We start from the raw sequence: 70562 nt of genomic DNA on the forward strand, positions 1-70562 counted from the left end.
GAGCTCTTCTGGTCACTCACAGCTCCCCCAGGCCTAGCCTAACAATATTCAGTTCAGCCAGAGCTCTTCTGGTCACTCACAGCACCCCCAGGCCTAGCCTAACAGTATTCAGTTCAGCCAGAGCACTTCTGGTCACTCACAGCTCTCCGGGCCTAGCCTAACAATATTCAGTTCAGCCAGAGCTCTTCTGGTCACTCACAGCTCCCCGGGCCTAGCCTAACAGTATTCAGTTCAGCCAGAGCTCTTCTGGTCACTCACAGCTCCCCCAGGCCTAGCCTAACAATATTCAGTTCAGCCAGAGCTCTTCTGGTCACTCACAGCTCCCCCAGGCCTAGCCTGGCAATATTCAGTTCAGCCAGAGCTCTTCTCGTCACTCACAGCTCCCCCAGGCCTAGCCTAACAATATTCAGTTCAGCCAGAGCTCTTCTGGTCACTCACAGCTCCCCCAGGCCTAGCCTGGCAATATTCAGTTCAGCCAGAGCTCTTCTGGTCACTCACAGCTCCCCCAGGCCTAGCCTAACAACATTCAGTTCAGCCAGAGCTCTTCTGGTCACTCACAGCTCCCCAGGCCTAGCCTGGCAATATTCAGTTCAGCCAGAGCTCTTCTTGTCACTCACAGCTCCCCCAGGCCTAGCCTAACAATATTCAGTTCAGCCAGAGCTCTTCTGGTCACTCACAGCTCCCCCAGGCCTAGCCTGGCAATATTCAGTTCAGCCAGAGCTCTTCTCGTCACTCACAGCTCCCCCAGGCCTAGCCTAACAATATTCAGTTCAGCCAGAGCTCTTCTGGTCACTCACAGCTCCCCCAGGCCTAGCCTGGCAATATTCAGTTCAGCCAGAGCTCTTCTGGTCACTCACAGCACCCCCAGGCCTAGCCTAACAGTATTCAGTTCAGCCAGAGCTCTTCTGGTCACTCACAGCTTCCCCAGGCCTAGCCTAACAGTATTCAGTTCAGCCAGAGCCCTTCTGGTCACTCACAGCTCCCCCGGGCCTAGCCTAACAATATTCAGTTCAGCCAGAGCTCTTCTGGTCACTCCCAGCTCCCCGGGCCTAGCCTGGCAATATTCAGTTCAGCCAGAGCTCTTCTGGTCACTCACAGCACCCCCAGGCCTAGCCTAACAATATTCAGTTCAGCCAGAGCTCTTCTGGTCACTCCCAGCTCCCCGGGCCTAGCCTGGCAATATTCAGTTCAGCCAGAGCTCTTCTGGTCACTCACAGCTTCCCCAGGCCTAGCCTGGCAATATTCAGTTCAGCCAGAGCTCTTCTGGTCACTCACAGCTCCCCCAGGCCTAGCCTAACAATATTCAGTTCAGCCAGAGCTCTTCTGGTCACTCCCAGCTCCCCGGGCCTAGCCTGGCAATATTCAGTTCAGCCAGAGCTCTTCTGGTCACTCACAGCACCCCCAGGCCTAGCCTAACAGTATTCAGTTCAGCCAGAGCTCTTCTGGTCACTCACAGCTCCCCAGGCCCAGCCATACTCAGCTGTCAGAGAATATCAACTAGACAGAGGGACTGAATAACTGGTAAACACACACCACTCTTATTCCATTCACTGCATCAGTGTTGTGTACAGATCAACCGTCCACCAGACATCCTCTTTGAAGACAAACAGTAGAATCCATAACACACACGCCACTAGTGAGTCCATAGCTTAAATGACCAATTACTCTTCTGCACAGAAGACAAACAAGACTGAAGAAACAAACATTCTCAAACGTGTGTTGACCGTAGTGTTTATACTTGGCTAACAGTCTGTACCCACGGTTATGAGGGCTTTAGTATACATTTAAAAAAAGACAAACACATTTCAGCTTTTACAAAGCCGGTCTTTATAATCACTTAAAACTTGACAGAATTTCCATCCATAAAAAGAAAAAAAATGCTTTCTGTCATCCACTTGTTAAAACGTTTCAAAAAAATAGTCAATAGAAAATCAATTTTAGGCATGACTTACAAAATATATACATAATATATACATATACATACACACACAGAGATATATACATACCCTACACAAACATTGTTATTGCATATACATCTGTGTATTTATGTATTTGTATGTACATGATGTATATATTGCTTCACCCTTGAATGTATTTGATCAGACTGAACTAAAACATAAAAACAAACCAGTCTTTCTCCCTGTCCGCCTAAAACCCGCCGGCCACATTCTGGCCACGCTAGGAAGGACAAGAGTGCAAAGCCTTTCTCTTCTCTTTTTTATCACAACTACGAGTAATCACTTACCCCCCCACCATGAATCCTAAAACAAGTAGCTGATTTACTTGTTCTCAGCAGTTCTCACCGTTGTCCTTTCTGACGTGGCCCTCGAGTGACACCAAAAAACTCAAGAACAATAGCGAAACACACCACAGGACACAACAATAACAGAAGAATTATGATCTAGGCTAGTTAGTCATCATCAAATCTATGTTACAGTCAAGAGTTATGGGATGGACCAGGCTGTGACCTGTAGACGTAGCATTAACAACAGTGTAAAGGGGTGGGATACTAGGTCGGGGAGTAGCTAAACGTTACAAGGCTGGTTTATATATATAAAGTGTGATCACTACTATCCATGCTCAGGCTGATAAGTACAGATTAAACTAGTCATGCGTGATTGAATGGCTGGCTGGCGAGTAGGACAGGGTCAGGTGTAGGGTGTCTGAACTAGAGAGACAGGGCTGTGTGCGTATGAGAAGGGCAGGGAGGGGTTTTCCTGTATGTAAATGTGAGGATAGAGTGTACTGGAGCTACTGTTACAGTGGAGCAGTAGTGCATGCTATGCAGCTCTGAATGTCACTACATCACATAGTCATCATGTTTACTAACCCCCCTATTCTCCCCTCTTTCTCTATATTCTGGTAGTTTTGTGTAGCAGCAGCAACCCCTTCTCTCTCTCTCTCCATTTCTCTTGCTGCTGTCTGACCCTCACCCCTTGGGCTGGCCTGTTATCCCCTTCCCTCCCTCCATCTCAGTAACTCTGTCCTTTCCAATCTCTGTCTGACCTCTACCCCTTCTTTCAAGAAGATACAGTACTCGCTGCTAGCTCCTATTTCCTGTCCTCCCTTCCCCCCCTGTCCTCCAGGCTCATGTCCTTCCATCTCCAGCCAACCCTCCCTTCTCCCTCCTTTCTACATGGCCTGTGTGTACGCACTACTACCCCACTGGCTGCTGTTATAGTCAGTGGTTGTGCTTCCATAGCTATTGTTGTTGTTGTATCCCTGGTTGCTATTAGCAACACTTCCTGCCCCTTGGCCATCGGAGGCCGCAGCTTCGTCAAAGCTCTTCTCCTCCAATGGCTTGCCAATCCAGGCTCCGTAACCATGGCTACCGAGCGCGTCAAAGAACTGCTGCTTGGCGACCTGGAAGGACATGGCGGCCATCTTGGCTTGGGCGTAAGACGGGAGGGCCAGCAGGTCCTGGCGCCCGCACTGTTGGCATAACGACCGGAATTGACGGAAGATGTTGGACTTGGAGACCCGCGATACGTCCAGTTTGGGGCTAGAGGGAAGACAAACAGGGTTTAGGAATACACAGAAGCTACTGCGCTGGGATTGAAACATTTTCAACATGTTTTTCATATGAATGAAATGCCACTACTTGATATGGAGTATAAATAGTGATAGCTATTCTACTGAAATGGGGCCCTGTGTAGCCCAGGTTAACCACCTGGTGCTGCTATCTGGATGAGGGTGGATGAGGTCTGAGGGTCTGGTTCTAGTGGTGCGGGGTGCGTACCCGTCCAGTTTGCCCTTGGTCCCATCCAGCACCTCCACAGTGATGTGGTCTGGGTGGCTCCAGTTCACGCTGGACTCCTTGGTCTTCCCTGTGTGACGCGTCGAGTCATACACACTCACCCTGCCCACCTGAAGGGAGAGAGAGAGATAGAGAGAGAGAGAGATGGAGAGAGAGAGAGAGAGAGAGAGATGGAGAGAGAGATAGAGAGAGAGAGATGGAGAGAGAGATGGAGAGAGAGATGGAGAGAGAGATGGAGAGAGAGAGATGGTGAGAGAGAGATGGAGAGAGAGAGATGGAGAGAGATGGTGAGAGAGAGATGGAGAGAGAGAGATGGTGAGAGAGAGATGGAGAGAGAGGGAGAGAGAGAGAGAGAGAGAGATGGAGAGAGAGATGGAGGAGTAAAGGTAGAGGAAGAGGGTTTGTGTTCAATTATAGGCATTTCACTACACCTGCAATAACAGCTGCTAAATATGTGTATGTGACCAATAACATTTGGTTTTGATTTGAAATTAGACTAAATAAGTCCTTTCAGATGAATTAACAATTTTAAACAGAGGGGAAAGCAATGTTTGTGTACTGTGTGTGTGTGTGTACCTCAGGGTGGTTGAGTGTGTTTCTGTATGTGTACTGTGTGTGTGTGTGTGTGTGTGTGTGTGTGTGTGTGTGTGTGTGTGTGTGTACACCTCGGGATGGTTGAGTGTGTTTCTGTATGTGTACTGTGTGTGTGTGTGTGTGTGTGTACACCTCGGGATGGTTGAGTGTGTTTCTGTATGTGTACTGTGTGTGTGTGTGTGTGTGTGTGTGTGTGTGTGTGTGTGTGTGTGTACACCTCGGGATGGTTGAGTGTGTTTCTGTATGTGTACTGTGTGTGTGTGTGTGTGTGTGTACACCTCGGGATGGTTGAGTGTGTTTCTGTATGTGTACTGTGTGTGTGTGTGTGTGTGTGTGTGTGTGTGTGTGTGTGTGTGTGTGTGTGTGTGTGTGTGTGTACCTCGGGGTGGTTGAGTGTGTAGGGAGCAGGTAGACTCTTGGAGAAGGCTTCGCCGTCTCTGGCCAATCGGCAGCAGACAGCACGTGTCAGGTGGCCATGGCTGTACAGGTAGCCTGGAAGGACAAATATAAGAGACAAGGACAGGGAAAACAGAACATAGAGCGAGAGTAAGGGGGGGGGCGAGACAGAGAGAGGTGAGAGGGGGGTGAGAGAGTGAGAGGTGAGAGGGGGGGGTGAGAGAGTGACAGGGAAAGAAAGAGGGAGAGAAAGAGAATGACAGAAGAGTGTGTAAGTCAGTGTATTTCCATGTTAACAAGGCTGATCATTCACATCATAGAGAACTCTGACAAGGAGAGGTGAGTAACTTAAAGAGATGTATGAGGGGGTCAGCCAGGGACTGTCTGGCTGGATAGTTAGCTGGTCATGATTCCTACAGTATAAGGACAGTGTCAGCCGGGGACTGTCTGGGTGGAGAGTTAGCTGGTCATGATTCCTACAGTATAAGGACAGTGTGACAGGGACTGTCTGGGTGGATAGTTAGCTGGTCATGATTCCTACAGTATAAGGACAGTGTCAACCAGGGACTGTCTGGGTGGATAGTTAGCTGGTCATGATTCCTACAGTATAAGGACAGGGTCAGCCAGGGACTGTCTGGGTGGATAGTTAGCTGGTCATGATTCCTAAATTATTAGGACAGTGTCAGCCAGGGACTGTCTGGGTGGAGAGTTAGCTGGTCATGATTCCTACAGTATAAGGACAGTGTCAGCCAGGGACCGTCTGGGTGGATAGTTAGCTGGTCATGATTCCTACAGTATAAGGACAGTGTCAGCCAGGGACTGTCTGGGTGGATAGTTAGATGGTCATGATTCCTACAGTATAAGGACAGTGTCAGCCAGGGACTGTCTGGGTGGATAGTTAGCTGGTCATGATTCCTACAGTATAAGGACAGTGTCAGCCAGGGACTGTCTGGGTGGAGAGTTAGCTGGTCATGATTCCTACAGTATAAGGACAGTGTCAGCCAGGGACTGTCTGGGTGGATAGTTAGCTGGTCATGATTCCTACAGTATAAGGACAGTGTGACAGGGACTGCCTGGGTGGACAGTTAGCTGGTCATGATTCCTACAGTATAAGCACAGTGTCAGCCAGGGACTGTCTGGGTGGATAGTTAGCTGGTCATGATTCCTACAGTATAAGGACAGTGTCAGCCAGGGACTGTCTGGGTAGAGAGTTAGCTGGTCATGATTCCTACAGTATAAGGACAGTGTCAGCCAGGGACTGTCTGGGTGGATAGTTAGCTGGTCATGATTCCTACAGTATAAGGACAGTGTGACAGGGACTGTCTGGGTGGATAGTTAGCTGGTCATGATTCCTACAGTATAAGGACAGTGTCAGCCGGGGACTGTCTGGGTGGATAGTTAGCTGGTCATGATTCCTACAGTATAAGGACAGTGTGACAGGGATTGTCTGGGTGGATAGTTAGCTGGTCATGATTCCTACAGTATAAGGACAGTGTCAGCCAGGGACTGTCTGGGTGGATAGTTAGCTGGTCATGATTCCTTCAGTATAAGGACAGTGTGACAGGGACTGTCTGGGTGGATAGTTAGCTGGTCATGATTCCTACAGTATAAGGACAGTGTCAGCCAGGGACTGTCTGGGTGGATAGTTAGCTGGTCATGATTCCTACAGTATAAGGACAGTGTGACAGGGACTGTCTGGGTGGATAGTTAGCTGGTCATGATTCCTACAGTATAAGGACAGTGTCAGCCGGGGACTGTCTGGGTGGAGAGTTAGCTGGTCATGATTCCTACAGTATAAGGACAGTGTCAGCCAGGGACTGTCTGGGTGGATAGTTAGCTGGTCATGATTCCTACAGTATAAGGACAGTGTCAGCCAGGGACTGTCTGGGTGGATAGTTAGCTGGTCATGATTCCTACAGTATAAGGACAGTGTCAGCCAGGGACCGTCTGGGTGGATAGTTAGCTGGTCATGATTGCTACAGTATAAGGACAGTGTCAGCCAGGGACCGTCTGGGTGGATAGTTAGCTGGTCATGATTCCTACAGTATAAGGACAGTGTCAGCCAGGGACCGTCTGGGTGGATAGTTAGCTGGTCATGATTCCTACAGTATAAGGACAGTGTCAGCCAGGGACCGTCTGGGTGGATAGTTAGCTGGTCATGATTCCTACAGTATAAGGACAGTGTCAGCCAGGGACTGTCTGGGTGGATAGTTAGCTGGTCATGATTCCTACAGTATAAGGACAGTGTGACAGGGACTGTCTGGGTGGATAGTTAGCTGGTCATGATTCCTACAGTATAAGGACAGTGTCAGCCAGGGACCGTCTGGGTGGATAGTTAGCTGGTCATGATTCCTACAGTATAAGGACAGCGTCAGCCAGGGACTGTCTGGGTGGATAGTTAGCTGGTCACGATTCCTACAGTATAAGGACAGTGTCAGCCAGGGACTGTCTGGGTGGATAGTTAGCTGGTCATGATTGCTACAGTATAAGGACAGTGTCAGCCAGGGACCGTCTGGGTGGATAGTTAGCTGGTCATGATTCCTACAGTATAAGGACAGTGTCAGCCAGGGACTGTCTGGGTGGAGAGTTAGCTGGTCATGATTCCTACAGTATAAGGACAGTGTGACAGGGACTGTCTGGGTGGATAGTTAGCTGGTCATGATTCCTACAGTATAAGGACAGGGTCAGCCAGGGACTGTCTGGGTGGAGAGTTAGCTGGTCATGATTCCTACAGTATAAGGACAGGGTCAGCCAGGGACTGTCTGGGTGGATAGTTAGCTGGTCATGATTCCTACAGTATAAGGACAGTGTCAGCCAGGGACTGTCTGGGTGGAGAGTTAGCTGGTCATGATTCCTACAGTATAAGGACAGTGTCAGCCAGGGACTGTCTGGGTGGATAGTTAGATGGTCATGATTCCTACAGTATAAGGACAGTGTCAGCCAGGGACCGTCTGGGTGGATAGTTAGCTGGTCATGATTCCTACAGTATAAGGACAGTGTCAGCCAGGGACTGTCTGGGTGGATAGTTAGCTGGTCATGATTCCTACAGTATAAGGACAGTGTCAGCCAGGGACTGTCTGGGTGGATAGTTAGCTGTATAAGGACAGGTATAAGGACAGGTATAAGGACAGGTATAAGGACAGTTAGCTGTATAAGGACATGAAAAAGGACATGTATAAGGACATGTATAAGGACAGGGTAGTTTGGGATTGAGATCTGTGGTCTACTTATGAGTGCAGTTTGTTAAACATGACTGAAGCCAACAGTGACCGTTGACCCCCCTCTCCCTTTACTCCCACACTCAATCTATCCTCCCTCAAATCAAACCTGTCCCCTCCCTCATCCCTCCTCCCTCCCCCCTCACCCAGGGTGATTGAAGCCAGGTAGATAGGATGGAGGAAGTTCGAGAGCAGGGCTCCCTGCAGACCCAGGACGTTCCAGCGGAGGATCTTGTCGCTGCAGCTCATGGTCCTCAGACGCTCGCCGTGCTGGATGCCGTCCCAGGTGGGCACGATGGTCGATGACTCTACCGGGATGGTGCCCTCACCTACACATGGCACAGACACTCTTGCAGTTCAACTTTTGACTCCAAAGACAAAGCCATGCAGTATGAGGAATAGGGTGTATGAGAGAGCCAGTGGTCAAAGTGATGGTTGTACACTAGAATCACACGGTCCATGTTCTAGATTGAACATTCAAATCCATTGGGATATTTGTCCTTTCTACCAGGCGTGTTTGTGGCAGCAGCAGCAAATGAGGTGTGAATGTGTAGTCATGCTCTGTTTGGCCTGCAGAGAAGGGAGTTAGGCAACATGGTGGCTCTATGTGCTTGTCCTCAGTAACAGAGGGGATCCTCATGGAACAGTCCTGCAGATGGCATCTGGCTGTAACTCACCATTCTCCACCTTGGTGCGCAGCTTGCCCTGCTTGGCGTTCTCAAACAGGGGCTGGTGGCCCTGGCCGTCCCCCGCGTCTTCGCTGCACGACTTATCAAACAACGCCCCGTCTCCGCACGGAGCAGTACTGGGGGAGAGGGGAGAGGTATAGCGAGAGAGGGGGAGAGGTAGAGCGAGGTAGAGCGAAAGAGAGGTAGCGCGAGAGAGGTAGAGCGAGAGAGGTAGAGCGCGAGAGGGAGGGAGAGCGAGGGAGAGGTAGAGCGAGAGAGGTAGAGCGAGAGAGGGAGAGGAAGAGCGAGAGAGGTAGAGCGAGAGAGGTAGCGCGAGAGCGAGAGAGATAGAGCGCGAGAGGGAGGGAGAGCGAGGGAGAGGTAGAGCGAGAGAGGTAGAGCGAGAGAGGTAGCGCGAGAGAGAGAGCGCGAGGGTGAGGGAGAGCGAGAGGGAGGGAGAGCGAGGGAGAGAGGGAGAGGTAGAGCGAGAGAGGTAGAGCGAGAGGTAGAGCGAGAGAGGGAGAGAGGTAGAGCGAGAGAGGGAGAGGTAGAGCGAGAGAGGGAGAGGTAGAGCGAGAGAGGTAGAGCGAGAGAGGTAGAGCGAGAGAGGGAGAGCGAGAGGTAGAGCGAGAGAGGGAGAGCGAGAGAGGGAGAGCGAGAGAGGGAGAGCGAGAGAGGGAGAGCGAGAGAGGGAGAGCGAGAGAGGGAGAGCGAGAGAGGGAGAGCGAGAGAGCGAGAGCGAGAGAGCGAGAGCGAGAGAGCGAGAGAGGGAGAGCGAGAGAGGGAGAGCGAGAGAGAGAGAGCGAGAGAGGGAGAGCGAGAGAGGGAGAGAGGTAGAGCGAGAGAGGGAGAGAGGTAGAGCGAGAGAGGGAGAGAGAGAGAGGTAGAGAGGTATAGCGAGAGGGAGAGCGAGAGGGAGAGCGAGAGGGAGAGCGAGAGAGGGAGAGCGAGAGAGGGAGAGCGAGAGAGGTAGAGCGAGAGAGGTAGAGCGAGAGAGGTAGAGCGTTAGAGGGAGAGCGAGAGAGGTAGAGCGAGAGGTAGAGCGAGAGAGGGAGAGCGAGAGAGGTAGAGCGAGAGAGGTAGAGCGAGAGAGGGAGAGCGAGAGAGGGAGAGCGAGAGAGGGAGAGCGAGAGAGGGAGAGCGAGAGAGGGAGAGCGAGAGAGGGAGAGCGAGAGAGGGAGAGCGAGAGAGGGAGAGCGAGAGAGGGAGAGCGAGAGAGGGAGAGCGAGAGAGGTAGAGCGAGAGAGGTAGAGCGAGAGAGGTAGAGCGAGAGAGGTAGAGCGAGAGAGGTAGAGCGAGAGGGAGAGAGGTAGAGCGAGAGAGGGAGAGGAGAGCGAGAGCGGGAGAGGAGAGCGAGAGCGAGAGAGGGAGAGCGAGAGAGGGAGAGCGAGAGAGGGAGAGCGAGAGAGGGAGAGCGAGAGAGCGAGAGAGGTAGAGCGAGAGAGGTAGAGCGAGAGAGGTAGAGCGAGAGAGGTAGAGCGAGAGAGGTAGAGCGAGAGAGGTAGAGCGAGAGAGGGAGAGAGGTAGAGCGAGAGAGGTAGAGCAAGAGAGGGAGAGAGGTAGAGCGAGAGAGGGAGAGAGAGAGCGAGAGAGGGAGAGAGGGAGAGAGGTAGAGAGGTAGAGAGGGAGAGCGAGAGAGGTAGAGAGAGAGAGGTAGAGAGGGAGAGCGAGAGAGGGAGAGCGAGAGAGGGAGAGCGAGAGAGGGAGAGCGAGAGAGGGAGAGAGGGAGAGAGGTAGAGAGGTAGAGCGAGAGGTAGAGCGAGAGAGGGAGAGCGAGAGAGGGAGAGCGAGAGAGGGAGAGCGAGAGAGGGAGAGCGAGAGAGGGAGAGCAAGAGAGGGAGAGCAAGAGAGGGAGAGCAAGAGAGGGAGAGCAAGAGAGGGAGAGCGAGAGAGGGAGAGCGAGAGAGGGAGAGCGAGAGAGGGAGAGCGAGAGAGGGAGAGCGAGAGAGGTAGAGCGAGAGAGGTAGAGCGAGAGAGGTAGAGCGAGAGAGGGAGAGCGAGAGAGGGAGAGCGAGAGAGGGAGAGCGAGAGAGGGAGAGCGAGAGAGGTAGAGCGAGAGAGGGAGAGCGAGAGCGAGAGAGGTAGAGCGAGAGAGGGAGAGAGGTAGAGCGAGAGAGAGAGGGAGAGAGGTAGAGAGGTAGAGCGAGAGAGGGAGGGAGAGAGGGCGAGAGGTAGAGCGAGAGAGGGAGAGCGAGAGAGGGAGAGCGAGAGAGGTAGAGCGAGAGCGAGAGAGGGAGAGCGGTAGAGAGGGAGAGCGAGAGAGGGAGAGCGAGAGCGAGAGAGGGAGAGCGAGAGAGGGAGAGCGAGAGAGCGAGAGAGGTAGAGCGAGAGAGGTAGAGCGAGAGAGGGAGAGGTAGAGCGAGAGAGGGAGAGCGAGAGAGGGAGAGCGAGAGAGGGAAAGCGAGAGAGCGAGAGAGGGAGAGCGAGAGAGGGAGAGCGAGAGAGGGAGAGCGAGAGAGGTAGAGCGAGAGAGGTAGAGCGAGAGAGGGAGAGAGGTAGAGCGAGAGAGAGAGAGGTAGAGAGGTAGAGCGAGAGAGGGAGGGAGAGAGGGCGAGAGGTAGAGCGAGAGAGGGAGAGCGAGAGAGGTAGAGCGAGAGAGGGAGAGCGAGAGAGGTAGAGCGAGAGCGAGAGAGGGAGAGCGGTAGAGAGGGAGAGCGAGAGAGGGAGAGCGAGAGCGAGAGAGGGAGAGCGAGAGCGAGAGAGGGAGAGCGAGAGAGGGAGAGGTAGAGCGAGAGAGGGAGAGGTAGAGCGAGAGAGGGAGAGCGAGAGAGGGAGAGCGAGAGAGGGAGAGCGAGAGAGGGAGAGCGAGAGAGGTAGAGCGAGAGAGGTAGAGCGAGAGAGGTAGAGCGAGAGAGGTAGAGCGAGAGAGGTAGAGCGAGAGAGGGAGAGCGAGAGGGAGAGCGAGAGAGGTAGAGGTAGAGCGAGAGAGCGAGAGGTAGAGCGAGAGAGCGAGAGGGTAGAGCGAGAGAGGTAGAGCGAGAGAGGGAGAGCGAGAGAGGGAGAGCGAGAGAGGGAGAGCGAGAGAGGTAGAGCGAGAGAGGTAGAGCGAGAGAGGGAGAGCGAGAGAGGGAGAGCGAGAGAGGGAGAGGTAGAGCGAGAGAGGGAGAGCGAGAGAGGGAGAGCGAGAGAGGGAGAGCGAGAGAGAGAGGTAGAGCGAGAGAGGGAGAGCGAGAGAGCGAGAGGTAGAGCGAGAGAGGTAGAGCGAGAGAGGGAGAGCGAGAGAGGGAGAGCGAGAGGTAGAGCGAGAGAGGGAGAGCGAGAGCGAGAGAGGTAGAGGTAGAGCGAGAGAGGGAGAGGTAGAGCGAGAGAGGTAGAGGTAGAGCGAGAGAGGGAGAGCGAGAGAGGTAGAGCGAGAGAGGTAGAGGTAGAGCGAGAGAGGGAGAGGTAGAGCGAGAGAGGGAGAGGTAGAGCGAGACAGCGAGAGGTAGAGCGAGACAGCGAGAGGTAGAGCGAGAGAGGGAGAGCGAGAGAGGGAGAGGTAGCGCGAGAGAGGTAGAGCGAGAGAGGTAGAGCGAGAGAGGTAGAGCGAGAGAGGTAGCGAGAGAGGGTAGCGAGAGGGAGAGAGGGAGAGAGGGAGAGCGAGAGAGGGAGAGCGAGAGAGCGAGAGAGCGAGCGAGAGAGGGAGAGCGAGAGAGGGAGAGCGAGGTAGAGCGAGAGAGGTAGAGCGAGAGAGGTAGAGCGAGAGAGGTAGAGGTAGAGCGAGAGAGCGAGAGGTAGAGCGAGAGAGGGAGCGAGAGGTAGAGCGAGAGGGTAGAGCGAGAGAGGAGAGCGAGAGAGGTAGAGGTAGAGCGAGAGAGCGAGAGGTAGAGCGAGAGAGGAGAGCGAGAGAGAGGAGAGCGAGAGGAGGAGAGGTAGAGCGAGAGAGGGAGAGCGAGAGAGGGAGAGCGAGAGAGGGAGAGGTAGAGCGAGAGAAGGAGAGCGAGAGAGGGAGAGCGAGAGAGGGAGAGGTAGAGCGAGAGAGGGAGAGCAAGAGAGGGAGAGCAGAGAGGAGGGGAGAGCGGAGAGAGTGGGGTACTGAGCAGAGAGGGAGAGCGAGAGAGGAGAGGCGACGAGAGAGGTAGAGCGAGGAGGAGAGCGAGAGAGCGAGAGAGGATGCGAGGAGAGGGAGAGCCGGAGAGAGAGAGAGGTAGAGCGAGAGAGGGAGAGCGAGAGAGCGAGAGCGAGAGAGCGAGAGGTAGAGCGAGAGAGGGAGAGGTAGAGCGAGAGAGGTAGAGGTAGAGGTAGAGCGAGAGAGGGAGAGCGAGAGAGGGAGAGCGAGAGAGGTAGAGCGAGAGAGGTAGAGGTAGAGCGAGAGAGGGAGAGCGAGAGAGGTAGAGCGAGAGAGGTAGAGGTAGAGCGAGAGAGGGAGAGGTAGAGCGAGAGAGGGAGAGGTAGAGCGAGAGAGGGAGAGGTAGAGCGAGACAGCGAGAGGTAGAGCGAGAGAGGGAGAGCGAGAGAGGGAGAGGTAGAGCGAGAGAGGGAGAGCGAGAGAGGGAGAGCGAGAGAGCGAGAGAGGGGAGAGCGGTAGAGCGAGAGAGGGAGAGCGGTAGAGCGAGAGAGGTAGAGCGAGAGAGGTAGAGCGAGAGAGGTAGCGAGAGAGGGTAGAGCGAGAGAGGTAGCGAGAGAGGTAGCGAGAGGGAGAGAGGGAGAGAGGGAGAGAGGGAGAGCGAGAGAGGGAGAGCGAGAGAGCGAGCGAGAGAGGGAGAGCGAGAGAGGGAGAGCGAGAGAGGGAGAGAGCGAGAGCGAGAGAGCGAGAGAGCGAGAGCGAGAGAGCGAGAGCGAGAGCGAGAGAGCGAGAGAGGGAGAGCGAGAGAGCGAGAGAGGTAGAGCGAGAGAGGGAGAGAGGTAGAGAGATGGAGAGAGGTAGAGAGATAGAGAGGGAGAGCGAGAGAGGGAGAGAGGGAGAGCGAGAGAGGGAGAGAGGGAGAGCGAGAGAGCGAGAGAGGGAGAGCGAGAGAGGGAGAGAGGTAGAGCGAGAGAGGTAGAGCGAGAGAGGTAGAGCGAGAGAGGGAGAGAGGTAGAGCGAGAGAGGGAGAGAGGTAGAGCGAGAGAGGGAGAGAGGTAGAGCGAGAGAGGTAGAGCGGGAGAGCGAGAGAGGTAGAGCGAGAGAGGGAGAGAGGTAGAGCGAGAGAGGGAGAGAGGTAGAGCGAGAGAGGTAGAGCGGGAGAGCGAGAGAGGTAGAGCGGGAGAGGTAGAGCGGGAGAGGTAGAGCGGGAGAGGTAGAGCGGGAGAGCGAGAGAGGTAGAGCGAGAGAGGGAGAGAGGTAGTGCGAGAGAGGGAGAGAGGTAGAGCGAGAGAGGGAGAGAGATAGAGGGAGAGAGATAGAGGGAGAGAAATAGAGGGAGAGAAATAGAGGGAGAGAGGTAGAGCGAGAGGTAGAGAGAGAGAGGGAGAGAGGTAGAGCGAGAGAGGGAGAGAGAGAGAGCAAGAGAGGTAGAGCGAGAGAGGTAGAGCGGGAGAGGGAGAGAGGTAGAGGGAGAGAGGTAGAGGGAGAGAGGGAGGGGTAGAGCGAGAGAGGGAGAGCGAGAGAGGGAGAGAGGTAGAGCGAGAGAGATATATATATATATATGTGGATAGGAGCAGGTCATTAACTAGAAGTATCTTCCAGGGTTTTATCTGGATCAAAATTAGGCTTAGGTGGTGGGCGTGGCCAACTACATTTTAGAGACCCTCTTGTTGGCCAGTGACAAAACTTGCAATTCTACAATTGTTTTCATGGCTCATTTTATCTGAGGGACTCAAACTTTATAACAAAATCAATGGGGCCCCATGCCATGACAAAAATACTCCTGAGTGGGAATTTCATTTTGGGAATTTTTTATTCCCCCTGACTGTCTCGCTTTTATTTGGGTCATTGTTAGTTCTCAAAGAGTTTCTTATTATAGAATATATAGCGCCATTATATTTTCTACATACTTTATATCTGGTTTTAGTCTTAAGTTTACACTGACAACGTTTTTTCAACCCAGAAATCATTATCTAAACATTACATTTTTTATTTTACTGTTTTGACATACGTGGCCCGGAAACACTTAAGCGGCCCGCCCAAGACTTTTCTATGCAGAAAAAAACCCTGGTTTCTCAAACTCCTAGAACAATGTGTGTGTGGAGGTGGGCTGGTGGCCCAGTTGAGTTCCAGGGCACAGAAGGAAAGGGGAGAGAAGACAGTAGGTGGAGAAGAATGAGCCATGGGGTGAAGGGTCAAAAAGCGAGGAAGAGACATCTTCCGTAGGCCCACCTGATATAGAGGTGGAAGGTGGTGTCAGGTTTGATCCGGAGCTTGTTCTCCTCAGCTGGCTCAAATATGCTGTCCTCTGATCCTTCACAGTGCTTCAGCAACTCAGCATACAGAAACCTGGAGAGAGAGGGGAGTGAGAAGAAAGGTACAATCCATAATTGAGTGATTGAGATCAGTGCCAGTGTCCAGGATCCAACACACAGATAAAGGGAGACTGGTGGAGAGGATCTGGTAAGTGGCGTTAATACACTCTACAACTAACCAGATGGACTCCACAGACACATTAACACACATCATAGTCTGTAATGACTTCACAGCTGACATATGACACCCTGTAGAGAGAGAGGGAGGTTTCAGAAAGGCAGGGAGAGTAGCTATAAAGGAATCAAAACGAAGAGCAAAGGAGGAAGGGGAAGAGTGGTTATATAAAAGGACAGAACGGAAGATAAATGAGCAGCAGTAACTTCCTACCTGATAAATCCTCTCCTGGAGATGATTTCTGCGTGGCAGTCATTAACGGTGTCCCCTTTAAGACTCAGCTCCTCCCCTTTAACACAGCGATTTCCTGAGGAGAAAAACAAACAAAAAATAACTGTATTTATCTCAAAGGGTTAAAAATCATTCCAAAAGGCTTGTTATTTTCTCTCGTGTACACACACACACACACACGGCAGGTACCTGTTCCCAGGCTGACCACGGTCCCCAGCCCTTCCCCCCTCTTCATGACGATGGTGGCGAGGATCTTCCTTCCCAGAAGACTGTGCTGTATGCGTGTGGTGAGGGCGTTGAAGCGCTGGTGACTCAACATGGCGATCTGGTCATGGATTGTCCCACCACTCAGTGGCAGCTAGAGACAGAAACAATAACAGGATATGGACGGCCCACCAGGTACAAAAGTAGGTTCTAGCAGAATCATAGTATTAACAGTGTATTCATAGTATAGCAGCCATTCTTAAACTTTTTCAGCTCGAGACCCAATGAGAAAAGCAGTGTCCTCCCGTGACCCAAATTGACCTCTGCAGGGGTTAATTCCCCGGTGCGGGCAGCCTTCTCTGCCTCTCCAATCAGAACCCTCAGAGCTGCGTCAGCTGCTTCCTGTTTCCCTTGCTTCTTATTGGAAGCACAGACAGGAGGGAACCAGCGACCCCCTAGTTTAGCCTGGTAGGTAAACCTAAGAGAGAGGGGAGAGTTAAGCATCCATGTTCACACAGCCACGTTTTACAATATTCAACCGTTGGCTTTCATAGTGTTATATGTCACAATGGACCGCGGGACTACCTCAGCTCTGCAGCTGTGGACTCAATTACACTTTAGAGTGTGTATGTTAGTGTGTGTGGGTAAGAATGTGTGTACTGACTTGGGCTCGTGTGGTGGTCCTGACTGGCCGACCAGTCGTATCTCTGCAGCGAAGCCCCTGGCCCGGGCGTACTCCAGCAGGCCTGACACAGCGTTGTTGTTTAGGTGGCTGATGAGGTCACCAACCCCCGCCTCGTGGGCAGAACGCAGCTCCTCCTCTGTCAGCGGGGGCAGGGAGGGGCAAGCGGGCATGAAGCCCCCTTCATCACCAGACAGACACAGGGGGAACTGGGGCTGGAGAGGACGGGGTAATGGAGAGCGAGGGAGGAGAAGAGAGGTAAGGCAGTGAAAAGATGGAGGAGAGGAGGTGGGAGGAGAGGGAAGAGTGATCTTAGTGTTCAGAGGATCTTTTCTTAGAATCCCGGCCTGGAGGCACAATGAGAAGTCCACATGCCTGGGTCTTATGACATTCTGTCAGTCCATAGATAAACAACTAGCTAGCTTGTCAAGCCTAAATCCTAAATAGATGGGGTAATGTTTTTTTCAGGGAACCATCCATTTAGTTTAAACATCTTTCAGTCCCATGTTTGGGTCCTTTACTCACCTTGTTGAGCTGCAGTCTCCCGTCGGCCATTAACTCCTTGACTGCCTCCTCTGCAGCCAGCTGCCTGGCAGCCTTCTTACTGGGGGCTGAGCTCTCAGCACACAGGCTTTCCCCTATCTTCACCCTGAACATGAACCTGAGGAGGGAGCAGAGACTAACTTATACACCCTAAACATACATCGGTGAGAGAGGTAAGAGGACATTCCTCTCTAACCACATGGGGGCATCAAAGAGTAGAGCTGTGAATCTGCTTCAGAGACGACAGCACTCAGGAAGAGGAGGGAAAGAGAGGGACAAAGATGGTCACACTTCCCAGTATCAGATTACTGCGGGACAGTACTGTAGGTGCCTAGGGGGAAGGTTAAATGCAGAGAGAGACAGAGGTGCTATTGTATCATCCAGTCAGCAGACTGCTGCAGTATGAAAGTCATTCAGGACACACATAACTGCTCCCGAGGGAGAGAGGTGAGGGCAGGCCCACCTTCCCTAATGATTCATGTATAGAAGAGAACCAGGAAGAGAAAAATGAGAAGCAGGGTTGGGCTCAATTCGAATTGAAGTCACTCAATTCAGGAAGTGATTTGAATTTAAATTCAAAAATTGAAAAACTTGAAATAAATAGCTTGTCCTTTCCAGTTTATAGAGAAATCATTGAAAATGGATGCTATTTCTTCAATTATTGAATTGGAATGTCAGTTTATTTCCTAAATTGACTGACTTAATTTCGAATTGACCCCATCCCTGATGAGAAGGATGTAGACAGATGGATACCGTGGGTCGTGAGGTGGGCCCTCCTGTCCAGTGTTGATGAACTCGATGGGGTTTCCAGTGCGCTGACTGTACTCCATCAGCATGGACACGGGGTTCTTACCCCCCGGCAGGGAACGGGACAGGGCCTGGGGCGGACCCTCCACTACCTCCTGACAGAGACGGAGAGCGAGACAGCGAGGGAGGGAGAGAGCGAGACAGAGAGCGAGACAGAGAGCGAGAGCAATAAAAGGATTGAACAAAAGAAGACATAAATCTTTGGCCTTTACAACACAATCAACCACAACAGAGCAAATTGATTATTACTAACCTCCACACACACACACACACACACACACTTCAGACTTACAGGGACGTCAGAGGTGGGGTCCATGGCCTGGTCCACCCCTGCAGTGAGCCCCTCCTCAGCCCCTCCCCCCTCTATCTCACGCAGCAGAATCCTCAGGGTCGCTGCGGCAGCATCTTTCTTAGCCACCTTTTTATTAGATGCCTCAGCAACAGGAAACAACCTGCCGTCCAGCATGACCTGCATACGGAATCTGAGAGAGAAAAATACAAGGGAGTGAGAGGTAACAAGAAAGAGCAGGGACAACACATATTTTGATATTTCTTCGTCACACTTTCTCTTGCAAAATGTTTTTCTGAATTTGCTAAATCAATCAGCTAGTTTCCTCTAGACATACCAGCAACGGCCAACCATGATTGGTTGGGAGCATTATGACATCACTGACCTGGGGTCATGTGAGGGCCCTGATTGGTCGAGGAGCAGGAACTCGCAACTGTGTCCCTGGTACTGGGCAAACTCCATCAGGCCGCTGACGGGGTTCTTGGCCCTCACCTCCTGGAGTTTGGCACGGAGGTTCTGAGGTGGGGGCGCTGCCAGGGAGACTGCTACTGTCCCCCCTCCATCCCGGCTGATGGCGTTGAGGAATTCGGGGATATCGTCGGTCGCCCACTGCCCTCCGTTCGACTCGTCCTCCTGATAGAGGGATGAAGAGGAGGAAGTGAGGAAAGAAAGAAGTGGAGCAGAAGTTGGAGGGTCAGTGGGATCGGTGTCAGGCGGGGTGAAGCTCCAGACCTGGCCTTCACAGCTCGGAATCTACAGAGCTATGTTCCCCCCTCAATGTTCCAGCCAACATTATGTTACTAGGGTAACTGCCACACTCATCCTCCCCTTCCAACTCTTCGTAGGAGACGGGCTCCAAGTGAGGGAGGGGGTCTCCCAAATTCAGGAAGACGTCAATGAATTGCCCAACCCAACTCCCCCCCACCCCCTCGCTGTGTGAGTGTCCACCTACCGCCTCAGCGTTGGCCTCTAGACACTCCAATCCGGGTGGCACCGCCTGGAATCCGGACCCCATTCCTTCGACCCTTGCAGGGGCGCTGCGCTCGGCCTTGAGGCTCCTCTCCATCCTCTCCCTGCGATGGACAGATAGCTCCCAGATGTGAGGGGTCACCTCTGCGTTGCGGCTCACGTCGCCCTGCTTCTCCATGGCGTACAGGGTGGGGTTGACCTGCTTGGCACCCCTCAGGCCCAGGTTCTTGGAGATCACCAGGGCCGTGGCCTCCCCTGCCTCCAGCAGATACTGCAGGATCAACTCCTTCTGATTACTGCCGCAGTCCGCCATGTCGCTCTCGTCAAGGTCTAAGTCAAGCTCTTCGTTACTGCTGCTGTTGATACTGGGTTGTTGGGTTTGGGACTGGGAATGTTGCCGATATGACTCAGATGGTTCTGAGGAAGAGGAGTGTGAATCGGATTCTACGTAGTAATCTTCTTCTTTGTCGCCCTCAGGACCCTGCGCTTCAATTTGCTGGATCTCAGCTTCGATGACAACGTCCTCCTCCTTCACAGACAAGAAGTGAGAGCAATCTTCTTCTGAAGGCCTTTCCTGTGACTCCACAGAATGTTCCCTCGGTTGGGAACGTGGGCTTTCCGGATCAGAATCTCTACTTTCGGGTTCTTCCTGTGGTTCTACGTAGACAGTCCACTCTGGAGGACTTTCACCGTGTTTTGAAGCTTTCTTATCACGCTCGAGACCGTAAAGGGCCTGGTTGATAAACTTTTTGGGCAACCGCAGCGTTTTCGCCAAACACTTTGCTTGTAGCTTCTCCCCGGGGCTCAGATCTGCTAAGGCTCGCAAAACTTGCTCTCGGATGTCGGGTGGCTGAAATGTAGGGCCACTCTTGTTGTTTGAATTATTACTACTACAGTCAGAAGCTTTGTCAAAGCTGTCACCTCTGTCAACTCTTCCTCTGTAGGACCTCTCTCTGTCTAAGGATAAACTCTGAAAGCCTTCTGAGAAAGACGGCCCGTCAGCACAATCTGCATGAAGGCTCCACTGTCTGTTGAAACCTTGCTTTTGGGTTGAAGTCTGCTTCTGGTTCCAGAATCTAGGGCCGGTTGGTCCTCTAGGGGGTCCCTGACTGGGTGGGTACCCGAAGTCCCTACTGTTTCCTCTGCCTCGCTCGCTGCTGTATCCCCCTCTCCCCCTAGAGCCGTTTTGGGAGTATCTGCTGTACCCTGCCTGGGCCTGGTTTGGTTCGTTATAGAGTCCGTTCGGTCCCCCTTGACTCAAGCTCTGCGCCCCTCCTCTGGGGCTCACCCTAAACTGGGGAGCCTCAGTGTTCTGTCCCCTCAGGAAGTGGACCTGCTGCTGCCTGAAGGAGTTAGGACCACTGGGACAAGAGCTCTGCTGACTCAGGGCTGGGCTGTGACCGGATGGGGGAGGGGCGGAGGGGTAGAGAGGCTGAGAGTGGGCACTGGGTGGTACTAGAGGGGGGACTGGGCCTAGGTATGAATGGGCATTTGGGTGTGGGGCCTGTTGCGGGGGGGCTCTGGGGTGAAATCCCAGGGGTCCAGCTCTGTAGTATTGTTGCTTAGCCTGCAGTTGGGGGAGAGGGGGTCGGTGGTAATGCTCTATGGGGGGCCCTCCTCGTCCTCTGCTCATAGCGCAGGGGGCAGGTTGAGGGGGGACCAGGGCCGCCTATTATGCAGCAGATAGGAGGATGTGTCTCTGTGTTGGATACTGATGCAACAACACAGTCTGGCAGAGCAGCTGGGTGGGCGATGATCGCAAAGTGGCAGTCAGCACCTGAGAGAGAGGACGAGATGGGTGTGAGCGAAAGCAAAAGTGACTGAGTGGGTGAGGAAAAGAGCCATGAAATAAAAAATAAAGAGCCAAATATAAAGCAATATGAAGAAGAAACTAGGGACATAAGACTGGTCAAAATCTAGTGGAAAATCGTGATGGAAATGGAAAAAGGGTGGAAGAAAAACACAAGTGTAGATCAAGGGCTTATGACAAATAACATATATATTTTACACACTAGTCTCACTGTACTCCATCCTGTCTCCAATACAGTCCCAGTGTCACATGCTGTTGGACCCAATTGGCCGCAACGAGATCCATGTATAAAAGGTCAGAATGTATAATTCATGGTTGTGGCTTAACTGTTTTATTTCTGGTTTAACGGATGATTTGCAGCTTCACATAGGAAGTGAGAGTGAGGCAGAAGGAAAGATTCAAGGTGGTCAGTGAAGGACAGGAGTTGACAGGCTAAACACAGCAAATAAGTACGAGACGTTGAACTTGATAAAAGGTTGGCCATAGAACACACATTGGACAGGAAAGGGAGTAACGCTCGCTCACCATTCAAAATAAGTCCTTTTATTAGACAAGTTTAAAAGATTGACGTTTCTGCCTTCAATGGCCTTCTTGAGAATAATCACAACGGGAATGGACTAGTTCGTATAGGGCATGGGGAAGACAATTAGGGAGAAAACTCTTCGGCTGGTAGTACTAATGAGAGTCCAATGATGTCTACACAGGTTGCACCTCTACTCACGTTGGTTGAGCACCGACTTCTTGCCATAGAACATACAGGAATATTTTCAAAGACCTTTTCATATTATGGTCACCTTCTAGTACAGCAAACCTGACATTCAATTCAAACATTCATTTGCTGGTTATTTTCTCTGCTAAAATATTTAATACGCACTAGTAATTTCACGCAAATTACATATAAATCTTTAGGGCATAGAATATGATGGGGCGGGGGTATTTTTAATGAAAATGCCATTCGACACCACAAAGCTTCTTCCCTGCACTCACTGATATCTGTCACTGACCACAGGAAGACACAACCCTGCTCCTCAGATTTCTGCCCTGCCAGGCATGGTGCTAGTCAACATGAACTTGTCTGTCACGCTGCTCCCGAAACGATTGCTATGAATGCCACCATAATATAATGACGAGCGGGAGCGAGTTATTTCACGGCAATGTTAACGGACAGCAGCAGCAGCACTGGGTCCGGTGCCCCCGGGTCAAAGCGGGATCTGGCTGACCCTAATGCAAGCCGGCAACCGACGGCCAAAATAACAACCCAGCATGGCTCAAATTCAGTTGCCTCTGCTGCTTCCTTGGGCAATATGAATATTCAGAGCTGCGCATTAAATATTAGGACGTCTTTGGCCCATGGACCAGACAGACATAGTTTGGCCTTGTTTTCGGTATGTTCCCGTTCCTAAAACACGGATTATTGAGGAGTCATTTCTATTTGAATTACAGAATTGGGGTATACCCCCTGGCCAAAGTGTTATAAATCAAGTTCATGCTTAGTGGGTTGCATAAACGACTCGATGCCAGTAGAAAGACATAAAGTAATTGAATGAACGTACCTGAAAGTTCGCGGGATAAAACAGATGTACTACCTCACCACCTGGCCTGAAGGCGGCAGAAAGGCGACTAGGTTTCAGTCACGTTTGAATGGCAGAGATCCTGAGGTCTGCACGCCTGCTGCCGGGGTCAGGAGTCTGACTACACTTCAAACAGTCTACAGATAAACTGGTATGTTCTATCAAAATACAACAAAAGTAATTCAACTAGTTGGCTAGATTTCTCAAAATTCTATGTATTTTACCATCCCCCCCAAAACGTTTGTTTTTGTTGTTTATTTTTACATACCGCACGAGCGCTTCTCAATTTCAAAGGGACATCTAGTACCCCTACCGTTCAAGATACTTATACCAGACGTTACAATGTGAAATGATGGATAGGCCTATTAAAAACGCATAGAAAGTCTGCATTTACAGTTTCTTAACACGAGAAACAGCACGAAGGGGCAGAATAGTTTCGTTTTCCTTTCTCTAGACACGCTCTGTAGCTAGTCTGGTGAGTCACGTGATGCAGTAGTTTCTATCATAGGTTTCTCTAGCTAGAGTAAGAATGTAGCCAAACCTGGTGCAAGCTCAAGGTCCCAAGGCCTAGGCTGTTATTTCTCTCACATGTGGATATTATAATAGAATTATGTCAAATAATAAAAAAGAATCGGTCCTTGTCATGTGAATGAAAACGTGCCGTAGTGTTATGTCAAACATAATGTATTTCTTGTTAGAGGATACAGTATATTGATTGAAATGCGAAGGCAATCGTTTTATTTATTATCCAGTAAGACAATATTTATTATAAAATGCATCCCCTCTAGACACAGACAATTACATTTTTAGAAAGTATCAATCTGCACAAGAAAGCCTTCAGAAATGATGCCTATATACACATAGGCTAACTCCAAAACATTCAACCCCCCTCCCTAAAAAAAAGTAACTAAATATGATAATTCAAGATCGCCTCTTAGTTGTCATGTCTCACAGCTGCGGTTGCGTGAAACTATTGTTGTGACAAAAACACAACCAGAACAGTTTAATTGAGCAAGCAGCAGCTGCCGAACATAGCTCGTGGCCACTGTACCCAAATCTTTGTGCTTTCAAGACAACTGGGAACTCAGGGGTAAAAAACGAGGTCAAATAATCACGTCAGTAATCTTGAGGTCGGTGTTTCCGACTTGGATGACCGTTCAAAACTATTTTTTCCTAGTCGGAGCTCGTTTTCCCCACGAGTTCCCAGTTGTCTAAACGCACTGAGGTATGAGATTTCAGAGTTCCCAATTCCATCACGCAGGGATACGCATGCATGCAATGGTCAATCAAACACAGCCACGCGAGAGCATCTGTTAATTATCTCTGGCGCGGTTGAAAATGTTTATAAAACCTAACTAATAATCACTGCTGCCATCAGCTTGAGTGTGGAATTAAGGACGCCACTGAATAACCTTCATGTTTATTTTTTCTATGGGATGGTTCTGATGCACACCATTTTCAACCCCCCCAGTCAAAATGAACCCCGCACAACTAGTTAGCTAGGAGGATCAACGATCAGTGTGCAATTTCATCCCGCCTTCGACCCCCAACGATGTCTGTCGCTGGATGGACATAGGATCCAATTGGTCATTTTACAGTCGTTTTTCAGTAAGTCCCCCTTACTCCTCAATTCTCTTCTCACTGTCGCTCTCGCACAGGCGTTTATCCCCTGACTGAAGTCCTCCATGAATATAACCTGAAATTAGCTAAGCGTTAGGCAAGCTATCTTGGTTTTAACTGCTACACATTGAATACCCTGGTAAATATTTAATTTCTCTCAACAACCCGCCGCAGAGATCAACTCAATTGCCATCATTGAATGGATGGTTGTCGTTTGGACTGCGCACGCATGTTCCGAACAAGATATTGCGCAGATGGAGTCTCCAAGCGGGTTCACTAGCTAGGTAACGTAGAACCGCGGTTGTCCATCGCAAATAACATGCACAACTGTCGATTTGTTCCAGAAACACGTTCCCAATCAACTCCCAAGTGCAAACAACTATGCATCGATACGTCAAATGCAGTGAAAATAATGAGAATTATGCATAGCGCGGATTGACTAGCTAGCTATATAGCTTGCAAGCTAACGTTAGCATTGATAGAGCATCACTGCGGCACAAGCGTGCAAACAACCATAGTCGCATTTGGAAGCTATGCAGTTAGCGCGAAACCAAATATAGATCTCAATTGAATTAACACGAAAGGTAAAAATAGAGTTCAAAATGTAATTAATTTACCTGGGTTTGCGATTGAAGCTTTGTATCAGTCCGAGTTCCTGCTTGCTAGCGACAGTGTCGACAAAGAAACAACGGGGTTAGGGGGGCGCATGATGACACCACTAGTTTGCGACAGTTTACCTGGCGCATTTGGAGTGACGCCGCCCGTTTTACTGCAGAGTGCGGTCCCCCCAAAAAGAACACCAGACAAGGTGGAATAACTTTGCTGCGGCAGGTCGATTGGATTCATGTAGGCAGGTGAATAGGACACGGTAGAATAGCAGTACCTCCAAGCCACTGCTATTGCATTCCCATGTTTAGGATTGGGACTGGATTAATCAGATCTCAAATAACAAAAATCTAGCAAATGTAATATGTATGCTACAAAACCTTCCACAAATGTATTTGCCACAAACCTAGTGGGCATGAACCCTGCAAAGAGCTAGTACATCTTATAAGGATTTATTTTCTATAAGAAAACTTGAGAGGAACCAGACTCAAGACCCAAAGCATGGCTGGCTGGATAGAGGTGAGAGAAGGCTGTAGGGGAAAAAGGCCCCATATATTGCAGGGGGAATCCAACAAAATACAAACATGAGGCCTGTATCTTGTAATGAACACGTTAGTGAACTATTTACAGCATGATACACGGAGGCTGTGGGAGCAGATCAGCACATCACATCACAGCCTACTGCAGTGCCTGGACGCTCACCAACTCATAGAGCTATAGGCTGCTATACTATCCACCAATCAATGGATCAGACTGGATCCCTGTTCCAACTGTTTCCTGCAAATTGCACTTATTACATCCCCCAGTAGGTGTCAGCACCACGCCATTTAGTATCAGAATCACCTTCATTCGCCAAGTACATTTACTCATAACTGGAATTTGACTTAGTGAGAAGGTGCTGCCAGCAATAGACAATATACAAACAGAATACAGACAAAAGTCCACATAGACGTCATACAAAAAAACACAAATCGTAAGTCGCTGTGGATAAAAGCATCTGCTAAATGACTTGATGTGAACGTAAAAAACATTAAACATAAACTTGGGTCCTCTGTCCTGCTCAAAGTCACAGCGGATCAAACTGAAATACATCACTGTAATGTCCAGTAGGCTACAGTCAGCGCATCATATTATCATAAGTCTTTCAGTCAAGTATAGAAACAAATGGCCATTTTCAAACAAACCCAAACTCTACCCCTAGGCACATGCCTATTGGGGGTTTGGTAATGGACAATCCAGTTATTGTTTGGTGCTTGTTCATGATATAACTACTGTATATATGCATGTGTTTTGTGATACTGGTTGAGTTATATATTCACAAACTGAGTCTCTAGCAGGTGTGTTGGAGTGTATAATGACATTCTAAAGTAGAAGCTATGGTACAGTATACTGCTTACGTTCAGTGTCACTTCCTTACTGTAATTAGAAGTTATTTTTTATTTATTTGTTTTTACCCCTTTTTCGTGGTATCCCATTGGTAGTTACAATCTTGTCCCATCACTGCAACTTCCGTACGGACTCGGGAGAGACGAAGGTCGAGAGTCATGCGTCCTCCGAAACACAACCCAGCTGCCGCTCTGCTTCTTGACACAATGCCCGCTTAACCCGGAAGCCAGCCGCACAAATGTGTGGGAGGAAACACCATACACCTGGTGACTGTGTCAGCATGCATTGCGCCCGACCCGCCACAGGAGTCGCTAGAGCGCGATGGGACAAGAACATCCCTGCAGGACAAACCCTCCCCTGACCCGGACGACGCTGTGCCAATTGTGCGCCGCCCCATGGGTCTCCCGGTCGCGGCCGGCTGCGACAGAGCCTGGACTCGAACCAGGATCTCTAGTGGCACAGCTACTTAGACCACAGTAATTAGAAGTTATAATGTGTGGCTGTGCCAACCTTCATCAGAGCAGTGTTCAATACTGCTGCCTTAGTTTTTTGGCCCTCTCTCTTTTCCCACCATCCTTCACTAACTATGTTCTATATGTTACTTTTTAATCCCCCTCTCCCCGCTCATGCTAGCCTCCACACTTCATTGCTCCCCTTCTCAATGGAAACTGAAGACCAGGAGAAATAGGGAAGGGGGAAGGAGAGAGAGAGAGGGATAGAGACAGAGAAAGTGAGAGGAGTCAAAAGGCAGGGAGAAAGGTGGGTGTAAAGAGAGTGAGACGGGTAGTGTATTGGGAATGGACAATTCCATGGTAACTGGCTCCGATCTTTCACTTAAAATGTATGCCAAACAAATAAAATGTTTTCAAAGTTAAACCATCTATATGCATAAGGACCACTTTTAACAATTTACTTAGAAAATTTTACAAAAACACATTTACTGGAAGAACTGTGCAGATGCAAAGTTTGATAACAGAATTTAGGTAAATCAATATTTTTTTTATGTGACCACCTTTTCCAAAAACTCTTAATTATTTTCTCAGAATTAAGATTCAAAGACGTCTGCAGAAAAAATGGGGTGTCAGCTATGACATGTCACCTTGAGTTTGAAAAAATCTATTTTGGTTATTAAACAACAGTAAGTGAAGTGGATGTACACACAGTAACAGAATTGCAGTAACAGAATTTCATATTGGGTCCCTGATCTGAACTACACAGAAATGAATAAACCAAATTGTATTTGTCACATGCACCGAATACAACAGGTATAGACCTTGCCTTGAAATGATTGCTTATGAGCCCTTCCCAACAACGCAGAGTAAAAAAGAAACATTTATTAAAACCCAAGGGGAATAAAATACACAAGAATGAAGTTATATACAGGGAGTACCAGTACCAGATCAATGTGCAGGGGTACGAGGTATTAGATGTAGATACATTTACTGTATGTAAATAAAGGCAGGGTAAAGTGACATCACAATATACAGTATAATAACAAGAGTAATAATTATGGATATGAATGCCATTCTCTTCATGCAGATGTATCCTAAATAGGTACACAAAGATAGAAATATGTCATATCTTCCTTTGCATATTTGGTTATTATTTTACACACTAGATATTATTTTAATAAGCTCTGCCACCAAACAAGACTAAATTTGGTTGTCTGGACCGGACCAAATCTGAACCAATCATAGATGTCTATGTTTCACATGTTTGGAGATCAAAAGCACAGTAGAGCTCAGGGCCCTTAACTGCCATTTGTTTCCTATTCCTCGAAAAGGTTATTGGAAATGTTCTTGTGCAATTTCTTATGTTTCTCCTTAAGTAAACATTTAAGAAGAAATTAGATTCTTGAAAATAAAGTTATTGGATTTGTTCTTAATTCCAAGATAGCTAAACCCTTGTCTTAAACTTTGGGCAGTGAGAGAATAAGCTCATGAAAGAAATTGAACATGTTTAATTCACTCAAACTTCATATGAAAGTTTCAGTATAGATTATTTTAAACCCAATAACATGTTTTTAAACAGTAATCTCAGTAGGAAATATGCTAACATGATTGCCATTGCTAGCTGGATAACTAGCTAAATCGGTTGCCTAGCAACAAACATCTTAAGAAGATTCGTAAGAAGATATTTGAGGAGTTCGTAAGAAAATCATTAATTCTTAAGATATTGTTGAGTAATTGCATTTGCAAACTATTTTATGAACTTCCTAGTACCCCTGGTTGGGAACCACTGCAGGAGAGTATAGTCTAGTAGAGTATAGTTCAGCACAGTACAGTGCAGTAGAGTAAAGTACAGTATAGCTCAGTACAGTACATTATAGTGTACTCAACTCTAGTGTGCTGTACTATGTACTGTACTGAACTCTACTCCACTCTATTCTACTCTACAGTACAGGAATGTACTTTACTGAACTATACTCTACTTTTCTTTACTGTACTGCAATGAACAATACTCAACTTTCCTTTACTGTACTGTGCTCTGTTATACTGTAATGTACTGAAGTATACTCTACTTGTCTTTAGTGTACTGTACTGTACTGTACTCTACTGTTGTGTACTGTACTGTATGTGATGTCCAAACTTGTTAAACATAGACGTCTATGATTGGCTCAGATTTGGTCCAGACGTCTGTGGACGTTGAAATCAAGGCCGGTCCGGTCCGAACCAAAGGACAATGTCTGTGGGCGGTGTCGTAGTCACTTAATAATTCATAAACAAACTTGATATCAGTAAAAACACTATAATGCATCGATAGGCCTACCTTTACTTGTTACTTCTGTGAACTTTTATTATCCTCCCTCCTCATGAGGGAGAGAAATAATACAATATCTGAAAGATACGCGGGTTTTTGGTAATGGAATTTCAAGGCACAAGGGCATTGTTTCTTAAACTTACAGAAGGCAGAAAAAATGATACTAAATATAAATGTTGATATTAGTTGGCAGGGGTCTTCACTTAAGACTTTTTCTGGTAGATGTTTTCTAAGACCCCTTTTCCATCTTTTAGACAATAAATCAAAGCCTTTGTTTATGCCACATTTTTGGGATGGAAAATGGTTGAAAAATGTATATATGCCTTAATTCCTAAAAAATATAGACTCATAGTTTTCATTTGACACCCAATATGAACTTCACTTGTTGGTCCTCATGGGTCATTTAGCAAGGAAATTACCGAATGTATCAGGGCAATTCTCCCTCTTTCACACAGTCTCTCCATCCAGAACATAGTCTCTCCATTTGTATCAAAACGACTTATTGCTTTCCTTCCTCTCTTCCCCTTTCCTCTCTGACCTCTCATTCGCCATTGCTACTAACACCTGGCTCACAACCTCTCTCTACACTCTTAGAAAATAAAGGTGCTATCTAAAACTTAAAACGGTTCTTCGGCTGTCCACATAGGAGAACCCTTTGAAGAACCCCTTTTGGTTCAGTCCAGTCAATTTTTCCCACACCGATCTCGACAAGCAATTTCTGTATGGACCTCACTTTGTGCATGGGGACATTGTCATGCTGAAACAGGAAAGGGCCCAAACTGTTGCCACAAAGTTGGAAGCACAGAATCATCTAGAATATCATTGTATACTGCAGCGTTAAGATATCCCTTCACTGGAACTATGGGGCCTAGCCCGAACCATGGAAAACAGCTCCAGACCATTATTCCTCCTCCACCAAACTTTACAGTTGGCCCTATGCATTCGGGCAGGTAGCATTCTTCTGGCATCCGTGAGATGGTGAAGTGTGATTCATCACTCCAGATAACATGTTTCCACTGCTCCAGAGTCCAATGGCGGAGAGCTTTACAGCACTCTAGCCAATGCTTGGCATTGCGCGTGCTGATCTTAGGCTTGTGTGCGGCTGCTCGGCCATGGAAACTAATTTCATGAAGCTCCCGACAAACAGTTCTTGTAATGACGTTGCGTCCAGAGGCAGTTTGGAACTCAGTAATGTGTGTTTTGCAACCGAGGACAGACAATTTTTACGCGCTATGCGCTTCAGCACTCGCCGGTCCTGTTCTGTGAGCTTGTGTGGCCTACCACTTCGCGTCTGAGCCATTGTTGCTCCTAGATGTTACCGCTTCACAATAACAGCACTAACAGTTGACCGGGGCAGAAATGTGTGCAGGTGACGAACTGACTTGTTGGAAAGGTGGCATCCTATGACGGTGCCATGTTGAAAGTCACTCAGCTTGTCAATAAGGCTATTCTACTGCCAATGTTTGTCTATGGAGAGTGCATGGCTGTGTGCTCCATTTTCCACACCTGTCAGCAACGGGTGTGGCTGAAATAGCTGAATCCACTAATTTGAAGGGGTGTCCACATACTTTTGTCTATATAGTGTAGTTCTACCTGGAAACAGAAAGGTTTCTCCTATGGGGACAGCCGAAGAACCCTTTTGGAACCCTTTTTTCTAAGAGTAACTACGGCCTCTTCTCCTCTTTCTCCCTCCATGTACCTCTCTTCCTGTGTTGCTGCCAGCTTCTCTCCACCAATCCAAACTCCCTTTTTCTCCCTCTTTGTCTTCCTATGCGCTCAGCTTGTTTTTCTTCTTGCCTCTCTGCCTCCCTACCCTCCTTCTCTTCCTTGTCTCTCTCTCTCTTCTCTACGTCTGTTGCTGCCCGGCTTGCTCCTGACTTGTCCTCCCTCCCTCCCTCCCTCCCTCTGTATTCCACGCTACCCTGCCTCCCTCCCTCTGTATTCCACTCTACCCTGCCTCTCTCTCTCCGTCTCTGTTCTTCCCCATCTCTTTCTCTGCTCTCTATGTTCAGTAGTGCAACATGAGGCAGTCTGTGGCTATCTGTCTGTTTGGACTCTCAGCTCTGCTTCACGGTGAGTGACTTTCATGTTCTCTCTCTCTGTGTATGTGTGAGTGTTGTGTATGTGTTTCTACGTGTACGTGCAATATGTGCAAGTCCATTGATATGAGAACTCAACCGTACAGTTCCAGCTGCATAGCAGAGAGAGAAGAGAGGAGAGGGAAAGGAACAGAGAGGGAGGAGAGAAGAGGAGCAGGAATAAAGAGAGACAACGGAGAGGAATGATCACAGAGCTTACAGGATAGGATGTTGTTCATCACAGTTGTAAAATCCAACCCTCCTGTCTTGTTTAATCCATCATTGGTTGATGTGTTCCTCTCTGCACCAGCAGCAGTGTCTTAGATGGCTAACATCTTGTGACTGTATATTGATATGGTACCATCTTGTGACTGTATATTGATATGGTACCACCTGGAATGCTCTTTCTGTGGGGTGATATTCACCAGAGTAATACATTGCAATACAACACAACAAATGACTCTCCACAAAGGCCGTTTACAAGCATTGTGGTACATAATAGCATATTACATACAAACGCAACATGCTGTTATAAAGACTGTACTCTACTGTATATGGGTCTACATTACATTCACTAGTTCTATATATTTATATATTTCTTAATTCCTTTCTTTTACTTTTAGATTTGTGTGTATTTTTGTGAATTGTTAGATACTACTGCACTACATGCTACACCTGCAATAACATCTGCTAAATATGTGTATGTGACCAATAACATTTGATTTGATTAGATTTTTAGTTAGACATTGCTACCGAATTTCAGCAACTGCACAGATACATTAAGTCTGATACAGTTGTGAAACAGGAATGAGTGAAGTCAGTCCACGATGGAGCTGCTAGAAGTCAAGTTCCTGGTCCTCCTGTCTGTCTGTCTGTCTGTCTGTCTGTCTGTCTGAGTGAGTGGAGGGTTTTAGTGTTTAATGCGTCACTATTTCCAGTGTGGAATAGATGAGACGTTTTAACGGCCACAGAAAGACTAGTCAATCCCCTTAAAGGTAGAGTCAGCGGAATGACGTTGCACGAGCAGCACCGCAGATAATACGATGAGCAAGATGCAAGACTTTGCTCTCACACAGTCACACACAGTATCTGCTTTTGTGCACAGGTTCGCTTCACGCTATTGCAACGTGGTAGCCACTGAACCAAAAGAGGGGTTTAGCCTCACTCTCCAACATTCTTAGTTGTTGCGGAAATTGACCCACTATGCTGTTTACTTTGTTCAGCTACGTCGTATTGCTGACTCTAGCTTTAACAATTAATGGGCCTGTCTGGATACTATCTCCCTCTCTTCAGTCTCTCTCTTCTTGATTCTCCTCATTCTCCTTCTCTCGCCTCATCTTTCTCCCTCTCTTCACTCTCTCCTCGTGATTCTCCTCTTTCACCCTCTTTTCACGTCCTGCCTCTTCCAGTTATCTATAAATCTCTGTACTCATTTTCAAAGCAGCTGTGTTTAAAACAATTTGAAACCGTTCCATTCAGATGATCTCTTCTTTTTTTTGTGTATTTCTTCTCATCATGTTTTTATTATTCTCACTCCCTTCTGTATTCATATCTTCTTCTCCTACAGCTCATCTCTTCCGCCTGTTTTAGATATTCTTCATCTCTATCGGTGCAATCATATCACTTTCGTTCTAATCCTTTCTCTATAGATTTCTCTCTCTCATTTTTCCAGGGGTGCAACTTTCACTGGGGGCGGAGGGGTAATGACACCCCCACATTCTGAAAATGCATTTTTGTCCCCCCCAGTTTTATCATTGCACTGTGATACGAAAAACAACACCTGTGTGCTTTCGGACTATGTGGACACCTTAGAGCAGTTGGGTAGGCTGTTTGGAGGTTAAAGCCAGCTGGATTTAGGACCACGCAGCCACCACAGAGCAGGCTGGCTGGACCAGCACGGGAAAGTTGAACAGAGACAGATGCATATGTGTTGCGCTCTTTCTCCGAGTTGTAAAAGCAAGCCGAGCAGAAACTGACTACTCTTTACCCTTAACTTATGTACAATTGAAGTCGGAAGTATACATACACGTTAGCCAAATACATTTAAACTCAGTTTTTCACAATTCCTGACATTTAATCCTAGTAAAAAATTCCCTGTCTTAGGTCAGTTAGGATCACCACTTTATTTTGAGAATGTGAAATGTCAGAATGATAGTAGAGAGAATGAGTTATTTCAGCTTTTATTTCTTTCATCACATTCCCAGTGGGTCAGAAGTTTACATAAACTCAATTAGTACTTGGTAGCATTGCCTTTAAATTGTGTGAGCGGACCAAGTCATTTGGTGTCACTCTAAAGTGGAAAGGTGGAATAAACGAGTCCAGAGTAGGTTTTCTTGATTCAACACAGTTCTCTATTGAGGGATTTCTGACAATACAAACACTCCAACACAGTCAATGAGAATCTCCAAAGGAACAACATACATCTTCTTTAGATGACACAGGATCACATTACGATTATCTTCAAACTATAACAACAATCACATATTCGTCACCGTCTTAATGGCTCTTCATGGATAGCACCTCTCTCTCCGTAGCCATTCTCCAAAGATAGTTTATCTTCTCCTCTTCTTGCTGGTTCCATCCTCTCTCTTGTAGGGGAAAGAGAATATCTCATTAGTACCGTCAGCTGTGCTTAATTGACTCTGGTTACCTGGTCTCACATGCCTTGTTGGGCTACTATCCGTGAGCCCAGCCTGCTCTCTGGTGGTCCTTCCACATACCTCCCCCCTCAGGACCGGACCGGAGGGTCGGGCGCCAGACGCACCGTCTTGGTCGCGTCGGGACAGCGCGTCTGCATTCCCGTTCCTCGATCCGGCCCTGTGGATGACATGGAAAGAGAACGGTTGTAAAGCAAGAAACCATCTGGCTATTCGGTTGTTATTGTTTCTCTTACCAGCCATCCACGTGAGGGGCGCATGGTCCGTAACTAATGCAAACCTCCGACCCAGTAGGTAGTACCGGAGATAATCGAGGGCCCACTTAATGGCTAGGGCCTCTTTCTCTACGGTAGCATATCTCTGTTCCCGATCGCTGAGCTTTCTACTTATAAAGAGAATCGGCCTCTCAGCTTCGCCTTCACCCTGAGCTAGTACGGCCCCGAGCCCCATATCCGAGGCGTCTACCTGTACAATGAACTCTTGTGAGAAGTCCGGAGCCTGTAGGACGAGATCAGAACACAGGCCCTCTTTTAGCAATTGAAAGGCCTCCTCCGCCTCTTCTTTCCACTCTACCCGGTTTGGCAAGTTTTTCTTGATGAGGTTTGTGAGGGGGTTGGCAATGGTTGCATATCCAGGGATAAAACGGCGATAATATCCCGTTATCCCTAAGAAGGCCCGAACGTCCCGCTTGGTCTGGGGTCGAGGCCAGTCCCGAATTGCCCTGGTCTTCTCTGCCTGTGGGCGTATTTTCCCATTCCCCACGGTGTACCCCAGGTATTCCGCTTCGGACAGACCCAGGCAGCATTTTTTTGGATTGGCCGTCAACCCTGTGGCTTCCAGACTGATGAGCACCGCCCGTAGTCGTAGGAGGTGACTATCCCAGTCCTCGCTGTGGATGACCACATCGTCTATGTACGCCGCTGCGTACTCTTGATGGGGCCGTAGAATGGCATCCATGAGGCGTTGGAAAGTTGCAGCAGCACCATGCAGTCCGAAGGGCATCCTCACATACTGAAAAAGCCCCTCCGGTGTGGCGAAGGCGGTCTTCGGGCGGTCCTCTGGAGCCACCGGCACTTGCCAATATCCCTTCGTCAAATCCAGGGTGGTGATGAACTTGGCCTTTCCTAAGCGCTCCAAGAGTTCATCCACCTGGGGCATGGGATACACGTCGAATGTAGAGATTGCATTCACGCTCCTAAAGTCGTTGCAGAGTCTCATACTACCATCGGGTTTGGGGACCAGGACTATGGGACTGGACCACTCACTCGTCGATGGCTCGATCACACCCATCCTCAGCATCTCCCTTACCTCGTTCTTGGCGATGACTCGGCGGGCCTCCGGAATCCTGTAAGGACGGATATGCACCTTCTTGCCGGGTTCAGTGTGGATATGGTGGAACAAGACATCTGTTTGTCCTGGGAATGGAGAGAATACCCGGCCGAAGTGAATAATCAGCTTGTCTAGCTGTCTCGACTGTTCCGGCAAGAGAGTTTGGCCATGGCGCACCTGTGGTAGAACCTCCTCTTTTCCTTGGCCCTCCATGGCCATCAAAGCCACCTCCTCCTCTCTTCCATGGTACTTCTTCAACAGGTTTATGTGATAGAGTTGGACCTTCTTCCTCCTGTCGGGTTGTTTGATGAGGTAATTGACCGGTGAGACCCTTTTCATTACCTCGTAGGGCCCCCTCCACTGCTCCAGCAAGCGGTGTTCAGCTGTGGGCACGAGCACCATCACTTTCTCTCCCACGGAGAACTCACGGGATGTCGCGGACTTATCGTAGGCCCAGCCTTGGGTCCTTTGTGCCTTCTCCATATGCTCCTTTACTATGGGCCACACTGCCAACAGGCGGTCTCTCATCAGGGTAACATGTTCTATTGTGGATCGAAATGGACATGGTTGGGTCTCCCAGGTCTCCTTGGCTAAGTCGAGGATCCCTCGACAGGGTCTGCCGTAGAGCAATTCAAACGGGGAGAATCCAGTGGACGCCTGGGGTACTTCTCGCAGGGCAAACATTAAGTGGGGGAGAAGCATGTCCCAGTTTTTTCCGTCTCTGGACACCACTCTTCTCAACATGCTTTTAATCGTTTTGTTCAAGCGTTCGCACAACCCGTCTGTTTGAGGGTGGAATATGCTTGTACGTATCTGTTGAACCTGATATAACCGACACAAGTCCTTCATCAACCGGGACATGAACGGGGTTCCCTGATCGGTTAGGATCGTCTTGGGAAGGCCTACCCGAGAGAACATCATGAACAATTCCTTGGCAATTCCCTTGGACGACATGTTACGCAGGGGTATGGCCTCTGGGAACTTGGTAGCGTAATCTACGACCACTAGGATGTACTCGTGTCCTCTGGCAGATTTTGGGAGGGGTCCCACGAGGTCCATAGCTATGCGTTCAAAGGGAGTCTCTATGATGGGGAGAGGAATCAAAGGGTTACATAGGTGTGGCCGTGGAGCTGTACGCTGACATTGATCACACGTCCTACAATACCTGGCCACATCCCGGGTGACACGGGGCCAACAGAATCTCTGCATGATTCTGTCGATAGTCTTGTCCCGTGCCAGGTGTCCTCCTAGGACGTGGGAATGGGCTAACTGTAGGACTGTATCCCTGTATGGTCTAGGCACCATTAGTAATTCCTGGATTTCCCCCCTTCGTTGCACGACCCAATATAAGAGACCCCGCCTGATTGCATAGTAAGGAAGAGGGGGCTCACCTGATCCATCAACGTTCCTCCCGTCGATCACCTTCACCTTCCTCATGGCCTCCCTTAGGTCTGGGTCTCTATGCTGCGAGGTGCCGAACTGTCCCTTTAATTCCTGGGGCAGGTCAACCTCGGTAGAGGGGTGTGGAGGTTGTTCCCCATCCCCTCCAGGGGTGACCGAGGAGAACCCCTTCCAGGTTCCCTCCTCGGATGGGGCTTCAAATATATCTCTTAGCGCCTGGTTGCTCCTTCCTTCCTGCGTCGTGTATAACCCTTCGCAGGTGTCTTCATCGGTGGTTTCCTGGAATATCTGTCGTAAACGTTGGGTCTCTATTTCTTCCTCTGCTCCAGAGGACAAGGACGAGGCTACGTCGCCTTGTAGGACTACTACCTCGGGCTTGGATTTGTTTTTTTTTCTTCTTTCCTGTCCCCCTTCTTCCCATGCATAACGTAATCTGCCGCAGCTCTTTATATAGAGGACAGTCTCTCCCTATCAATAATGGCACCTTCAGCTGGGGTACTTTCCCTGCTCTGACTGTACACCTTCCTTTCGGAGTGAGAATAGACAGATTCACGGTGGGGTAATAGTGGGTGTCTCCATGGATACAGGACACGGCTACTTTGTCTGGTAGCAGTGTTGCTGAAGTCACCATCCGCTCCTCTACTAACGTAACCATACTTCCCGAGTCGAGAATGGCTACCACATCTTGTCCTTCTACTCGAACCGGAATCTCTGGAGCTGGGGCTATTTCTGTTAACCAACAGTGTTGCTCATGTCCTCTCGAACCGGGATGCGTGGGGATGGGCAGCGATGACTCCGTGACCATGGACTCGTCCTTGCTAGGACATTGTGAGGCATAATGGTCTGGAGACTGACATTTATAACACCGACCCTGCTGTGTGGGGGATGACTTCTCCAACCTCCGGAGGGGGTTTGGAGGTTTCGGTGGCGGACGTGCCGGGGCGAGTCGTGGTACGGGATTTGCAGAATCCTTCCGTTCCTTCTTGTCCCCTTTTAACAACTCCCCTGTAGATCGGTATGTTTCCACCGCCTGGGCAATGTCGTCGGCTGACAACGGGTTGGTTTGACCCACAACCCTTTTTAAGTCACTGGGTAATTCCCTCAATATCTTGTCCACAACGAGGGTGTCTATTACATGTCCTACTCCCTTTCCGGGTTCCAGCCACTGTTTCATCAGTCGTATTAGAGCGAAGATCTGGGCACGGACGGGTTGGTCAGCCATATAGGTCCACTGATGGAACTTCACAGCTCTATCTCTGGCAGTCAGCTGGTACCGGGACAGGATCTCGGTTTTTAGTCGCCCATAGTCCGCAGCTTCGTGGGAATCCAGGTCAAAATAGGCTTCCTTGGCCACCCCGGTCAAAAGAGGGGCTAATGCGCTCGCCCATTCTGTGGGCGGCCACTCTTCCAAGGTGGCCGTCCTTTCGAAGGTCATGAGGAAGGCCTCGATATTATCCTCCTTGGAGAGACGAGGTAAGATGGCATGAGCAGCCGCTCTAGGCTTCACTCTAGGTTATTCTCGCCCACTCAGCTGTCGTTGCAGGAGTTCTATGGTTGTCTGCTGTGCCGTGATCAACTGTTGTAGTAGGGCGTTGTCCATCGTTCTTGAATGGTTCCTCTGTCTACTGGAAGAATCTTGATTTACTCACTTATCCTTGTGTCACTCGTCCACCTAGTGCTCACGTTCTCCACCAATGTGAGCGGACCAAGTCATTTGGTGTCACTCTAAAGTGGAAAGGTGGAATAAACGAGTCCAGAGTAGGTTTTCTTGATTCAACACAGTTCTCTATTGAGGGATTTCTGACAATACAAACACTCCAACACAGTCAATGAGAATCTCCAAAGGAACAACATACATCTTCTTTAGATGACACAGGATCACATTATGATTATCTTCAAACTATAACAACAATCACATATTCATCACCGTCTTAATGGCTCTTCATGGATAGCACCTCTCTCTCCGTAGCCATTCTCCAAAGATAGTTTATCTTCTCCTCTTCTTGCTGGTTCCATCCTCTCTCTTGTAGGGGAAAGAGAATATCTCATTAGTACCGTCAGCTGTGCTTAATTGACTCTGGTTACCTGGTCTCACATGCCTTGTTGGGCTACTACCCTTGAGCCCAGCCTGCCCTCTGGTGGTCCTTCCACAATTGTTTAACTTGGGTCAAACGTTTCGGGTAGCCTTCCACAAGCTTCCCACAATAAGTTGGGTAAATTTTGGCCCATTCCCCCTGACAGAGCTGGTGTAACTGAGTCAGGTTTGTAGTAGGCCTCCTTGCTCGCACACACTTTTTCAGTTCTGCCCACACATTTTCTATAGGATTGAGGTCAGGGCTTTGTGATGGCCACTCCAATACCTTGACTTTGTTGTCCTTAGGCCATTTTGCCACAACATTGGAAGTATGCTTGGGGTCATTGTCCATTTGGAAGACCCATTTGCGACCAAGCTTTATCTTCCTGACTGAAGTCTTGAGATGTTGCTTCAATATATCCACAACATTTTCTTCCCTCAGGATGTCATCTATTTTGTGAAGTGCACCAGTCCCTCCTGCAGCAAAGCACCCCCACAACATGATGCTGCCAACCCCGTGCTTCACAGTTTAGATGTTCTTCGGCTTGCAAGTACCCACCTTTTTCCTCCAAACATAACGATGGTCATTATGGCCAAAAAATTCTATTTTTGTTTCATCAGACCAGAGGACATTTCTCCAAAATGTACGATCTTGTCCCCATGTGCAGTTGCAAACCGTAGTCTGGCTTTTTTATGGCTGTTTTGGAGCAGTGGCATCTTCCTTGCTGAGCGGCCTTTCAAGTTACGTTGATATAGGACTCGTTTTACTGTGGATATAGATCATTTTGTACCTGTTTCCTCCAGCATCTTCACAAGGTCCTTTGCTGTTGTTCTGGGATTGATTTGCACTTTTCGCACCAAAGTGCGTTCATCTCTAGGAGACAGAATGTGTCTTCTTCCTGAGCGGTATGACGGCTCCGTGGTCGCATGGTGTTAATACTTGCGTACTATTGTTTGTACAGATGAACGTGGTACCTTCAGGCGTTTGGAAATTGCTCCCAAGGATAAATCAGACTTGTGGAGGTCTACACATTTTATTCTGAGGTCGTTTTTCTGAGGATTTCATTTGATTTTCCAATGATGTCAAGCAAAGAGGTACTGAGTTTGAAGGTAGGCCTCCAATTGACTCAAATTATGTCAATTAGCCTATCAGAAGCTTCTAAAGCCATGACACAATTTTCTGGAATTTTCATTTACGTCATTTAGCAGATGCTCTTATCCAGAGCGACTTACAAATTGGTGCATTCATCTTATGATATCCAGTGGAACAACCACTTTACAATAGTACATTTTTTTTGGGGGGGGGGGGGGGGGGTTAGAAGGATTACTTTATCCTATCCCAGGTATTCCTTAAAGAGGTGGGGTTTCAGGTGTCTCCGGAAGGTGGTTATTGACTCCGCTGTCCTGGCGTCGTGAGGGAGCTTGTTCCACCATTGGGGTGCCAGAGCAGCGAACAGTTTTGACTGGGCTGAGCAGGAACTATGCTTCCGCAGAGGTAGGGGGACCAGTAGGCCAGAGGTGGATGAGCGCAGTGCCCTTGTTTGGGTGTAGGGACTGATCAGAGCCTGAAGGTACGGAGGTGCCGTTCCCCTCACAGCTCCGTAGGCAAGCACCATGGTCTTGTAGCAGATGCGAGCTTCAACTGGAGCCATTGGAGTGTGCGGAGGAGTGGGGTGACGTGAGAGAACTTGGGAAGGTTGAACACCAGATGGGCTGCGGCGTTCTGGATGAGTTGTAGGGGTTTAATGGCACAGGCAGGGAGCCCAGCCAACAGCGAGTTGCAGTAATCCAGACGGGAGATAGATGGATTAGGACCTGCGCCGCTTCCTGTGTAAGGCAGGGTCGTACTCTGCGAATGTTGTAGAGCATGAACCTACAGGATCGGGTCACCGCCTTGATGTTAGCGGAGAACGACAGGGTGTTGTCCAGGGTCACGCCAAGGCTGGGAGGAAGACACAATGGAGTTGTCAACCGTGATGGCAAGATCATGGAACGGGCAGTCCTTCCCCGGGAGGAAGAGCAGCTCCGTCTTGCCGAGGTTCAGCTTGAGGTGGTGATCCGTCATCCACACTGATATGTCTGCCAGACATGTAGAGATGTGATTCGCCACCTGGTTATCAGAAGGGGGAAAGGAGAAGATTAATTGTGTGTCGTCTGCGTAGCAATGATAGGAGAGACCATGTGAGGATATGACAGAGCCAAGTGACTTGGTGTATAGCAAGAATAGGAGAGGGCCTAGAACGGAGCCCTGGGGGACACCAGTGGCGAGAGCACATGGTGCGGAGACCGATTCTCGCCACGCCACCTGGTAGGAGCGACCTGTCAGGTAGGACGCAATCCAAGAGTGAGCCGCGCCGAAGATGCCCAACTCAGAGAGGGCGGAGAGGAGGATCTGATGGTTCACAGTATCAAAGGCAGCAGAGAGGTCTAGAAGGATGAGAGCAGAGGATAGAGAGAGTTAGCTTTAGCAGTGCGGAGAGCCTCCGTGACACAAAGGAGAGCAGTCTCAGTTGAATGACCAGTCTTGAAACCTGACTGATTTGGATCAAGAAGGTCATTCTGAGAGAGATAGCAAGAGAGCTGGCCAAGGACGGCACGCTCAAGAGTTTTGGAGAGAAATGAAAGAAGGGATACTGGTCTGTAGTTGTTGACATCGGAGGGATCAAGTGTAGGTCTTTTGAGAAGGGGTGCAACTCTCACTCTTTTGAAGACGGAAGGGACGTAGCCAGCGGTCAAGGATGAGTTGATGAGCGAGGTGAGGTAAGGGAGAAGGTCTCCGGAAATGGTCTGGAGAAGAGAGGAGGGGATAGGGTCAAGTGGGCAGGTTGTTGGGCGGCCGGCCGTCACAAGTCGCAAGATTTCATCTGGAGAGAGAGGGGAGAAAGAGGTCAAAGCATAGGGTATTAGAATTTAGAGTGGTAGAAAGTGGCTTTAGTAGCAGAAAATGTAGAGAGGAGGGAGTGAAAAGATGCCAGGTCCGCAGGGAGGCTAGTTTTCCTCCATTTCCGCTCGGCTGCCCGGAGCCCTGTTCTGTGAGCTCGCAATGAGTCGTCAAGCAACGGAGCAGGAGGGGAGGACCGAGCTGGCCGGGAGTATAGGGGACATAGAAAGTCAAAGGATGCAGAAAGGGAGGAGAGGAGGGTTGAGGAGGCAGAATCAGGAGATTGGTTGGAGAAGGATTGAGCAGAGGGAAGCGATGATAGGATGGAAGAGGAGAGAGTAGCGGGAGAGAGAGAGAGAGAGGGAGAGAGAGCGAGCGAAGGTTGCGACGGCGCAATACCATCTGAGTAGGGGCAGAGTGAGTAGTGTTGGAGGAGAGCGAGAGGGAAAAGGATACAAGGTAGTGGTCGGAGACTTGGAGGGGAGTTGCAGTGAGATTAGTAGAACAGCTATTTAAAGACACAGTCAACTTAGTTTTTTTACACTTCTTCCTCACTGGAATTGTGATACAGTAAATTATAAGTGAAATAATCTGTCTGTAAATAATTGTTGGAAAAATTACTATTGTCATGCACAAAGTAGATGTCCTAACCAACTTGCCAAAACTATAGTTTGTTAACAAGAAATGTGTGGAGTGGTTGAAAAACAAGTTTTAATGACTCCAACCTAAGTGTATTTAAACTTCCGACTTATATACTGCTCAAGAAAATAAAGGGAACACTTAAACAACACATCCTAGATCTGAATGAAAGAAATAATCTTATTAAATACTTTTTTCTTTACATAGTTGAATGTGCTGACAACAAAATCACACAAAAATAATCAATGGAAATCCAATTTATCAACCCATGAAGGTCTGGATTTGGAGTCACACTCAAAATTAAAGTGGAAAACCACACTACAGGCGGGCCAGTCCATAGCATCAATGCCTTCCTCTTGCAGGAACTGCTGACACACTCCAGCCACATGAGGTCTAGCATTGTCTTGCATTAGGAGGAACCCAGGGCCAACCGCACCAGCATATGGTCTCACAAGGGGTCTGAGGATCTCATCTCGGTACCTAATGGCAGTCAGGCTACCTCTGGCGAGCACATGGAGGGCTGTGCAGCCCCCCAAAGAAATGCCACCCCACACCATGACTGACCCACTGCCAAACCGGTCATGCTGAAGGATGTTGCAGGCAACAGAACATTCTCCACGGCGTCTCCAGACTCTGTCACGTCTGTCACGTGCTCAGTGTGAACCTGCTTTCATCTGTGAAGAGCACAGGGCGCCAGTGGCGAATTTGCCAATCTTGGTGTTCTCTGGCAAATGCCAAACGTCCTGCACGGTGTTGGGCTGTAAGCACAACCCCCACCTGTGGACATCGGGCCCTCATACCACCCTCATGGAGTCTGTTTCTGACCGTTTGAGCAGACACATGTACATTTGTGGCATGCTGGAGGTCATTTTGCAGGGCTCTGGCAGTGCTTCTCCTACTCCTCCTTGCACAAAGGCGGAGGTAGCGGTCCTGCTGCTGGGTTGTTGCCCTCCTACGGCCTCCTCCACGTCTCCTGATGTACTGGCCTGTCTCCTGGTAGCGCCTCCATGCTCTGGACACTACGCTGACAGACACAGCAAACCTTCTTGCCACAGCTCGCATTGATGTGCCATCCTGGATGAGCTGCACTACCTGAGCCACTTGTGTGGGTTGTAGACTCCGTCTCATGCTACCACTAGAGTGAAAGCACCGCCAGCATTCAAAAGTGACCAAAACATCAGCCAGGAAGCATTGGAACTGAGAAGTGGTCTGTGGTCCCCACCTGCAGAACCACTCCTTTATTGGGGGTGTCTTGCTAATTGCCTATAATTTCCACCTGTTGTCTATTCCATTTGCACAACAGCATGTGAAATTTATTGTCAATCAGTGTTGCTTCCTAAGTGGACAGTTTGATTTCACAGAAGTGTGATTGACTTGGAGTTACATTGTGTTGTTCAAGTGTTCCCTTTATTTTTTTGAGCATTGTGTATGTATATATATATATATATATATATATATATATATATATATATATATATATATATATATATATATATATATATATATATAATCTCACTACATGACCAAAAGTATGTGGACACCTGCTCGTTGAGCATCTCATTCCAAAGTCACCCCCACCAAAGTTGCACCCCTGCATTTTTCCTTTTGTCTGCAGGAATGTAGCTGTCTCCTTGTAACTGTCCATTCTGTCTGCAGGAATGTAGCTGTCTTTTTATAACTGTCCATTCTGTCTGCAGGAATGTAGCTGTCTCTTTGTAACTGTCCGTTCTGTCTGCAGGAATGTAGCTGTCTCTTTGTAACTGTCCATTCTGTCTGCAGGAATGTAACTGTCTCTTTGTAACTGTCCATTCTGTCTGCAGGAATGTAGCTGTCTCTTTGTAACTGTCCATTCTGTCTGCAGGAATGTAGCTGTCTCTTTGTAACTGTCCATTCTGTCTGCAGGAATGTAGGTGTCTCTTTGTAACTGTCCGTTCTGTCTGCAGGAATGTAGGTGTCTCTTTGTAACTGTCCGTTCTGTCTGCAGGAATGTAGCTGTCTCTTTAACTGTCCGTTCTGTCTGCAGGAATGTAGCTGTCTCTTTGTAACTGTCCATTCTGTCTGCAGGAATGTAGCTGTCTCTTTGTAACTGTCCGTTCTGTCTGCAGGAATGTAGCTGTCTCTTTGTAACTGTGCGTTCTGTCTGCAGGAATGTAGCTGTCTCTTTGTAACTGTCCATTCTGTCTGCAGGAATGTAGCTGTCTCTTTGTAACTGTCCATTCTGTCTGCAGGAATGTAGCTGTCTCTTTGTAACTGTCCATTCTGTCTGCAGGAATGTAGCTGTCTCTTTGTAACTGTCCATTCTGTCTGCAGGATTGTAGCTGTCTCTTTAACTGTCCATTCTGTCTGCAGGATTGTAGCTGTCTCTTTGTAACTGTCCATTCTGTCTGCATGAATGTAGCTGTCTTTTTATAACTGTCAGTTTTCTCTCCTCTGCTCCACTGTCTTCCAACCCCCTCATTGCCCTCTCTCTCTCCTGCTCTCCTCCCTCATCCTCATCCCTTTCCCTCCTTTCTACTCCTTATCCCCCTCCCCCTCTCTCTCCCTCCCCCTCTCTCAGTGTCTGAGCAGGGTCCCCACCAGCGTAATCTATTGAGGGAGCTACTGAGGGACTATAACCGTATGGAGAGACCTGTTGCCAATGACTCTCTACCACTCACTGTCCGATTCTCCTACACTCTCTTACAAGTCATGAATGTGGTACGCTACCATGTTCTGTTACACACACACACACACACACACACACACACACACACACACACACACACACACACACACACACACTAGTTTAACTGTCTTCATCTTATTCCAGGATGAGAAAAACCAGATCCTCACCACTAATGCCTGGCTTCAGATGGTGAGGATGACCCTGCATGTCTGTGGGTGTCCATGCGTGGTTGTGTGTGTGTGCGCGCATTTGTGTTTCTCCGTGTAACTTTAACAATTGATTAACTGATTGACTGGATTTATATAGCAATGGTTTGACCACTACCTTCAGTGGAACCAGTCAGAGTACCCAGGAGTGAAAACCCTTCGCTTCACCACTGACCAGGTCTGGATACCTGATATACTACTGTACAACAGGTGTGGGTCTCTCTCTCTCTCTAAAAATGTATTTGTTTATTTAACTTAAAATATCGTGGCAACCAGCTGCAATAGGATTTATAGTTTGCTCAACAGTATAGGATAGATAGCAAGAGCTTTACACACCTGCATTGTACTATATACTGAGTTATATACGGTATCTTTGTAGTGACTGGGTTTATTGATACACCATCCAAAATGGAATGAATAAACACCATGCTCAAAGGGGTATTCATGTCTGCTTTTTTTACGTCTCTACCAATAGGTGCCCTTCCTTGCGAGGCATTGGAAAATCTCCCTGGTCTTTGTGATTGAATCTGTTTGAAATTCACTTCTTGACTGAGGGACCTTACAGATAATTATATGTGTGGGGTACAGAGATTAGGTAAAGAATCATGTTAACCTGTTGGGGCTAGGGGGCAGTATTTGCACGACTGGATGAAAAACGTACCCAAATTAAACTGGTTACTACTCTGGCCCAGAAACTAGAATATGCATATTAGTAGTAGATTTTGATAGAAAACACTCTGACGTTTCTAAAACTGTTTGAATGGTGTCTGTGAGTATAACAGAACTCATATGGCAGGCAAAAACCTGAGAAAAATCCAACCAGGAAGTGGAAAGTCTGAGAATTGTAGTTCTTTTTTTGATTCTCAATCGAAACTAGTGTCTGTGGGGTCACGTTGCACTTCCTAAGGCTTCCATTGGTGGTCAACAGCCTTCAGAAAGTTCTTTCAGCATTCTCCTGTCACTGGGCAGATAATAGGAGCTCAGTCACTGAGTGGACTGCCTGTGGACAAAGGGATTGGATATGCGCGATCCCGCGAGCACGCCGTTCCTTCTTTTTCTTCTTGAATGAATATGCTATTGTCCGGGTGGAATATTATCGCAATTTTACGTTAAAAATACCATAAAGATTGATTTTAAACAGCGTTTGACATGCTTCTAAGTACGGTAATGGAACATTTTGACTTTTCGTCTCTGGTACCGCGCTCAAGCGTTATGCCTTTGGATAGTGCTCTGTACGCACGAACAAAACAGAGGTATTTGGACATAAATATGGATTATTTCAAACAAAAACAACATTTCTTGTGGAAGTAGCAGTCCTGGGAGTGCATTCTGACGAAGATCAGCAAAGGTAAGAGAATATTTCTAATACTAATTCTGAGTTTAGGTGACCCCGAACTTGGCGGGTGTCTATAAAGCTTGCTGTGATGGCGAGCTATGTACTCAGAATATTGAAAAATGTGCTTTCTCCGTAAAGCTATTTTAAAATCTGACACAGCGGTTGCATCCAGGAGTAGTCTATCTATAATTCTTTTAATAATTGTTATATATTTTGTCAACGTTTGAGTATTTTTGTAAATTGACGTGCACATTCACCGGAAGTTTTGGTGGGAATACATTTTATGAACATCACGCTCCAATGTAAAATGCTGTTTTTGGATATAAATATGAACTTTATTGAACAAAACATACATGTATTGTGTAACATAATGTCCTAGGAGTGTCATCTGATGAAGATCGTCAAAGGTTAGTGCTTCATTTAGCTGTGTTTTGGGTTTTTGTGACACATGTCCTTGCTTGGAAAATGGCTGTGTGATTATTTTTGTCTATGTACTCTCCTAAGATAATCTAATGTTTTGCTTTCGCTGTAAAGCCTTTTTGAAATCGGACAATGTGGTTACATCAAGGAGAAGTGTATCTTTAAAATGGTGTAAAATAGTTGTATGTTTGAGAAAGTTGAATTTTGACATTTTGAATTTGCCGCCCTGATATTTCACTGGCTGTGTCCCGCAGGTGGGACGCTAGTGTCCCACGTAGCCCATAGAAGTTAACTTGTATGGGCTAGGTGGGACGTTAGCATCCCACTCTATTCAACAGCCAGTGGAATCGCGTGGCGCGAAGTACAAATACCTCAAAAATGCTATAATTTCAATATTTCAAACATACGACTATTTTACACCATTTGAAAGATAAGACTCTCGTTAATCTAACCACATTGTCTGATTTCAAAAAGGCTTTACAGCGAAAACAAAACATTAGATTATGTTAGGAGAGTACATAGACACAAATAACCACACAGCCATTTTTCAAGCAAGCATATATGTCACAAAAACCCAAAACACAGCTAAATGCAGCACTAACCTTTGATGATCTTCATCAGATGACACTCCTAGGACATTATGTTATACAATACATGCATGTTTTGTTCAATCAAGTTCATATTTATATCAAAAAACAGCTTTTTACATTAGCATGTGATGTTCAGAACTAGCATACCCACCGCAAACTTCCGGTGAATTTACTTAATTACTCACGATTAACGTTCACAAAAAACATAACAATTATTTTAAGAATTATAGATACAGAACTCCTTTATGCAATCGTGGTGTCAGATTTTAAAATAGCTTTTCGGCGAAAGCACATTTTGCAATATTCTGAGTAGATAGCCCAGCCAAAATGCTGTTTTTGGATGTAAATATGAACTTTATCGAACAAAACATACATGTATTGTGTAACATGATGTCCTAGGAGTGTCATCTGATGAAGATCGTCAAAGGTTAGTGCTTCATTTAGCTGTGTTTTGTGTTTTTGTGACATACAGTGGGGGAAAAAAGTATTTGATCCCCTGCTGATTTTGTACGTTTGCCCACTTACAAAGAAATGATCAGTCTATAATTTTAATGGTAGGTTTATTTGAACAGTGAGAGACAGAATAACAACAAAATAATCCATGAAAACGCACGTCAAAAATATTATCAAATTATTAGCATTTTAATGAGGGAAATAAGTATTTGACCCCTCTGCAAAACATGACTTAGTACTTGGTGGCAAAACCCTTGTTGGCAATCACAGAGGTCAGACGTTTCTTGTAGTTGGCCACCAGGTTTGCACACATCTCAGGAGGGATTTTGTCCCACTCCTCTTTGCAGATCTTCTCCAAGTCATTAAGGTTTCGAGGCTGACGTTTGGCAACTCGAACCTTCAGCTCCCTCCACAGATTTTCTATGGGATTAAGGTCTGGAGACTGGCTAGGCCACTCCAGGACCTTAATGTGCTTCTTCTTGAGCCACTCCTTTGTTGCCTTGGCCGGGGGTTTTGGGTCATTGTCATGCTGGAATACCCATCCACGACCCATTTTCAATGCCCTGGCTGAGGGAAGGATGTTCTCACCCAAGATTTGACTGTACATGGCCCCGTCCATCCGTCCCATTGATGCGGTGAAGTTGTCCTGTCCCCTTAGCAGAAAAACACCCCCAAAGCATAATGTTTCAACCTCCATGTTTGACAGTGTTGATGGTGTTCTTGCGGTCATAGGCAGCATTCCTCCTCCTCCGAACACGGCGAGTTGAGTTGATGCCAAAGAGCGCCATTTTGGTCTCATCTGACCACAACACTTTCACCAGTTGTCCTCTGAATCATTCAGATGTTCATTGGCAAACTTCAGACGGGCATGTATATGTATTCTTGAGCAGGGGGACCTTGCGGGCGCTGCAGGATTTCAGTCCTTCACGGCGTAATGTGTTACCAATTGTTTTCTTGGTGACTATGGTCCCAGCTGCCTTGAGATCATTGACAAGATCCTCCCGTGTAGTTCTGGGCTGATTCCTCACAATTTTCATGATCATTGCAACCCCACGAGGTGAGATCTTGCACGAAGCCCCAGGCAGAGGGATATTGACAGTTCTTTTGTGTTTCTTCCATTTGCGAATAATCGCACCAAATGTTGTCACCTTCTCACCAAGCTGCTTGGCGATGGTCTTGTAGCCCATTCCAGCCTTGTGTAGGTCTACAATCTTGTCCCTGACATCCTTGGAGAGCTCTTTGGTCTTGGCCATGGTGGAGAGTTTGGAATCTGATTGATTGCTTCTGTGGACTGGTGTCTTTTTTACAGGTAACAGTCTCAGCTCGTTACCTGTATAAAAGACACCTGGGAGCCAGAAATCTTTCTGATTGCAAGGGGGTCAAATACTTATTTCCCTCATTAAAATGCAAATCAATTTATAACATTTTTGACGTGTTTTTCTGGATTTATTTGTTGTTATTCTGTCTCTCACTGTTCAAATAAACCTACCATTAAAATTATTGACTGATCCTTTCTTTATCAGTGGGCGAACGTACAAAATCAGCAGGGGATCAAATACTTTTTTCCCCCACTGTATCTCCTTGCTTGGAAAATGGCTGTGTGGTTATTTTTGTCTATGTACTCTCCTAAGATAAATCTAATGTTTTGCTTTCGCTGTAAAGCCTTTTTGAAATCGGACAATGTGGTTACATCAAGGAGAAGTGCATCTTTAAAATGGTGTAAAATAGTTGTATGTTTGAGGAAGTTGAATTATGACATTTTGTTGTTTTTGTATTTGCCGCCCTGATATTTCACTGGCTGTGTCCCGCAGGTGGGACGCTAGCCCACGTAGCCCATAGAAGTTAAGGAGAAGTGTATCTTTAAAATGGTGTAAAATAGTCGTATGTTTGAGAAATTGAAATTATGATATGTTTGCTGTTTTGTATTTCGCACCATGCTATTTCACTGGCTGTTAAATAGTGTGGGATGGTCACGTCCCACCTTGCCCAGAGAAGTTAATCCACGGATGCATAGGCTGAGAAACGAACCCCAGCCTTCCGCATGGCAGGCGAGAATTCTACCGCTGAACCAACAACGCGCTATTAAAGTGATGGAGACTCCTCACAAATAACCCTATTTATAACCCTATTTATAATTGTCTGTAGTCATAAAATTAGGCACGTACTACCGATACAATTTCCAGAAAATAGCCCTAATTTAAAGGTCTAAGCCTTTCTCCTGCGATTACTCTCCTTAATCTCGCTCCCGTTGACTCTGCCTCCCTCTTTCTCCCCCGATTGTCGCGCCTGTCCTTCCCCTTATGTTTGCAATTTCGGTGGTTGTGTCCTACTCGGTCACAATGTTTACAGGGAGCCTTACACTCCCGGGCGAAATGTCCTGTCTCATCGCAATTGAAACATTTTCTATCGTCTGATCCTGTCCATTTTTTTTCTCTTAACCACAATTACCCCGATTGTTACTGTTAGATGCTCTGACTCAAACTGTTCTCTCTTTTTACAGTCTCAGTGATTATGGCCTACTTTATTGCAGCGTTTACATGGTGCCTCACAATCTCTAGCAAAATGACCCGGTTTGTGACAGTTAAAGCATCTATCTCCCCCTTTCTTTTGACTGCCTCTATCCACTTTTCTCGACTTTCTCCCTTTCTCTACCTTTATCCACTTTCTCAATAAAGTTGCTAAATCCTGTCCTACTTTCTGTGTCTGTGTGGGGGCATTGGGAGTCCTCTCCGTCTGAGAGGATTTACTACTCATGTTCGTTCAATTACTATCGTAGTTATTATGCATCTTCTCACAATCTATATTTACATGATATTAACCTCTATGTGTGTGCTTTATTCCGTTATTATCCTTAACCTATTTTGAAAAATACCTACCGTATTATGACACATTATTCATATCTCACACGTATATGACCATAAGTTATACTTATTTTCCTGTCGTTTCCTGTGACTGTTGACTGAACAATATATCTCTGACACGCAAATAATTATCTTCTTACTCTAGGTGTGTGCTTTTAAAACTCTAATTCTATGTGTTCTATTAATCTCTATGTGGGTGTTCACACTCTACGCTCACGATCTATGTGTTCTATTAATCTCTATGTGGGTGTTCACACTCTACGCTCACAATCTATGTGTTCTATTAATCTCTATGTGGGTGTTCACACTCTACGCTCACAATCTATGTGTTCTATTAATCTCTATGTGGGTGTTCACACTCTACGCTCACGATCTATGTGCCTGCTTGAAACTTTTTCTATAGAGGTGTCTGTTGATCGGACATTAGGTCACATACGTCTGCAACTATAAGCTATTTTCCAGGGGTCGTAAGCCCTAGTTAACGGCCTATTTATCTGTTACTCCTTATAATTTTTTACTTTAATATATAATATATCTCACTCCGCTATATTAGGTTTCCCTTCTTCAATGGATAATCAGACCTAGATTTGCGCCCCCCTAAAGATCTGACCATCCCCTTCTAATCGTTGTAATTTAGATAGGCGACCTATTTCGCCTTCCAATTTACGAATTTCCCCTTACGTCTGTTGACCCTTTTCTACGTTTTCAGGTCTCACCATAAGCTAGTTTTGTTTTCTGCAGTGGCCACAGTTGCACAGGGTCATTACGCACCCTGTTTCAAAGTTTTTGAATTTCCAACTAATTCCTGTCTTCCATTTGCATAGAATACTTGGTTGCCTTTAAAACATTTTTCTCCACCCAAACTTATAAAGACAGGTCACCAGATATAAACTCCGCCCGGATATTCCAGCGTCTAACACCCAGAGTACATTAAAATCCTTTATAAACGCTCCCGCCTTGTACTCTCACATCACTCATTTCAACATGTAATGCAATCATACAGGTGCAATACCCCAAAAAACTGAATAAAGCACTGACCTTATTTTTTGCAGCTGAGGTTTCAATGTTGGTAGGATCTCGTCACCGCTTCTGTCGTATACCAATTCACCACCGGCCTGTAAAGAACCCTCAGCAAGGGGCCAGGTCTTTAAATCTACGGATATTTCATCCGCCCGTGCACGGTTTCGGTGTCTCCATGGAACGACAGGAGCAGGTATTGAGTTCCGGCTGTCGAAGGACCAAGCTGTCACGGGAATTTTCGAATCCCAATGATAATAATTAACAATCAATAAGCCTTGACTAATCCCCAAGGTTTGTAAGACACTGGGTTAATAATAATTAGGCAAGGACTCATCTTTGTGCAAAAGGTCTGTACAGTTTATTCAGAGAACATTCTGAAGTACATTACACAAAAGTTCATTTTATGCTCCCTCCCCGCTTACGCACATACCTCCACACAAACAGTAGATATCCTACGCACATCCATACACACGAACAGTAGGTGAATAGTATCCCTCCCCAGACTTCTCACCACTGTTAATCACTATCCAGCGCTGCCTGTTCCTTTCCCCCGAGATTAGGGGGACCTTGAAGGTTACTCCCTGTTTCTTCCAAGCCTCTTCAGGTCAGGTCAAACACGTCTACAGTTCCCTTAGTCTAACTAACACACACACACATTTCCCTTCCTCCTGGGTCTTCTACTAGACCTAATGGGACTTACGTTCAGTACTTTAATTATTCATCACACATGCTACACATCTACTAATTACTAATCAGTTATGTTTCAGGGAGGGATTCTTCATTAATTTACCTTTATTATATAATTTCCTAATCACCGACCCGCACCTCATCCCTGTCTTGTCTCATTACGCACACCTGGTTCCCATCCCCCTGATTAGTATGTTATATATGTGCCCTCTGTTCATCATTGTCCTTGTCGGTTATTGTTACCATGTCCCTTGGTCCTGTGAGTACCTGTGCTATTGTTTCGGCTTCCATGATACGTGTTATTGTGCACTTGTTTTACGGGTCTCGTCCCATGTATTATTTAGAAGTTTCTACCTCGCTCTTATGTTTGGGTGGAGAGAATAAAACCCCCTATTACATATTCCTGCGCCTGTCTCCAATCATTAGACAACGTGAAAGGTTGTGAATGCTTTCTGAAGGCACTGTAAGTGAATATGTTTCAAATGAATCTCTTTATGGCATACATTATAATAAGTTACATATTAATGATGAGTTGTTCGCAAATGAACAGCTCTTTTTGAACAGATCTTTTTGGTGAACGTCTGGAACCGTTTTGTATCTGTGAATGAGGCGTTCATTTGACTCCCTGCTACTACTGCTTTATGAGCTCCAGACAACCATTCTCTGAAGCTATTCATTCCTCACTGCAGGAACAGTAGGTAGTGAGGAGAGAGCCAAGCAATCTAATTTCGTCATTTAAAATGTATTTGAACTCACATTTCACTATCTGCATAATGGTAGGGAACATTTTAGGCTTTAAATTAGAAATATGCTATATTATTTTTTTTTTCAAACATTTTTTTATGCACTACTAAATAAAGAGCCGTTTGGGAGCCAAATGAACGGCTCATTTAGGTGAATGGCGCCAATGATCTGGCTTCCCTAAAAATACTCATCACTAATTACACCCTAACACAGTGATCTGAAACTCCTGGTTTACAGGTCACATCAAGCCTGCAAGTCACATAATTGCTGGCTTGCAAAGTTGTGTAATTCCTATTAGAATCTAGCCAGAGTGAAGATATCCAGACTAATAGATTGGATTAGTTTAGAAAAATGCCTTTTGTCTTTGTGTAGCATAAGCTTAATCAACCAAACAATGTGTATGCAAAAACACAGGTATTAAAACACAATTCTGAAAATCATCCTGCAATAAAGCATGCTGGGAAATATGTTAATATGGGCATGGCTTTGAGCAAACTAGAATCTAGTGTTGAGAACTATAAATCCTATGGCAGCTGGTTGCCTTAATATTTTAATTTGAATCAACTTCAATGCTATTTACTTCAATGCACTCAACCCAGAGAATAACGCTGATTAAGCAACTGGTTAAGTTAAAGTACACACACACCTTGCTGATCTTTCTTTTTTGTCCTCAGTGCCCATGATAAATTTGATGCCACCTTTAAGAGCTATGTGCTGGTCAACTCCAGTGGCTTCTGTGAGTACCTACCTCCAGGTAAGTCTATAGATCAACCTTTCTCTCTTTTTATTCTTCCCTGACCTTCCCCTCTCTCATCATAGTTTAACATAGATATAGGGGAGAGTGGGGTAAGTTGAGACAAGGAGTAAGTTGAGCATAATAAATCATACACAACATTTATAATTTGATCAAATATTTAGGAAGAGGTCATTTCAAGGAGTCTGAAGGAAGAAACTACATGGAAAAAGTGGTAAGCAAGTTAGGTCCAAAAAAGTATTTTCACCAAGTCAAAGAAATGTATTGTGTTAGAGGTTTCATGATGCTTATATCTAAACCAAAGTAGATCATTTAAAGATTGTTCTATACATCAGTTGGGGTCTCTATAACCTTCAATATGAGGTCCTAAACCTAGCATGAAAGGGAATCCTTGTAGCTGTGTGGGCTAATATAATCCAAATGTTTGCCTTGGGGTAAGTCGGGCCAATGGCCATGGGCTAAGTTGAGCCTTTTTTTGGACAAGCTGTGTTTTCAAAACTGCTGATTTCCAGCGATACACAACATCCTGAAATATATGTAGATATCTTTATTAGAAAGAATACTATGTTTCCTTTCATGCTGAATGTAACAAATGGCTCAACTTACCCCACTCACCCCTACTGGTAATGCACTTCTCTCTCATTCTCTCTTTTATTTTCTCCCCCTTTCCCTTCTCTCATTCCTTCTCCCCCCACATCTCTCACAACCCCCCTCTCTTCCTGTCCCAGGTATTTTCAGCAGTGCATGTGAAGTGGACGTGCGTTGGTTTCCCTTTGACGTCCAGCACTGTGAGCTGAAGTTTGGCTCGTGGACGTTTGACGGCTGGCTGCTGGACCTCCAGATGCAGGAGGCTGACCTGTCAGGATACATGTCCAATGGAGAGTGGGAACTGCTGGGTGAGAGAGCTCTGTCTGCCCCCGACCCTCTTGTATCTCTCTCTCCTCCATATTACTTTCTAATCTCTCACTCCCTCTTTCCTCCCCCCTCTTGTAGGTGTACCAGGTGATCGTCATGAGATATTTTACGAGTGCTGTACAGAGCCCTACTCTGACGTGACCTTTGTTGTGACCTTACGACGGAGAACTCTGTTCTACGCTCTCAACCTCCTCGTCCCCTGTGTTCTCATCTCCTCCTTGACACTGCTGGTGTTCCTACTGCCAGCCCAATCGGGGGAGAAGATCGGTCTGGGTGAGGAGAGGGGGAGGAGGAAAGGGGGAGGGAGAAGAGGAGTATAAAAGAGAGAAGGGAGAGATGTTGGAGGTGAAAAGGGGAGGTCTAAGGCGCTGGAAAGTGTAAAATATGATGAAAAGAGGGAAGATGAGGTGTAAGGGAAAGATAGAAGAGAAAGAAATGATAGTTCAGAGTGATGAAAAATAAACCAGGTGTTAGAGATGGAGAGATGAGATAATGGTCCTGCTGTATGTCTCTTTCTCTCTCTCTCTCTCTCTCTGTCTCTCTCCGTACCTGCCCTCTTTTTTATTGTTTCTCTGTCAGTAATTCTGCAGCGGTCCAAGAAAACCTCAAGTGATTTTTACAATCAGAAAGCGGGAGAGATGGAGGGAGAGAATGGGTGTGGGTAGGGGAGGGACAGAGATGGAGGGAGAGAATGGGTGTGGGTAGGGGAGGGACAGAGATGGAGGGAGAAAAGGGGGAAGGGGAGGGACAGAGATGGAGGGAGAGATGGATGGGTGGGGTGAGTTGGCAGAGAGATGGAGAATTGTATTGCACACAAGTATTGCTGTATTTCCCAGTGTAATAATATCGTATTCCCCATCTCTCTCTCCAGGCATTACAATTCTTCTCTCTCAGACTTTCTTCATGTTGCTTGTGGCTGAGATTATGCCAGCTACCTCGGACTGCATTCCACTGATAGGTCAGTGAATGTGTGTGTGTGTGTGTGGGTGTGTGTCTCTGTATAAGTGTACTATAATACTGTGTCTCCATCCTAGGTCAGTATTTTGTGAGCACCATGGTTACCGTAGGGATGTCAGTGGTGGCGACTGTAGTTGTACTTCAGTACCATCACCACGACCCCAACAGTGGAGACATGCCTCAATGGGTGAGGCTCTCGGTCTGACTACTGATTCTGAAGTGTATCTGTGACTGTCTGTGTATGTTCCTCTCATATCTATGAATGTCTGGACATTGTGTGTGTCCTGTCCTTTTCTATCAGGTGCAGTTGGTTCTGCAGCAGTACATTCCCTGGTTCCTCTTATCTACTTACTTTACAGTGCATTCAGAAAGTATTCAGACCCCTTGACTTTTTCCACATTTTGTTATGTTACAGCCTTATTCTAAAATTGATTAAATCGTTTTTTCCCCATCAATCTACATCCAGTACCCCATAATGACAAAGCAAAAACAGATTTTTAGAAATGTTTGCAAATGTGTGTGTGTATATATATATATATATATATGAAATATCACATTTACATAAGTATTCAGACCCTTTACTCAGTACTTTGTTGAAGCACCTTTATCAGCAATTACAGCCTTGGGTCTTCTTGGGTATGACGCTACAAGCTTGGCACACCTGTATTTGGAGAGCTTCTCTCATTCTTCTCTGCAGAACCTCTCAAGCTCTGTTAGGTTGGATGGGGAGCATTGCTGCACAACTATTTTCAGGTCTCTCCAGAGATGTTCGATCAGGTTCAAGTCCGGGCTCTGGCTGGGCTACTCAAGGACATTCAGAGACATGTCCTGAAGCCACTCTTGTGTTGTCTTGGCTGTGTGCTTAGGGTCATTGTCCTGTTGCAAGGCAAACCCTTGCCCCAGTCTGAGGTCCTGAGCGCTCTGGAGCAGGTTTTCATCAAGGATATTGCTGTACTTTGCTCTGTTCATCTTTCCCTCGATCCTGACTAGTCTCCCAGTCCCTGCCTCTGAAAAACACCCCCACAGCATGATGCTGCCACCGCCATGCTCCACCGTAGGGATGGTACCAGGTTTCCTCCAGACGTGAGGCTTGGCATTCAGGCCAAGGAGTTCAATCTTGGTTTCATCAGACCAGAGAATATTGTTTCTCATGGTCTGAGAGTCCTTTGGGTGCTTTTTGGCAAACTCCAAGTGGGCTGTTGTGTGCCTTTGTCTGGCCACTCTACTGTAAAGGCCTGATTGGTGGAGTGCTGTAGAGATGGTTGTCCTTCTGGAGTATTCTCCCATCTCCACAGAGAAACTCTGGAGCTCTGTCAGAGTGACCATCGGGCTCTTGGTCACATCCCTGACCAAGGCCCTTCTCACTCGATTGCTCAGTTTGGCCGGGCGCAGCTCTAGGAAGAGTCTTGGTGGTTGCAAACTTCTTCGCTTTAAGAATGATGGAGGCCACTGTGTTCTTGGGGACCTTCAATGCTGCAGAAATGTTTTGGTACCCTTCCCCAGATCTGTGTTTGACACAATCCTGTCTTGGAGCTCTACGGACAATTCCTACGATCTCATGGCTTGGTTTTTGCTCTGGACCTTATATAGACAGGTGTGTGCCTTTCCAAATCTTGTCAAATCAATTGAATTTACTACAGGTGGATTCCAAACAAATTGTAGAAACATCTCAAGAATGATCAATGGAAACAGGATGCACCTGAGCACAATTTTTTGTCTCATAACAAAGGGTCTGAGTACTTAAGGTATTTTAAATGAGGTATTTCTGTTTTTTATATTTCATACATTTTCAAACATTTTTAAATACCCGTTTTCGCTTTGTCATTATGGGGTATTTTGTGTAGATTGATGCGGAAAAATGTTTTTAATACATTTTAGAATAAGGCTGTAATAAAAGGTGGAAAAAGGAAAGGGGTATGAATACTTTCTGAATGCACTGTGATCTGTGTGTGTGTGTCCTCTCCCTCTCTGTTGGTTCTGCCACAGAAGGTCCCTGGGTCCTCTTACTTACTGTGTGTGTCTCTCAGGTTGAGTTGGTTCTACTCCAGTGGGTTCCCTGGTTTCTGAGGATGAAACGTCCAGGAGAGTGGGGTGAGCTCACACCCCACCACAGCCCCTCCAACCCCCAGACCAAGACCTGCTCCTCTCCCCACCCCACCACCACCCCAGCCCCCTTAACCTACCCCCAGAGCCTCACCTCTATGCAGGCCAGTCTAAGCCAGCTCAGCCAGCCCCTACCACACCCACCGTCCAACCCAACCCTCCAGTCCTATCACAACTATAATCCAAACCCCCAGCCTAATATCCACCTTAACCCAAATCGATATCCCCAGCCCCTTCTTAACCTACACCCCAACCTACACCCCAATCTCCCCTCCATCCCCCACGCTCAGCCCAATGGACACCTGCCATACATGGGCTTCCAGAGTCCTCCTGAACCTGACCCTGCTGTCACTTGGAGAGGAGGAAGAGGAGGAGAAGAAAGAAGGGGTTCTGACACCCGCATCCTCCACCACCACCCACCCTCCTCCACAACGTTGGGTAGCCCCCCGCCACAACCCCCCACATCTCCGGACCCTGACCCCTCATCCTCAGGTTCCAGCTGTGTAGAGGATGGGGCTGGGGCAAGTGGAGTGGGTACTTGCCATGCCCAGGCCAGGGTGTTCCAGGCTGGGGAAGCAGAGGCCCAGCTCCAGGCCCTGCTGGCGGAGGTGCGGTTCCTGGCCGAGGGTCTCCGTGAGCAGGACCGCAGGGTGAGCGTGGCGGAGAAGTGGCAGTTTGCAGCAGTGGTCATCGACCGTTTGTGTCTGGTGGGGTTCAGTGTGTTCAACATAATTTGTACCATCGCAATCCTCATGGCTGCACCCAACTTTGCGGAGGCCGCCTCCAAGGACTTCTTCTGAGAAGGAGCTCCGCTGCTTCTAAATCGTTGCCGCCACTCCCCAAAAAATTGAAGAAATATATATCCACATTTCTGCCAAGATGCGCTTTTAAGATCAGATTGACAAGTTACAACGTATATTTATTGCATTTGATGCATTCAGAGTCTTTGGGGATTTTCTTTTGGAGTAAATGGAGATTGGCAAACCCATGCTTAAGCTTATTTAAAGCTGTTATGCTGCATCAGTTTGGCTACAGGTTATAATTCTTTTTTTTAGAGAAATTTTGTAGAATGTCCTTTTAAAAAGTCACCAGAAGTGACCATCTAACAGTCCTAAAAAAATATTAAAACACATTCCGGGGGAGCATGCCCCCGGACCCCCCCAGAAAGGGACTGGGAGACTATGGAGCAATTTCAGTGGGAACATAAATTGTATTTGAATTCCATAATTTAGAATTTGTATTATGATATTGAATTTCAATTCTGTGCAATTACTGTGCATTTCTTCTGTCTTCTGGGTCTTCATGCCCAGTTTGGCTAATGTAGGGAGTTATGTGTCAAATCCTTCACTGATTATGATGTTATTGTCCTTTGGCCATGTGTTAATGAATGTGACATGTGTGATGATGGGAACTGGACAGAGAGGGGTCAGAAGTCATATTGGGCTGGCACCAGGTTCTGTGGCTTCAGCTCAGCTCAGCATTGCTTCAAACAAAAGAACCATACACACACGCGAACACACACTAATAAATAAAACATAACTGGTTGTTGACAGACTGGAGGAACTACAATGGGTGTCAGTCTACGTTTTGCATCTCAAAATAAATTCTCTTATTTTCTACTTTTCTGTGTCTTTTCTGGACGGTCTCCCTCCGATCGAAGAGTAGTTAACAGGGACGCAGAGGGAGAGGTGGAGGAAGGGAAAGCGAGGGAGAGATACAGAGGCAGAGAGAAAATGCAGAAAGAGAGATATTCACAGAGAGTGATGTATGGTGAGATGGAAAGAAGAGAGATGGGCAGGAGGGGAGATATGCGAAGAGAGATAAGGAAGGGGGGGTAGATAAAAGTGCTGACAAAGGAAACGGTAAAGACAGGGTTTAATCTGATTTGTCATTACTGGAGGAGGGTGATTGGCGGCTAGTTCTCTCTCTGACGGCAGGACGCACACACACACACACCAGTGGAGGTTGGCTGGAGGAAATAGTTGGGGACAGGCTCATTGTAATGTCTGGAATGGAATAATGGAATGGAGTCAAACGTGGTGTCCATAGGTTTTATGTGTTTGATACTGTTCCATTGATTCCTTTCCAGCCATTACAATGAGCTGTCATCCTATAGCTCCTCACACAAGCCTCCTTTGACACAAACACACAAACACACACACACACACACACACTGAATCTTTGGTCAATAAGGAGCCACCATCTGACTGTCCAATGTATAATTGTCTTACCACTCTCATTAAAGGGATTGGGAGCAAGAGAGAGAGAGAGCGAGAGCAGCTGGGGTTTGTGATATGTCCATTCTGATTTTAGCTGTGAGAGAAACAGAGAAAGAGTGTGTGAGAGAGATATCGCAGATTATAGGGAGAGATAGTAGGGACATGATCGACAAGTGAAGCAGCCTATGAGGCAGGATGATCCATTGAGTAAACAGACATGAAAAGTAAGCATGTTGGAGATTCGGTTCCCAATTCAATAATTTAATCACAACTCCATGTCACAGATAAAGGAAAGGGGAAAGGGGGACACCTAGTCAGTTGTACAACTGAATGCATTCAACTGAAATGTATCTTCCACATTTAACCCCTTTGAATCAGAGAGGTGCGGGGGGCTGCCATAATCAACATCCACGTCTTTGGCGCCCGGGGAACAGTGGGTTAACTGCCTTGCTCAGAGGCAGAACGACCGATTTATACCTTGTCAGCTCGGGGATTCGGTCCAGCAACCACTAGGCTACCTGCCGCCCCAGGAAAACCCCACTGTATTTTAAAACTGGTGTGGTGTTGCCTCAACATCCACTGAAAACATCCACCAGAGGATATTGAATCAGATGTGTTACTGCTTGGCTGGAGCAAAAGCCTGCACCCACACCGGCCCTTTGGTAGAATACTGGCCAGTCCTGTTCTATAGGAAGTGACCTAGTGTTTCACAGGGAAATAGAGACCCCTGCAGGTCGTTCTAAGCACTGCAGCTTCTTCAGACACATGGACCAGTGCAGCAACTGAACCAGACACACATCTACACTAACACCATACATATATCAATACATATAGGGATGGAATGTAAGGATCTGAGCACTGGTCAGACGAGCTAGTGGACAGCAATTTTTACTAGCCCAGTTCCAAAATCTTTGCTATGGGATATTAGAAAAGGCAAAGGTTATAGTGCTAGTTTGGCAGATTTTCTACTATACTGTTCTGAAAAGTACTAGCCATGGGGTAGATTAATTTCCATTCCTGAATACATACCAACACCATAGACAGAGAGCAAGCAGCAGTGAGATTGGTCACTGACATGCCTCAAACTGACCACCCTCTACTGTAGGATCTCCTACAGGGAGAGACAGCGCTGGCAGAGTCCTCCGCGAGCAGAATGAACTGTCCCGCATCAATGCAAGGACAAATGAACTGAAACATTTGACCATAACTACCGCTATCAGACTTTATCATAATCAAATGTGACTTTTAATCTGTAAATCCTTGTTAGCTACCTTTTTAATTGAATGTAGTATCTTGTGTTTTTTTAACTGGGCATTCTACATCACTCAGACTGCGAGCAAATCAAAATCATAGAAAACAACTAAGGTTACGTATGTAACCATGGTTACGTGAGCGATCCGATCACTCCAATATGGTGTCCTTCCGCTCAGTAGGATACATTCTGAGTAAGAATTTCGGATTAGTCCCGTGTACCAGGTAGTGCTGTGGCTGACCCCCTTAAATAGCTTCCATGCACTACTCCCACCTTGTGTCCTTTTCGGGCCGCCGTAGATCACCGACAAGATAATTGGAGTGATCCAATAGCTCACATAACCGTGATTACATACGTAACCTTCATTATGTAGCAGTATATTGGATCACTCCAATATGGTATCACAATACCAGATAAATTGGTGAACTAGGCAAGGCCAGACAAGAGCAAAATCCCGTAGGACTGAGCTCAGAGCAGTCATTGTTGCTGTGTCCCTTCATCCCCCTCCAGGAAAGTGGGGTCAACACCCAACAAGGCCGTCCCGACCTGGTTGGCGGCAGCAACATTGACTCGATAGTACCTAGCAAAAGTGCTAGACGACGCCTGTGTCACATCTGCTCCTGCCACACCCCCTTGTGGTCATCCGGTGTCTGCTTGACCTGCAGCCATTCCCCAGAACACCCTTTCTCTCTCTTTCCCCCTCCCTTTCTGTTTGTGTGATTGTGTGGTTGGAGCAGGTGTGCTGGAGTCAGAGCAGATCCCTACCAACTGCAACTCGTTCCATTATAAAGACCTCTACAAATACTCAGTCCTGCCACTTCCACTCTGCCAGATTGTGATCTCTGCTCAGTCAGTTTATCCTTCTAGCCATCATTATTATTCAAGATCCCGTTACTCTATTGTACCGGTATCCCTGCCTGACGCTGTTTATCCTCTCACTGTAGTTTTGCCACTCTGGCTCCTGTTCCATATCTCACCACCCTGCTACCTTGTTCTGGACTCACCACACCACCACTCCCTTGGATTCCCATCCAGACCTGTTTCCTCTGTCCCAACCCAGCTCACTCCAAATCTCAGCCTCCACTTCTGGTTTCCTACAACTCATCCGAGCTTCCCTGGATCTGCACTTCATCTCTCCCTGTGTACAATAAATATCTTGGTTCATTCATCCCTGTTTCCTGGTCTGAGTTTGCTCTTGGGTTCCCCTGTGCTATTCTGCCTGACAGCCTGTGGTAGAAATTCTATAGGAAGAGAGAATGCAGATTCTTTCAAACAACAACTTTATTATAAGATTTGCAAAAATTGAGCAGTTCAACAATCCACTCAAAGTGCACAGTTAAAAAGCCCCACGAACAGAGTTGGCTTTCTCCTTTTACAGAAAGTACATCCTCTTGTCTATGTGACAGTTAGCAGATTGCATAAACAGGGTCTGGGAACAGAGTTTACCATTCTTTGTTCTCCCTGCAATTCCCACATAGCTACATTCCTGCTGGTTGTAAACACAGGAGGTCACACATTGCGGTCACACCCAAACGGCTCATAAATCTGTACGCTCAGATTTGACTAAGTTACACAAGACAAGTTTGTATCAGTAAAAAATACTAGCATATAACAATGGACAATCTTTAAGTAAAAAAAGAGCATTGTATGTCTAATTAAACAGTATAGTATATAATGAATATTAATTTCCTCCACACGCCCAACTGGCCGAGGCGCAAATTTCATCAAGACGAACTCCTCGGAGCAGGGCCCACGATGTAGCTAACCCTCTAGTAGAATGCTTCACCACAGCGGACGGCAAAGTCCGGCTGGCCAACTGATATGCTGTAGTAATAGTGTCTACAATCCAATGTGAGAGTCTCTGTTTCGATAGGCTCTTCCCCAGAACTCTCTGACCACAACACACAAACAGCTGATCCGACTGTCGTATTGTCTTAGTCGGTGTAACGTAAGTGTCTAATGCCCTCACCGGGCACAGCACACTTGGGAAAAATCCCAGCCCACTCACAGCCATGGGAGGTGCGTATGCGGACAAATGTAAGGGCCGCTCCACAGACAGGACCTTCAGCTAAAAGACAGGACCTTCGGCTAGAAAGAGGGGTTAGGCCGGAGGATATCACTCCCCTTGTCTGCACCCATTCGTAAACATTCAACGCTCATTGAAAGAGCATGAAGTTCACCAACCCTCTTAGTAGAGGTAATGTGATAACACTCTCGGTAGCCGATGTGAGCAACACCTTTAAACAGGTCAACATTCACAAAGCCCGTGGGGCCAGATGGATTACCAGGACGTGTACTCAAAGCATGCACCGACCAACTGGCAAGTGTCTTAACTGACATTTTCAACCTCTCACTGACCGAGTCTGTAATACCTACATGTTTCAAGCAGACCACCATAGCCCCTGTGCCCAAGGAAGTGAAGGAAACCTGCCTAAATTATTACCGCCCCATAGCACTCACGTCAATAGCCATGAAATGCTTTGAAAGGCTGGTCATGGGTGACATTAACAGCATCCTCCCGGATACCCTAGACCCACTCCAATTCGCATACCGCCCCAACAGATCCACAGATGACGCAATCTCAATCGCACTACACACTGCCCTTTCCCATCTGGACAAAAGGAACACTTATGTTAGAATGCTGTTCATTGACTACAGCTCAGAGTTCAACACCATAGTGCCCACGAAGCTCATCACTAAGCTAAGGACCCTGGATTAAACACCTCTCTCTGCAACTGGATCCTGGACTTCCTGACGGGCCGCCCCCAGGTGGTAATGCCCCTCAGGGGTGTGTACTTAGTCCCCTCCTGTACTCCCTGTTCACCCATTGCGTGGCCAAACACGACTCCAACACCATCATTAAGTTTGCTGACGACACAACAGTGGTAGGCCTGATCACTGACAATGATGAGACAGCCTATAGGGAGGAGGTCAGAGAACTGGCAGTGTGGTGCCAGGACAACAACCTCTCCCTCAATGTGAGCAAGACAAAGGAGCTGATCGTGGCCTACAGGAAAAGGCGGGCAGAACAGGCCCCCATTAACATTGACAGGGCTGTAGTGGAGCGGATCGAGAGTTACAAGTTCCTTGGTGTCCACATCACCAACAAACTATCATGGTCCAAACACACCAAGACAGTCGTGAAGAGGGCACGACAAAACCTTTTCCCCCTCAGGAGACTGAAAGGATTTGGCATGGGTCCCCAGATCCTCAAAAAGTTCTACAGCTGCACCATCGAGAGCATCCTGACCGGTTGCATCACCGCCTGGTATGGCAACTGCTCGGCATCTGACCATAAGGCGCTACAGAGGGTAGTGTATACGGCCCAGTACATCACTGGGGCCAAGCTTCCTGCCATCCAGGACATATATAATAGGCGGTGTCAGAGAAAAGCCCATCAACTTGTCAGAGACTCCAGGCACACAAGTCATGGATGGTTTTCTCTGCTGCTGCATGGTAAGTGGTACCAGAGTGCCAAGTCTAGGACCAAAAGGCTCCTTAACAGCTTCTACCCCCAAGCTATAAGACTGCTGAACAATTAATCAAATGGCCACAGGACTATTTACATTGGCCCCCCCTCCATTTGTTTTGTACACTGCTGCTACTCATTGTTTATTATCTATGCATAGTCACTTCACCCCTACCTACAAATGACCTCATCTAACCTGTACCCCTGCACACTGACTCGGTACCGGTAACCCCTGTATATAGCCTCATTATTGTTATTTTATTGTGTTACTTTTTATTATTTTTAACTTTAGTTTATTTGGTAAATATTTTCTTAACTCTTTCTTGAACTGCACTGTTGGTTAAGGGTGCTGACAGTACCACGTCAAGGTCCCAGTTTGGCCCCGAAAAGGCCTTCGCTGGAAGCAGATGTCATAAACTCGGAGAGCAATGGATGGCCACCCATGGGTCCCTCCAGGCCATCGTCATGGCACGCCGGAATTGTGGCCAAATACACTCTCAAAGTAGATGCAGTTCAGCCCACATCAAGCAGTGATTGTAAAAAGTGTAAAACCGTTTGTACATTACATGACTCGGGGACAACATTATGACCCTCACAACAAGAACAGAATATGCCCCACCGCATTTTATATGACGCATTGGTGGAGGAATCTCTGGTGTTCTCTTTGGTTACTGGCCCAATGCTCTAACCACTAGGCTACCTGCCACCCAATATTTCCTCTACAGCAGAGTCTCACAACTCAATCGCTGGTTGAAAACTGTTTTCTGCCCCTCCCAAAAGATAGAATTTGTAGATAATTGGCCCTCTTTCCGGGACTCACCCACAAACAGGACCAAGCCTGGCTTGCTGAGGAGTGGCGGACTCCATCCTAGCTGGAGGGGTGCTCTCATCTTATCTATGAACATAGACAGGGCTCTAACTCCTCTAGCTCCACAATCAGATAGGGTGCAGGCCAGGCAGCAGGCTGTTAGCCAGCCAGCCTGCCAGCTTTGTGGAGTCTGCCAATAGCACAGTCAGTGTAGTCAGCTCAGCTATCCCCATTGAGACCGTGTCTGTGCCTCGATCTAGGTTGGGCAAAACTAAACATGGTGGTGTTCGCCTTAGCAATCTCACTGGAATAAAGACCTCCTCCATTCCTGTCATTATTGAAAGAGATTGTGATATCTCACATCTCAAAATAGGGCTACTTAATGTTAGATCCCTCACTTCTAAGGCAGTGACAGTACCTTGCAAAAGTATTCATCCCCCTTGGCATTTTTCCTATTTTGTTGCATTACAACCTGTAATTTAAATTGATTTTTATTTGGATTTCATGTAATGGACATACACAAATTGTCCCAATTGGTGAAATAACTTGTTTCAAAAAATTCAAAACTGAAAAGAGGTGCGTGCGTATGTATTCACCCCCTTTGCTATGAAGCCCCTAAATAAGATCTGGTGCAACTAATTACCTTCAGAAGTCACATAATTAGTTAAATAAATTCCACTTGTGCGCAATCTAAGCGTCACATGATCTGTCACATGATCTCAGTATATATAGACCTGTTCTGAAAAGCCCCAGAGTCTGCAACACCACTAAGCAAGTGGCACCATGAAGACCAAGGAGCTCTCCAAACAGGTCAGGGACAAAGTTGTGGAGAAGTACAGATCAGGGTTGGGTTATAAAAAAATATCAGAAACTTTGAGCATCCCATGGAGCACGATTGAATCCATTATTAAAAATGTAAAGAATATGGCACCACAACAAACCTGCCAAGAGAGGGCCACCCACCAAATCTCACAGACCAGGCAAGGAGGGTATTAATCAGAGGCAACAAAGAGACCAAAGATAACCCTGTAGGAGCTGCGAAGCTCCACAGCGGAGATTGGTGTATCTGTCCATAGGACCACTTTAAGCCGTACACTCCATAGAGCTGAGCTTTACGGAAGAGTGGCCAGAAAAAAGCCATTGCTTAAAGAAAAAAATAAGCAAACGTGGGAGACTCTCCAAAGCATGTGGGAGACTCCCCAAACATTTGGAAGAAGGTACTCTGGTCAAATGACATTAAAATTGAGCTTTTTGGCCATCAAGGAAAACGCTATGTCTGGCGCAAAGCCAAAATCTCTCATCCCTCGAGAGCACCATCCCCACAGTGAAGCATGGTGGTGGTAGTATAATGCTATGGGGATGTTTTTCATCGGCAGGGACGGGGAAACTGGTCAGAAATGAAGGAATGATGGATGGTGTTAAATAAGGGAAATCCTTGAGGGAAACCTGTTTCAATCTTCCAGAGATTTGAGACTGGGATGGAGGTTCACCTTCCAGCAGGACAATGACCCTAAGCATACTGCTAAAGCAACACTCAAGTGGTTTAAGGGGAAACATTTAAACGTCTTGGAATGGCCTAGTCAAAGCCCAGACCTCAATCCAATTGAGAATATGTGGTATGACTTAAAGATTGCTGTACACCAGCAGAACCAATCCAACTTGAAGGAGCTGGAGCAGTTTTACCTTGAAGAATGGGCAAAAATCCCAGTGGTTAGATGTGCCAAGCTTATAGAGACATACCCCAAGAGACTTGCAGCTGTAATTGCTGCAAAAGGTGGCTCTAGAAAGTATTGACTTTGGGGGGATGAATAGTTATGCACGCTCAAGTTTTCTGTTTTTTTTTGGTCATATTTCTTGTTTGTTTCACAATAAAAAATATTTTGCATCTTCAAAGTGGTAGGCATGTTGTGTAAATCAAATGATACAAACCCCCCAAAAATCTATTTTAATTCCAGGTTGTAAGGCAACAAAATAGGAAAAATTAGGGGGGTGAATACTTTCGCAAGCCACTTTAGGCCTGTATCTTCTCCAATCTCACCTGATGGAGACGTGCTCTCACAAGAGTTGAGTCGATCAACATCCCCAGGAAGACCACCATCTGTGAGGGAGTCAGGTTGCTTTTTTCCCTGTTTAGGGCGAGGCCCATGTCTTGAATGTGCTTCAAGATTAGCCTTGTGTCTGCTGTAGCTTGCTCTCTTGATTGAGCACGCACCAGCCAGTCATCCAGGTAGTTCAGCACTAGAATGCCCTGGGACATGATAGGCGCTAGGACTGTGTCCATGCATTTTGTGAATGTACGCGGCAACAGTGAGAGGCCGAACGGGAGGCATTTGAATTCATAAGCTATTCCTTTGAAGGAAAACCGGAGGTACTTCCAGTGATCTCGATGAACAGGAACATGGAAGTATGCATCCCTCAGGTCGAGCGTGTTGAACCATTGGCCGCTTGAGACTGCCTGCAACACCCACACTGGCGTGAGCATCTTCAGCTTGAGCTCCTTTAAACATTTGTTGAGGCAGCGCAGGTCCAGGACCGGCCGAAAGCTGCCGTCCTTTTTCGGATCTATGAAATACGTGGAGTGGAACCCACTTAACCGTTCTAGCAGCTCTATCTTCCTATCTCCAACTGGAGCACCTCCTTCCTCACCCCATCTGCCAACAAGGTGACCCAGATGCCCCTGTAGGACGACGGTCGGCATCGGAACTGGAGTTTGTATCCCTCCAGGACTGTGCTCAGTACCTAGGGAGACTCCACCTGCCTCTCCCATTTTTCCCTTTGGGCCTGGGACAGATGGCCGAGGCCGACCACCAGCACCTCTGGAGGACTGCTGGAGCCCATCCTTCTTAGCCGTGTGCTGCTGCTTGCAATGGTGGTCACGATGCCTGTCATTCTGCTGTCGGGGTATAAAACGCCTGTTCCCATTTCCCTGTCCCTGCTGTCTTGGTGGGGGAGGAGGGGTGCGAAGACATTACTGGAGCGCCCTCGAGACATCCCTCCCTGTATTCCAGCTCCTTCAAGGGGCGGTGGTAGGGCGCCCAGTTGCCAAGAACGTCTGCAAAGTCTCTCTGTTTTTGCACAGTTTTGTAGTCTGCTGTATGATGTTGTTGACCCACGGCCCAAAGGTGGAACCTGGTGTGAAGTGGAGCTCCAAGAGTGTCTTCTGAACTGGCGGTGGCAGTTTAGACTGTGCCAGCCAAAGATGGTGGCGTGAAGTCACCACTGAAGCCAAAGAATTACCGTTGGCACGTGCCATGTCCATCTGGAGCATAGTGTACAGCCTTGACACCTCTGTGGCCTCCTTAAGAAGCTTGTCACCACCCCCCTGGGAGGCGAGGGATCAGCAGGGCGAGGTAGGATTGCAGCATCGTACCCACGTTTACGAGGCGCACCATGATGGAGAGGGTCCTGAAAGTGCTTTGCAGCCGTTCATTGCTTACTCTTTCAGGTCCTGGTTTGAGGCTAGACACCTTTCCAACGATATCCTATTCAGGGAGGATCATGGCAGCCACCATGTGATCCATCACCGGATAGTGGTCTAGCCCCGAGGAGAGCCAACGGCCTGGTCTGGTTGTCGCAATGGGGAGCTGCTCAGATGGTGCTTACCAGCTTGATATCAAGGGCGGTAGCTACTCTAGTTAAAAGCTCCCGTGTTGCTTCTATCACCACTGGGAGTACTCCCAGCTACGGGCGCTGTGGACTGGGTCGATACCTGATGTGCTCGGAACACTGAAGCACTGTCACCCAACTCCAACTCGTCTCCAGCATGGAGCGACAGGGCATCATCGCCGTCATCATCACCCCGTAAAGCGTCCACTTCCTCCCGCAGGTTTTCCACCTGACGTTCGAGGCGGATCAACTCCTCAGCCATACTGAGTTTGGAGTGGGGGGCCCCAAAGCGGCCTAAGGTGTGCTGCCATGATGATGCATCACCCCAGAGGGGGGAATACGTCATCAGATAGGGAGGACTGTACTGTGGCCATCATCCCCTCCCGGCGTGCTAAGCGAATACGTTCTCTAAAGGCGGCGCAGGCCAAACAACTATTGGGTTCTCTAACCACTGTCCGTGCATGATCTAACCCAAGACAGGTCATGCAGACAGAGTGTGCATATCCCGTAGGCAGGCGTGCCCCCCATCTCTCACAATGAAACACCATAATAGTTATGCAGTTTCTCTGTGAAAGTGAAGCCAACAGTGTGATATTACTATGTATCTGTAGTATACATTGCACAATACTGTAATAGTCAGATACTACAGCCTTAGTCTCAGACACTATCTGAAGGAGAAGAGATGTGAACAGGGTGTGAACTGCCTGATCATGGGGGGAGGGGCAGAGCACACGAACTCACACACACGTTAGCTCAATCTTTGCTTATACTTGTGGGTCGGCTGTAACTAACGCCACGTAATAGTTTATTCTACTGTACGTGGGGGTGTTGGCAGGACGTAAGGAGTGTGCTTTGTCCTGCCGTGGTCTGATCTTGTTAAGCTAGCTGCTGCATAGCTCGTTCACTGTGGAACACACAAGAGTCTAGGCAAGATGGCTGCTCCCTGTGAGAGACCAGCGTGGTACTACACGTGGCACACTCTCCGAGGAGAACTGCAAGCCTGCCGGAGCGAAACATACACAGACTATGCAAGCCTGCTGAGCGGAAGGATACCATATTGGAGTGACTGGTCATTCAACTGAGACTGCTCTGTGTCACGGAGGCTCTCCGCACTGCTAAAGCTAACTCTCTCCTCTGCTCTCATCCTTCTAGACCTATCTGCTGCCTTTGATACTGTGAACCGTCAGATCCTCCTCTCCACCCTCTCCGAGTTGGGCATCTCCGGCGCGGCTCACTCTTGGATTGCGTCCTACCTGACAGGTCGCTCCTACCAGGTGGCGTGGTGAGAATCCGTCTCCGCACCACGTGGTGAGAACCACTGGTGTCCCCAGGGCTCAGTTCTAGGCCCTCTCCTATTCTCGCTATACACCAAGTCACTTGGCTCTGTCATATCCTCACATGGTCTCTCCTATCATTGCTACGCAGATGACACAAAATTAATCTTCTCCTTTCCCCCTTCTGATAACCAGGTGGCGAATCGCATCTCTGCATGTCTGGCAGACATATCAGTGTGGATGACGGATCACCACCTCAAGCTGAACCTCGGCAAGACGGAGCTGCTCTTCCTCCCGGGGAAGGACTGCCCGTTCCATGATCTCGCCATCACGGTTGACAACTCCATTGTGTCCTCCTCCCAGAGTGCTAAGAGCCTTGGCGTGACCCTGGACAACACCCTGTCGTTCTCCGCTAACATCAAGGCGGTGACCCGATCCTGTAGGTTCATGCTCTACAACATTCGCAGAGTACAACCCTGCCTCACACAGGAAGCGGCGCAGGTCCTAATCCAGGCACTTGTCATCTCCCGTCTGGATTACTGTTGGCTCCCTGATGGCTCCCTGCCTGTGCCATCAAA

At 47.6% G+C, this 70562-nt stretch overlaps 2 protein-coding genes across 6 annotated transcripts; one reads left to right on the forward strand and one right to left on the reverse strand.

Moving 5' to 3' along the window:
* Nucleotides 1-1803: 1803 nt before the first annotated feature.
* LOC115177204 (double-stranded RNA-specific adenosine deaminase) lies at nt 1804-24552 on the reverse strand. 3 transcript variants are annotated; one of them, XM_029737777.1, is made up of 16 exons: nt 24452-24552; nt 18817-20610; nt 18250-18497; nt 17868-18057; nt 17522-17670; nt 16751-16886; nt 16208-16440; nt 15865-16021; nt 15529-15697; nt 15322-15415; nt 14851-14967; nt 8643-8770; nt 8112-8294; nt 4731-4843; nt 3671-3867; nt 1804-3502 (listed from the first exon to the last, which is right to left on the reverse strand). In XM_029737777.1, the coding sequence occupies exons 2-16, from the start codon at nt 20464-20466 to the stop codon at nt 3133-3135; spliced, it is 4134 nt and encodes a 1377-aa protein (XP_029593637.1). In that variant the 5' UTR covers nt 20467-20610; nt 24452-24552; the 3' UTR covers nt 1804-3132. The 3 variants fall into 3 exon arrangements, with proteins under 3 accessions (XP_029593637.1, XP_029593638.1, XP_029593636.1); XM_029737778.1 differs by lacking the exon at nt 24452-24552 and adding an exon at nt 22197-22324 and having other exon boundaries at nt 3740-3867; XM_029737776.1 differs by lacking the exon at nt 24452-24552 and adding an exon at nt 22197-22324.
* Nucleotides 22286-58975, forward strand: LOC115177205 (neuronal acetylcholine receptor subunit alpha-7). Of its 3 annotated transcripts, none has more exons than XM_029737781.1 (10): nt 22286-22365; nt 44203-44342; nt 44455-44499; nt 44617-44726; nt 53302-53381; nt 54110-54277; nt 54375-54569; nt 55168-55254; nt 55331-55440; nt 57281-58975. In XM_029737781.1, exons 2-10 carry the CDS (start codon nt 44265-44267, stop codon nt 58154-58156), a joined length of 1749 nt encoding a protein of 582 aa, XP_029593641.1. In that variant the 5' UTR covers nt 22286-22365; nt 44203-44264; the 3' UTR covers nt 58157-58975. The 3 variants fall into 3 exon arrangements, with proteins under 3 accessions (XP_029593641.1, XP_029593640.1, XP_029593639.1); XM_029737780.1 differs by lacking the exon at nt 22286-22365 and adding an exon at nt 23768-23822; XM_029737779.1 differs by lacking the exon at nt 22286-22365 and adding an exon at nt 30534-30659.
* The last annotated feature ends 11587 nt before the right edge of the window (nt 58976-70562 follow it).

Source organism: Salmo trutta, chromosome 37, assembly GCF_901001165.1.
Source record: "Salmo trutta chromosome 37, fSalTru1.1, whole genome shotgun sequence".
Lineage (NCBI taxonomy): Eukaryota > Metazoa > Chordata > Actinopteri > Salmoniformes > Salmonidae > Salmo > Salmo trutta.

What these genes read in the sequence shown, in the direction of transcription:
- LOC115177204 (XM_029737777.1), bottom strand. Translation starts at nt 20,466, where the DNA reads ATGAGCAGAGGACGAGGAGGGCCCCCCATAGAGCATTACCACCGACCC. An exon ending in ACACACTCAACCACCCCGAG is followed by an intron (nt 3,868 to 4,730) that starts GTACACACACAC and finishes CTCTCCCTTCAG; the next exon opens with GTGGGCAGGGTGAGTGTGTA. An exon ending in CATCCAGATAGCAGCACCAG is followed by an intron (nt 3,503 to 3,670) that starts GTGGTTAACCTG and finishes TCTTCCCTCTAG; the next exon opens with CCCCAAACTGGACGTATCGC.
- LOC115177205 (XM_029737779.1), top strand. Translation starts at nt 30,608, where the DNA reads ATGAGGCAGTCTGTGGCTATCTGTCTGTTTGGACTCTCAGCTCTGCTT. An exon ending in CTAATGCCTGGCTTCAGATG is followed by an intron (nt 44,500 to 44,616) that starts GTGAGGATGACC and finishes GGATTTATATAG; the next exon opens with CAATGGTTTGACCACTACCT. An exon ending in TGGAGAGTGGGAACTGCTGG is followed by an intron (nt 54,278 to 54,374) that starts GTGAGAGAGCTC and finishes CCCCTCTTGTAG; the next exon opens with GTGTACCAGGTGATCGTCAT.